We start from the raw sequence: 72,089 nt of genomic DNA on the forward strand, positions 1-72,089 counted from the left end.
AGAAAAACACAAATATAAAATACAAATAAAAACTATGCAATTTACAAAAATTCAAGCCAACAAAATCCTAGCATTTCTAAAAAGCAACAACAGCTAAAAAAACAAAAGCATTCATCTTCCTGGTAAAGGACAGTCCCTAGAGAATTGTCACTAAGAGCAGGGGGTGGAATACCCTTGCCCCTTGATGGTCCCAGCAGTCTCACCCCTGCAGCAGTACCTCCCCGTCTGCAGCTCCTCTTTATAAAGGTCCAGGCAGAGGGGTGGGGCAAGACAGGTGGAAAACGCTTGTCCCTGGTGGTCCCAGCACAGTCTCACCCATGCAGCCCTCCAGATGCTTTAGACTACAACTACCATCTGCCCAACCAGCACGGGCAATGATCAGAGATGATGGGAATTGTAGCTTCAAACAATGGGAGGGCACCAGTTTGGAGAAAGCTGGCCTAGCACAATCTTCTGTGAAGATGCAGCTAGTGAGTTCTGGAGGATTCTCAATTTATACAGAATGTTCTCTTGTGTAAGTCCCATCAAAATAAATGAGTTTAACATAAGAACTTCTTAGTGAATTGTACCCTTAATTTTGATCCTGTTCCATCCTTGAGAACAGCTTACAATATAAATTCTCTCTCTTTCTTTCTCTCACTCACTCACTCACTCACTCACTCACTCACACACACACACACACACACACACACACATTTAAACATAAACAAAACTACCAGTTCAAAACCCATCCAAAGTACAATACAAATAAAATGATGACAGAAGTTAAAAAACCACTCCCAAATTCTTTGAAATGGTTTCACGAAAGTTGCTGAGGTATTGCTTTTCTGCATTTAGCTGGAACTAGATGGACTCTACTTAGGCACTTTAATAATAATAATAATAATAATAATAATAATAATAGTTTATTTGTATGCTGCCTTTCCATAACAATTTATGCACAAGGCGGCTCACAACATGAACAGGGGAAAAAAATTACACAACTCACTGTAAGAAATAAATTCAAATGGTCAATAAGTTAACTTAGCACTGTATTATCTAGCAGTGGCTTTCACAATGGCAAATATCCTCCTATGTTTCCTCACAACTTTGTTTTCTTTAGCAAAGGTTCTCCCGAGCAAAATTAAGTTTCCTTCTTGTAGATTCAGCCTGCTTTACTTATTCAGGATAGAGCAATTTATCAATTTATTTTAAAAAATGTAAAGAAATAAAACAGACCATTCATTACTAATTCAGCAATGAAACAGGATGAACCTGCAAACAGAGTTTTAGGCATCTGGTTGGCCACCATGAGGCCCTGTCCCTGGTCACCAGCTCTTAAACTTGAAGGTTAGAATGGAGCAGGGCTTCAACAAATGAGGGGTTTTATATACAGGAGCAGAGAGTTATTTGGATGGAGATGCCATCAAGCTGTATAAGGTTTTTCAGGTCACAATCAATACTTGGATTTGTGTGTGTGTGTGTGTGTGCAGAATCAAACTGGATGGATGCCCACATATCTTCTTTAGCTCATCCCCCCACCATAGCTACTCCAGCTGGTACAACAACTTTAGAGGTTATTGCTATTGGAGCTCTGAAAGTTTTCACCATGTACACTTGGCTGCCCTAGTAAGCCAGGAAGGGCATGGATCAAGCATACAATGGCGGATTTCATTATTGAGGAATCCTGTCCACATCCTCAGGTTGCAGAAACTGAAAAGTATCCAAATAAGCACACAAGAGAAAGCCACAATTACATCCAGACCTTCATATCTAAATTCATAGTCCATGCTGGAACAAGTTAACTTATCCATAAAATGCCTTGCAATCTGGTTATGGTAGGCCACAGAGAGTTCCATTATCTGTCCCTTGGAACCAAGATGTACAAGCTTGGCACAGTAGTGTTGGATGGCATTTTGAAGATGCAGTGTTCAGAGAAATGTATGCTTTCTTTGCCGCCATCGCTGCCTCAGTGATAGGCTTTAGCCTGCAATCAGTTAAAGTCATCATGACTCTCCTATTGCCCAAGCTGTTCCTCATTGAGCCAACTGTGTTCTCTTGGTTCAGAGACAACTTTTTAGGGTAACTGTCTGCCCTAAGTTATCTCCAAATTCCAGCGAGGGACCACAGCATCAACAAGACCACCTGTCACATTGACAGGAAACATCTTCAGAGACATCAGCATCAATCTGATTCACCCACTGAGTGTCCCAGAACTACTTCCCTTTATATAATTAGGTGAGAAACATTTTGGTTCCTTTTATCAAATGTTACTATTTCGTCTTGGACCTATAGATAAGGTGCAATGATACTACTCTTATTCTTGTCATTGCTTTAATTTCCTTTGCAATCTTTTAGGTAAATGCTTCTCAAAGACATTTGTTGGTTAGTGTGAACGGAATAGGCTTCAATTACATCAAACCATTCTATCGCTATTGATAGTATTGATCTTGCCATGCCATCTGGGTGATTTGAAATGCAAGCTGAAAGTTTTAAAAGATGAAACATTGCTGCTTTTATATTCCATCTACTGCACAATTCTCTTTGAAGTCAACTTATATTTGATATAACCTAAACTGAGTATGAAGTGATATCGCCAATTCACATAGAACATTTAGTTATATAATTTAACAGCTTTGCTATTTCTTTTTTAGCCTAGGTGTCTGAGGCAGGTTTCCTATTTCCTGCAAATCTTGCGGCAACCTTTCCTCCCCCATGCTTTTAAATCACAGTCTTAAGGGATTAAACTGTTATGACAAAAGAGGAATGTTTAGATATTATGCTTTGCCACTAAAAATTTGTCAAATTAGAAACCGTGCACTTGATAATCTGAAGATCAAAGAAGCCTTCCAGCCAAGCTCTATGTTTTGCTACAATATTTTCCCAACCTTTGCTGAACCTAAATTGTTTTGGATTATCTCACATTGAGTTCACTGAGTAAACCTAGCCCAATGTGGGAAGAAAAATTCCTGCCAAATATTTTAAACATTTCACATGTGTAGGGCATAGGTGGTAAGCTGTGGCTATTAGTTTTGAAGAGAGGCAAAGCTATCCCTTAGCAGTCTTTTAAACTTGAATTTTAAAGATGCTTTTTGAGGTTAATCTGATTGGGAGGAGGGGGAGGCCATCCAAGCAGCCATTTATCTTCAATTAAGAATGCTGCTCACTTTCTTTAACTTGGCAACCTCAGAGCTCCTGTAAAAATATATTTATAGAGTTTTTACATCTCACTGTATTAAGCATAATTTACCAGCTGTGCGTGTGTGATGAATTCAGTTTCATCAGTATGATTTGTCAGAACAGAATACAGTAATACCTCAGTTAACAAAGTAGATGCGTTCATGGACATTACTTCTTTAACAGAGACTTTGGTACCAGAGATAGAAATAACATGGAAAAAATAGGGATAGGTTTCTACACCCGCTCATAGATGGTGGGGGCAGCTTCAACAGGGGCTTTAAAGGGTGCCTACCTTGCATCCACCCATTCCCTCTCCTTCCCCCTCCTGTCTTCTCCTCTGAATAGTATTGTATCCTTCTCTCTCCAGCCCTGGGAGTAAACAAGATATCTTTTTGATGCAAAGCAAGTACACAGTCTTGTCACTTTCACCCTTGGAAAGGGAAGGCATAGGCTTGAAAGTTTATCCATAGCAAAGCAAAGCTGGTCAATTCCACCTTTTAAAAATCCTTCCTTAAAAAGAGCTTCATTCCTGGAGGATTTGTTAACTGAGGTATTACTGTACTGTTTATCTTTTAAAATGTAAATGTACCGCCTTCAAGTCGATGCCAACTTATGGTAACCCTATGAATAGGGTTTCCATGAGGCTGAGAGGCAATGATTGGCCCAAGGTCACCCAGTGAGCTTCATGGCTATGTGGGGATTCAAACCCTGGTCTCCCAGGTCATAGTCTAACACCTTAACCACTATACCACACTGGCTTTATGTGTTTATCTTTATCCATCTCTAAATCTAGGAATCATGTTCCTCCAAACAATCATTAAGTGGTGATCATTCGGAGGTCACATTGTCAGTCAATGTAGACTCTCTCTCTGAATTCCTTTATTGCGCTACCATGATGGATTCAGCAGAACAGTGATTAATACAAAGGTTGGACTTTCAGCACATTTATGTGGGAAAATGTCACACTGATTTCAGCTGAACTTGCTTTCAAATAGAGTTCTGCAGGATTGCAGCCTTTTTCGTTGATTGACTGATTAATTGGAATTATAGCCCAATCCATCTCAAGGGCCTTGGACACGTAACAGCACAATATATTTTCTACTCTATCCCGAGCCCCCAAAAGCAAGCTTGAATTTTTAAAAAAGTCTTACACTACTTCTGGAAGATGTACTTGTCTGGCTTTACCATTAGGAATTGCAAACCGGCTGCATCAGGCAGCAGATGCTGAGGGGCGGAGAGTGGTGGCCAGATGTTGGAGGAGACTGCACCTTGAAAGTTAGCCTGCTCCCCTCAAGCATGGTGAAGAATGCTCTCCCATCACTAGTGTTGAACTAAGGTTCAATGGCCATTCCAGCCAGATTCTATACATGGAATGAGGGGTCACGATCTTGTACTTTGCCTCATGCAACAAAATGTCTTGCCCCAGCCCTGGGTCTAGGAGCAGCAAATTCCAAAGTTGAAGGGTGTTCTTTGGAAGCCTTTCTTTGTATGCCCTTGAAAATATAATTTTGTGTGTTCATGGTAAGTTAAACCAAGAATCAGGGCTGGCACCTGGCATGACACCTGCAGCATTGTACTCCCCAACTTCCCCTCCCAATGCAGGCGGTGAGGGGCTTACATAATCATGCCCACCTTACTACCTCCTGTGTCAGCAAGTCAGTGTACACGCCCTGTGAGGTGTGTGCACATGCCTGCCATCATCCAAGATGGCAGCAGGGATGTCCCTAAAGGGTTGATGCCCCTGCCACCATCTTGGGTGATGGTAGGCATGCGTGTATAGCATGCAGGGCATATGCACTGACATGGGAAGTAGGTGGGATGGGCAAGATTATTGAAATTCCATGCCGCCTGTATCGTATGTGTGTGTGTGTTGCCTGGGAGCTCCTGCCCTGCTATCTGTGGCTGCGTCAGGGTGCTGGGTCCCACAACTGCAGGCGCTGGACCTGCCAGGAATGCTCTGTTAAAGATCATGGTGCCACAAATGTGTCCCTATTTAACATTTAATTAGGTCAAGTGTTACGGTCATCGTCTCTAGAAAAAACATGGACAGAGGAGCAAAATAGCCACTGACTGAGGCACCTGACCACATAGTGCACTAACAGCGTGGGACACCAATTACCCCCCTTTTAATCAGGTGCACAAGGGCCAAGATGATTATCATGACAGCAGCACACAGAGACTCTACCTCTGCAGCTGCACTCCTGATTAAAATGGCTCCCACATGCTGTAATTGGAGCTGTAAATAAAGCTCCCACAAGCTGGGGGATGGCCATTTTTGCTGGGATCTTTTTGGTATGGGGCAGTTAAACAAGTTTTCAAGGTGGTGGAACAAAGGCCAGGGACTAGCTTTCCTAGAGGCTGAGAGAGGGGAACAGCTCAGGCAACGGCATGACTGCAGATTCTCATTGGCATTGTAACTGTCCAGACATTTCAAAATTGCTGTTGAGGAAAGAAGAAAAGCAGAGACATCAGATAGCAGGTAATGTTTGTACAGTATCTCCTCCTCATCTCTGGCCCATAGCCAGCCAAAAAGCTCGGGGGGAAGGGAGACAAAAAAGTAGGGGAGAAGAAATAATGGCAATAAATGTAATTATTTGTAAAAAAATTATGGGGCAGAAAAAAGTTAAGGGATCGGGGCCTCCTAGCACTCCCTCTCCCTGGCCACAGGCCTGGGAAGGAGTCAGCAACCTTTCTTAACTTGCCCTGGTGTGGCTCTCCATGAGGACCAGGTGGAAAACTGGGAACCTGATGTGGGTGCAGAGTTATCAAAACTTTCTGTGTGTGTTTTTCTTGCAGATTTTTAAATGGCTGCTTAATAGCAGTAGCTTTGAACATACCTTGTCCTTCTGTCTTCACTTGCAGTTTCCACAGTGCCAGAAACGTATCTGCTTAAGGTATTCATACAACATAATTATAAGAATGCATGTCTTGTAAGATTGTTGGAATATTAATACACCACTTGTGATCTGGTAAAAAGATAGACAAGGTGAAGCATGACAACAGGGAAGCACACCAGTTTTCTGAATCTGGGACACTTCATTAAACTCTGTTTGCAGGGGAGTGAAAAATGAAATTGTAGTTGTCCAAAATTGGACTAAGCAACTAGAGGTTTGTTCAAATTAGATTTCAAGCCATGCTGGTGATTTCACACTTGAATGACATGAACACAATTATTTGCCAGTGTCTTTGCTGCCTGTAGGCATGATTAAATTATGGAGCTGTATTCTTCAAAAAGACAGAGTTTATTACTTTTAACAGCTTTCAGACTGAATTCTCTATAAATAAAGGGAGTTGTAACTCAAAAGCAACCACCACTCCAAAAATCCCCCAAACACTATGTGCTTAATCTTCTCCTTCCATCTTTTTTTTAAAAAACAGCCTACAAGAAACAAACACATGTAAAAAATTCCTGCATTGAGCAGGGGGTTGGACTCATTGGCTTTATAGGCCCCTTCCAACTCTATGACTCTATGAAATGGCATACAGTATGTTAATTTCTAACTTTCCCAAGGTGGATTCCCATAGAGAAAGGAACTTTAAGAATAAGGAACACTTCCCCTTGACTCTGTGTTCTGATATTTGTGCTTTCAGAAGCTCAAACAGCTATAGAGTGGTAGCTGGAAAGAGATGGGGAGTGGGGATAGAGTGTGCTTCTTGAAATCAAAACATCTGGGACCTGAGTAGGTTGGGAGGAGCCCTCTAGATCAGGAGGCAGAACCAAGAGTGGGTTCAGGGATGGAGCTCAAGGCTTTTAGTGGGTTCAGCTTTACCAAAAAGAGAGAGTGAGAGAGAAGTTTGAGGTGACAAAAAGAGGACTAGCCTTGGTCCTTGCATTTCTGGCAACTGGCCCCAAAACAAAACAAAAAAGCCCAGCCAAGCCCACTTTTTTTCCAACCACAATAAAAAAATTTCTAGTTTATTAGCAATTAATAGGGAAGAAGCCCACACAGTTAATTTTCAAAACGCCCCGCATTGTGCTTTGACTATGTGTGCCTGTTCTCAGCAGGGGAACAGACATGTCAAGCTGACCAGGATTGAACCTTCTGCTCACAAGTTGGTGAGTGTGTGTGTGTGTGTTGCAATCCTGCTGGCTGCAGAGGTCTGCTTCACTAGTGTGTTATCCACAGGGTACACACTGGGACAGCAGACTCTAGCAGGATTCAAAAGGGGTTGGCTGAGACCGCAGAGGTCCCAAGGCAGGAAGAGGAGATCTAACCTCAGGACCGGTAGGGTGGAGATTAGGAGAGAAGAAACAGCCACTGCTCCTGGGCTGGGCCAGAACTGGGGGTTGGTCAGTCTCTCACCATCCATTATGACCCCTATGGTGATGACAGTGGCTCTTGCAGGATTTGGTTTGGGAGGCAGCAGGAAGTGAGGTGGGTCCGGCTCAGCCAGTTGCTTCCCACAATGCAGCAGCAGCAACAACAACAGCAGCCAGATGGATTTAATGTTCCTGCTCTCTGCATTGTGGTCGGGTGGGAGGAGGAGACAGAGCATCTCTTTTCCTCACCCCTCCTGACTGTATATAAACAAATCCCAATTAAACTTTAGCCCCAACCCCAAATTAATTTGGGGCTGAATCTGTGTTGGGTGTTCCCCAGATCGATCCAGGTTGGGTCAGGGAAGCTGTGCACAACCCTACAAACTAACAAATTACATTAACCATTTATAAATCTCAGTATTTTTTGGTTTCTAAGAATTCCTGGGCAATGACTGGTACTGTTTCCTAGTAATTTATAATAGGAATATATATATATATATATATACAACTCTATAAGCATTCGTTATTGAAAATTTCATATTTATATATTCCATTATTTTTTCTCAGTCTTGAGAAAGCATTCAGCAAATTTATTTTGAATTTCTGCTTCTTGAAAACCATAACAGGAGACCTGGGACATTTGGGTGAAGGACAGGCAATAATAATAATAATAATAATAATAATAATAATAATAATAATAATAACGGCGGCGGCGGCGATAATAATAATAATAAATGTTTTCTCAGAGCACTCTCTTTTCTGTCTCCCCTCCCTTATTTGAACTAACTTTGTAAGGTGCCCAATGCCCATGATGACTTTATCCTTTGATAATGAAGAAAAGCAGCTGGTGGAATCCTTTCTAGCTTTACCTACTAAAGAACAAACTGAAATTGTTAGGAAACTGGACCTCTTGAAAAGGCATCTGGAAAAGCTACAGCTCATGCAACTTAGCTATACTTTGCCAAGAAAATCGCAAGAGGGCCAGCTGGCGGCAGCAGCCGTCCATTGGGATATCGAGACGAGTCCGCAAGGTCAGGGACTGCCTCCATCTGTCCAACCACCTAAAGAGGAAACTAACCTAAATACGGAGAATGTTAAACCATCTGCCTGTCCCTCGTGGACCGACATGCGCTATTTAGAGAGTGGCAAATTGGACTCCCTGGGGAAGGAACAGGCCCCCCTGGGCATATCCCACATACATCCAGGGATCATCATCTCCAATGTTAGCAGGCTTAGCCCATCACTGGAGACCATTCATGCCGACAACTGGAAAGCCCTGGACCGTGCACTGAGTGAAAGGAATGAGCCTAAATTTTGGGAATTGATACAAGCTGGGCTTACATGTTTCAATTACTGGGTAGCTCCACCGATTCCATCTGAAACATGGGTTACTCACTTTTCCAGTATCTTTGGAGGCAATATAAGTTCACCCACTGTAGCTCCAGGGAATATCTCCACCCTGCCATCTTGGCCACCTGTCAAAGTCAAATTCTTTATTTGCATTTAGCCATAAGCCATCGCACAGCTGGAGAATACACGTTTAAAATCATAAAACATGCAGTCATGTCAGACATGTAGTCATTTGGGTTTTTATGTAATTTGCTCTCAGTTTTTTTGCGGCCAAGGCAAAGTTAGCCACTGAGATTGTAACCTGGATGTATTTGTCAGCCAAGAGCTCCACCACCAAATCGCCAGAGAAAATCTCCCCTCTAGAATTAATAAGAGGGGCCAGGAGTTTCATTCTAGGGTTCTTAGACAAGGGGCAGAAAAGCAAGTAATGGACTATATCCTCGGGTTCCTTACAACCAAAAATGCAATGACGCTCTTCGGGTGGGATTCCCGAATATCTGCCTTCAAGGTAGGCTGTGGGCATTGTATGGAATATGAGTTCTGTAAAAGCTCTTCGTAAGGAGGCACGTGTCAAAATATCGAAGTAGCTTGATTTTGTGTGGTTGAGTTTAAATAAAGGAAACTAAGGTGAAAAAGGGGCTGCAACAATTGATGCCCTATCTTGGGTCGCATCGTAATAAAAAACCCAGTTACGGACCTCAGAGGGGTTAAGGCTTAAAAACTTCCTTTGAGTAAGATTATAAATTTTAAGTATTTCCTGATACCCTTGGGCCCATCCCCCTGACCGCTGCTAGTCGTGCCAGCAGAGCTTTGTAAGGGAGCTATCGTCCATGGTGAAAATCCTTCTCCAGTATCTTAAATATGCCAGATCTATATTAGCTGCCAGAGAGGGGAGGCCAAGTTCTGCTCTTATGTGGGCTGACGGTGCTCCACGCGAGAGCCCCAAGATCTGCTTCAGAAATGTATTTTGTAGGACCTCAAGTTTAGATTTAACTAGGCGGCCCCATAACTTGGACCCATAAAGAATTTTTGGCAGGACTTTAGTCACAAAGATTTTTAGCATTGGGTTGATTAATTGTCCACCGCGTGTATAAAAGAACCTTCTTAATTGGCCACTGGCTCTAGCACCCGATAATTTGGTGGCCTCCAGATGGTGACTCCATGAGAGCTTGTCATTAAAACATAAGCCTAGATATTTAAAGGTCTGTACCTGTTCAAGTGAATGTCCATTTAGGGTCCAGTTCAATTTGGACTTCTTATGCTTCCCACAGATCATTATTTTAGTTTTAGAATAGTTGACGAGCAAGCGTTGGTCTTTACAGTATTCTTCCAGGCAGGTCAACATTCTTTTTAGCCCTATTTTCTTTAAAGAAAATAGGGCCAAGTCATCTGCATATAGCAATGAGGAAATCTTCCTATTCCCAACTGATGGAGGAAAAAAAGCGGGAGAAGCCATTGCGGGAATGATGTCGTTTAAATAAAAATTGAACAGGAAAGGGGCCAGTATGCACCCTTGTTTGACTCCTCTCTTGACTGGAATGGCTTGGGAGAGAGTTCCATTCAAACCAAGGTGAACCCGCACAAAGTTGGCCTGGTGCAGGGACTGAATTAACCGCAATAGCCTTTTATCGATGCTGGACTGCCCCAATTTATGCCACAACAAATCTCTGTCAATTGAGTCAAAGGCAGAGGTAATATCGACAAATGCCACGTATAAGGACCTACTTTGTCCTGTGATAGTCTTATTTATTAAGTGATGGAGTACGAAAATGTGGTCTACTGTACACCTGCCTTTCCTGAATCCGGCCTGTTCTTCGTAAATGATAGAGTTCTTGGAGTCCCACTCTATTAATTTGTTTAAGAGAAAGCGCCCATACAGCTTAGATGTCACATCTAGTAGGCTGATGGGTCTATAATTACGGGGGTCCGAGGGGTCGCCTTTCTTGAGGATGGGCACTACAATACTAGTATGCCAACCTATGGGAATAGTGCTGGTGGAGTTGATATGTGAGAAGAGTATGGCTAAAAGGGGCCCCCACCAAGTAATTTCTGAAAGGAATAGCTCCGGGGGCAGCATATCCTCACCGGGAACCTTGCCTGGATGGAGGGTCGAAATTAATTCACCAATGTCTGCACTGGTGACTGCGGGCCAAGATGGAAGGGAGGGCAGGACGTCAGAAGGAGATAAAATCGATGAAGCTGTGTTCCCAAAAATGGCACGAAAATGAGAGACCCAGGTTTCCAGGAGGATAGGGGGGATTGGTACAAAATAATTCTGGGCAAGACCCCCCTGAACTAACCGCCAGAATTCAGTGTCATTGCCCTGAAGTGAAGCCAACCCCAGGGCCCGCCAGTTATTAGTATATAAGGCCTGTTTTTTCTTTTGGAGTAGTGTCTTGTATGTCCTTTTTAATAGGAGCAAACGGGAAATGGCTTCTTCAGAATTATCACGTCTTGTGGATCTAATTTGGGCTCACAGTTCCCTTTTCTTGGATTTACAGTCCTTGTCAAACCAAGATTTAGGACAGTTTGGGATTCTGTTTGTGGCTGGTGAGGACACCTGTCACCAACTCTGAAATTTTGGAGTTAATTTCCCAGCTCCGCCCTGGCAAGGCCCCAGGTGACGATATGATTCCCCCTGAGGCATTCTTATCAGACGCCAACTGGTGGGCACCAGTATTGGCGTCTTTATTTACCTAAATTAATGCGACTGGCGTTATTCCCTCAGGTTGGCGCTCCAGTATAGTTGTCCCTATATTCAAGAAGGGAGATGCCTCGGACCCGAGGAATTATAGACCTATCAGTCTTCTGGATGTCACCTCCAAATTATACAGACGATATTTATTAAATAAGCTCCTTGTCTGGGAAGCCAGTAATACCATCTTTCACAAGGAGCAAGCGGGATTCAGGAAAGGCAGGAGCACCATCGATCAGGCATTTGTTTTGCAACACGTAATTCGCAAATCTATCGGGGGCCCAAACAAATCCCTGTACGTAGCTTTCATAGACCTCACTTCCGCGTTTGACCTTATAGATAGGGAGCTATTATGGGAAAAAATGGTCCAGACCAATGTTGATAAGAGATTGTTTCATCTTATTCAGTCTCTCCATCAAGCCAATTCCTTGCAGGTGCATCTGGGCCTGCAGGGTACTCTCTCTTGAGCTATTCAGATCAAAAGAGGAGTGAAGCAGGGCTGCATTTTGGCCCCTTTTTTACTTAATTTTTTCATAAATGACATTGTCCCTGCAATAACCTCTCCCTCTTTCCCCCCCCCTTCCATTGGCAACCACAAGATCTCCCTCCTGCTCTACGCTGATGATCTGGCTTTGTTATCTCTAAATAAAATCGGCCTTAAAAGAATGCTAACTCGGCTTGGCACCTATTGTTCAGAGCACCATTTGACAATTAATGACACTAAAACCAAGATTATGACCTTTGGTAAGAAGAAGACAATTGCAAACTGGGTCCTTAATGGACACCCCCTCGAACAGGTTCGCCTATTTAATTATTTGGGCATTTGTTTCACTGAGAACCTTTCTTGGAAGTCCCACCTAAAGTCAATTAAACTTCTTGGTGCCAGATCCTCAGCGCAACTTAGAAGGTTCTTTTATGCTAGAGGGGGCCAACTGGTCAGCCCAATGATTAAGGTCTTCGTTGCAAAAATCTTAGCCTCTATATTATATGGAGCGGAACTTTGGGGGGAACTCATAAAGCGAGAGATAGAAACCCTGCAAAACAAGTTCCTGAGGCAGACCTTAGGGCTCCCCGCGGGAACCCCTGCTGTGCATCTTAGAGCGGAGCTTGACCTACCCTCACTGGCAGCCAGAATAGATTTGGCTTTTTTTAAATACTGGCACAGATTATATAGGATTCCCGACTCTTCCCTTACCAAACAGTGCTGGATGGAGCAATTGGAAAATAGGGGATGGGCCTCTAATTGCCAAAAAATGCTGGAGCAGTACAATCTCCCCTTGGGGGAGTTTTTGACTCTTAGTCGGCGTGCCCTTAGGGGTTGGATTTTCAACCAGGACGCAGGCCGAGACTGGGTGTCTATCTTAATAGCTTCCTTTTCCCCTTGGTACCCCCAACTCAAACTTAATCATGTTAAGTCACAGTACCTGGAGGTCTTAACACACGCTCCCTTATGCAGAGCCTTTTCGGAACTCCGATTCCAACAGATGACTTCTGCCTATTTCGAAGGGAGATATCTAGGAACCCCACTAGAGAAACGGAGTTGTATTTTTGGATGTAACTCTGTCGAAGACATCACCCATTATCTGTTGTACTGTCCGCTGTACGATAACCCCAGACGGAAATTCCTGGCTCCTCTCATTCATCTTTCGCCAGACAAATGCCCCCAGGAGCTGGTAGTGGAGTTATTGAGCGACAATGTTAAACAGGTGATAGTCTCCATGGCCAACTTCTTACTGGCCGCTAGGAAGCTGCGTATGGTTCACACTCAAGATTATAAAGCTTTTTAATGTTTTGTAAATGGTTTTAGCTGTATTATCTGCTGTTGTTTTATAATTGTTGCATTTTGCGATGGCCTATGGCTAAAAGCAATAATAAATTACTACTACAAAGCAAACTAACTTTGTAAGTTTTGCCATCATTACTATAACTTTTTCAACCATTAATTTACTGTAGCTATTTTGGATGGATGCCATTTTGTGGCTAATAAAATTGTTGCAGCATACAATAAAATCCCCACAAGGACAAAACGTTCTGGGGGTATATCTAATTTCATGTAGCCCTATTTTTATATTTGTTTCTGCTTTTCTCAGTCTTTCTTCATCTGCTTCTCCCTGCCCCTCCTCACATCTCTTAAAACCAACTTGAGAACAACCCCTACAAGATGGTGCTGGTGTGACTGGGTTTAAAAGCCAAATCTATCAAATTTGCACCTTCCAAAACAATATGACAATCAAAATACGTCCAACCTTTGAAATTTGCACATCTGAAATTTGCAACGCAGTTCTCCAACCAAAAATGCATATATCAGGGGAAAATGTGCATAAAGTAAATATACTAGTGAAAATATTAAAATGCTTTAGATTAGGAGAAAGTACTTGCAAAAATGTGTACACTGGTCAAAACTGCATACAGAAAATGTGTTTATTAGGAGAAAATTTCACACTGAAATGCTGATGAATTTTCATGATAATTTCTTTTTTTAAAAAAAAATGCAAATTCCTGCAGATATGTGGATTCCATCTCTAGTTGTGAGTCACCTACTAGGGGAAAACCAACTATTTAGAGCAGGGGTAGTCACTGTGGTGTCCTCCAGATGTTGTTAGATTCCAATTCCCATCAGACCCAGCCAGCATAACCAATGATCAGAGATGATGGGAACTGTAGTCCAACAACATCTAAGCTGGCTACCCCAAATTTAGAGGGTACTGAAATGTTTTGTGTCCAGCTGTGAAAGAACTGGCTATAATAGACACAAAACTCTGTGGCATGTATTGTCTGTAACTCATCTCGCACAGGGCAAATCTATGCAAATTTACTCAGAAGAAGTTTCCACTGAGCTCAATTGGATTTATGCATAGGACTGCAGCCTTTATCATTTGTTTCTGCCATTGAATATGAGCAGGAGTATGTGGCCAGAATTTGTCCATTTTATACTGTATTATTATTCTATAAAATATCAACCTCATATTTGAAGCAGTGCCAGTAAGCACTTAATTTCATTGTGACCAAAGATTATTCTTGCTGCAAGGACCTTCAAATTAAATTAGTGCTGACTGAATAGCAGGATCAAAATCAACTCTGCTAGCCTCTTTACATCACTCTTTGCATGCAGGGGAGTTAATGTTTTCCTCAACAGCACTTTGCTTTTGCCTTAAGGACTTGCAAAGTTTTGGGTTTCTCTTATTTGATATTATGCATGCTTATAACCATTTTGCATGGTGACAAAGGAGGACAGAAATGTCCATAAGTAATGGTAACGATGAGATCATAATTGTTTTGCCAAAATGTATGAAAAGAAGGCAACAAACACCGTTAATTGATTTACAAATGTACTCTCCCTAATAAATGCATTAATTGAATAAATGTACTTTTAAATGAAACACATGCAGCTTTCATGTCAACCTGAGTTCATGTCCTCCAGCTCCCTCTTAAATGGATTTTCAGAATGACACTTTTGTGCCAGCTAGCTAGGTCTGCATCACGTTAATGCAGCAAAAGCTGTTGCCCTGATGGCCACACTAGAAAAGAATTCATTTTGGAGTTTACTGCTTTGTTGCTTTCGTTAGAAAACCTTTTCTTTTGCAGAAGGAATAAAACCTAATGAGAAGTCTGGAACAGGTTTGTCTGGAAACCATCTCAAATTTTGAATCTGAATGTGTCCAATGCCTGCCGAGTTAATGTAGCTGGGTGGTTAGAGCACATGCTTTGCATGCAAAAGCTCTCTGGTTCAATCCCCGGCATCTCCAGCTAAGACTGGGAAGATCGTTGTCAGTGTAGATAATACAGACCTAGATGGAACAATGGCCTGACTTCTTATAAGGAGCAGGTTCATAGCTTAGGGGTTCTCCTAGAACCATCTCTGTCACTTGAGGCTCAGGTAGCCTCGGTGGCACAGAGTGCCTTCTACCAACTTCGGTTGGTGGCCCAGCTACGCCCCTATCTGGACAGGGATAACCTGGCTTCAGTTGTCCATGCTCTGGTAACTTCCAAGTTAGATTACTGCAATGCGCTCTAAGTGGGGCTGCCTTTGAAGACAGTTCGGAAACTGCAGCTTGTGCAAAATGCAGCAGCCAGATTGGTAACAGGGACCAGATGGTTCAAACATATAAAACCAAGTCTGGCCTGTTTGCATTGGCTGCCTGTATGCTTCCAAGCTCAATCCAAGGTGATGGTTTTAACCTTTAAAGCCTTACATGGTTTAGGACCACAATACCTGATAGAACGCCTCTCCTGACACGAACCCCCCCATACACTAAGCTGAACATCCAAGGCCCTCCTCCGGGTTTCTTCTCAGAGGGAAGCTGGTAGGCTGGCAACAAGGGAGAGGGCCTTCTCAGTGGTGGCCCCCGATTTATGGAATGATGTTTGCGACAAGGTGCGCCTGGCGCCAACACTGTTATCTTTTCGGCGCAAGACTTTCCTCTTCTTCCAGGCATTTTAGCATGTGTTTTTAAATTGCTTTTTAAAAATGTGTTTTTAAATTTGTATATTTGTTTTTAATGTTTTTAATTGTTGTAAACAGCCGACAGAACTTCGGCTAAGGGGCGGTATACAAATGCAATGAATGAATGAATAAGGCAGCTTCCTACATTCCTAACAGCAGATCAGACTGCCATCCCCTTTGCTTTCTGCTGGTAGGCAAACAAAAAAGGTCTGTGGCAGGAATGACAAACTGGCAGCCCACAGGCTGTATGCACCCTTGCCCTGTTAACTCCTGTCATATCTGAGAAGTGTGCCAGCCATCTGAGAGGAAAGTGCCAAAGTGGTGCTGCTTTGGGAAGGCTTTTCCCCCTCAGAAAGTGGGGTATAAATACTGTCCCAAAATTCTTTTCTGGGCAACCTTCTGGGTGCTGCAGGCATTGATGTTCTATATTTTTGTATTATATTGTTTCACGCTTTTATATTCTTATATATATATATAGTAAGATGTTGCATTAGTATGATTAAGGTAAGTGGTGGGTGTCAGGAGGGGGAAATGAGTGAGTAGAATGCTGGAGTGTTCTGGATGGTGATTGGCTGAGTGTCAGAGTGAGAGGTTTACATTTGAGTGCATGACAGTTTGGCAGTGGGAGTGATTTGGAGTGGGATTGTATTGGGATTGATTGTGCAATTGATTGGGATTGTTTGGTAGGGAAAGAGCGGTAGACAGTGTAGGTTCAGCCTGACACAGTGTTGGTGTATTATTTTGGATTTAGATGGTGAGAGGGTGCAGTTAATGCAGGAATATTAGTGTGGATAGGCCAGGTAGGATTCAAAGTGTTGAAAGAACAACCAGTAACTAAAGTGAAAGACCTAAAGATCATTTATGAACCCCAAGTGAACAATAAATAAATATTGTTTTGTTTCACACATGTGACTCATCATTGGCTACACTAAGGTTAAATCAGATACATGGTATCTGTGGTGGCAGCAAGAACTTGAAGGAAGTAAGCAGTATCAGGTACAGGGGTTCAACTCATAGCTGTGATCTTTAAAGAGACAAAGTGTCACAGGAGAGTTGAGGCTTCCCTGGTTTCCTGAGTCAGTATAGCAACAGGGCTGGGGGGAATATACTGTATAAGGGAATGCCTAACATAGCGTTAGATCCTCCGTGGCGCAGAGTGATAAGCGGCGGTAACGCAGCTGAAGCTCTGCTCACATCCGGAGTTCGATTCCAATGAAAGGAGGAAGTCAAATCTCCGGTAAAAGGGGTCGAGGTCCACTCAGCCTTCCATCCATCCATGGTTGGTAAAATGAGTACCCGGCATATGCTGGGGGGTAAAGAAAGGCCAGGGATGGAACTGGCAATCTCACCCCATATATATGGTCTGCCTAGTAAACGTCGCAAGACGTCACCCTAAGAGTCGGAAACGACTCGCACTACAAGTGCAGGGACACCTTTACCTTTAACATAGCATTGCTATAGTTGGTGGTGCGTATAAGAAATAGAAACCATGTCCCCCTCTGCTAATAAAGAATGTGGGTTAGTGTGGTGAGGGGGCACGACACATGCCAGTGATGACAAAAGAGTGGATAGAGTAAATGTTACCTTTGTACAGTAGGCTAGTTTCTGTACACACTCACACACCACCCTCTATCCAGGGAAGCAACAGGCATTATCAGGCAAAAACATTCAAGGAGGACATAGAGCAGGGCCAGTAATGAGTGTGGCCTGGGGACAAGAGATGTGACTGGGAAGAATCTTGAGGACTGTATAGAGGCCCGGAGGGCCACATTCTGCACCCGTGATATAGCATAGCTAGTAATAACAGAGCAACATGAGCAAACGACTGGGCCCTGACCTAAGGACCATTTAATCTAAATTTAGGGAGTAGAGGGTGGTGGGGTTAAGGTGTCTCTACATGCCAGCAGAGAGACCAGATGGGAACAGCAAGTGCAAAAGGGGTGAATGCAAGTAATACATGCAGTTATACATACTTAGGCTTTCTTTTACTTTGAGATGGTAGACAGCAGAACAAAGCAAAAGCCAGCTGTGCTCTGGGTAGGGAGGGGGTGGGACTGCCAATGCAATTCATACATTATTCAGAACTGGCTGCCCTGAATTCTTCCACAAAAGTACTCAAACTTAGCCAATCTTAACCTTCCTCTTAAAGACATAATTTAAATGAGTCTGCAGTGTGTTAAAGTCCTGTCTGCAGAGGTGTATTGTTGCTTGATAAAAACCTGGCCCCTCATCGAGGTGAGGATTAGCGCACAATCCCCTTCTGGCCTCCTCTGTCACAGTATCTTCCACCTCCCTCTCCCCCCTCCATGCTTTATGCTGACTTTGTGCAACAGCTGTGGGTTATCAAATCACTCTGCCAGACCTAGCTGCTGCTAGCCAGCTGGCACGACAGAAGCTGGACCACCTATGCCAGAGACATCCAGCTGTACATGTATCATTATTGTCCATCTGCAGCACATGCCATATGCTGTTCCCCCAAGATACATGGAGGCTACACTTAAAATGAAACTTCCAAAGCACAGCTTGAAAGTTGCACCCCTTGACGCCACTCTCTTTGAACCATTCTCCTATTACTCAGCTTTATTTCTGCTAGAAGTGATTTGAAGAGCAGGATCATGTGCAGCTTAAATTTACAACAGCCTGGCTCAAGCTTAGGGAAAAGAGCAGCCTGGCCTGACCCACTTCTGACATAAGTTTGAGAGATTTCACCAAAGTTTTATCCAACCTCCCCACTCCCACCCCAATCAAACTGATCTGCCCTGGATCAGTCTCAAACAAACCCGATATAATAAGCTTTCCAACTGTATCTGTATCCTAAAAAAAAATTATTTAAACTTTTATTTATTTATTTATTTATTTATTTATTCTTTTCCAGAATTGGTGAAGAACTAAAAAGGTGGTGGAAGGCTGATGGCAACTGAGATATGAGAAAATGTCTCTGTGTAGAGAATATTCACACGTCTGACTGAAGTACGCCGCTCCTTACATCTTTGACAGCAATCCTTCCATTCCATCACTGATGTGTATAGCTCTCTCAGTGTTTTGATTGCCTTCAGAAGGTCTGCAAGATAGCTGTTATAGTAAATGTTTTCCTTAAGAAAGTTATAGTGAGAAGACAAATGCCCCATCAGGAAATAGCTTTTCTCAGCAAACTGGCTTTTCCTCTGTCACTCTTGATATACTCCTATAATCTTTAAAAAAACAAAACACAGGAGGGGAAACCTTCCCAAGATCTCATGAAAAAATGGTTTTATTAACTTAGTAACCACCAGTATAGGAAATGTCTCTGAACGCATTCAAGATCCACATCCTGGTTACAGATATATCTTTGACATGAATTTAATGAGCTGAATACCATTTCTTAAAGACAGATGCAACACAGATTTGTGACTCATTTGTGTGGCATAATTCTTTTAACATAAACATTTCTAATATAGAATTTAATAGCAGCTTTCCACTGTAGGTACTATTCACTATCTGTTGCAGTGGAAGCTTCCAATACAAGGGTAGGTGGGGGTCACTGGTGAAATATTTGTGTTTTTTAATTGCTAATGTTAATATTTGGGAATAACTAACTAGTTAAATTAAATCTAGTCAAAATTAAATTCATGGTGAAATTGAATGTAAATTGATTTCAAGAGGATATAAAACCCAGCTTATAATTCTTCAGATATATCTTTAAAAAAAAAAAACAATCATGAAAATGTATGGGTCTGAGTCTGTCAGTGTGTTTAAGGTTAGCATTTTCAGCTAATTCTATCAATGGTTTCCAAATGCCTGAAATTAACACATATTTCCTTCTGTTGGTGAGCCACCGCTATCATGCTGAAAACCAGTGGTGGTTGGTGCCCAATGGAACTGGTAGGGCAGAAGTAAAGAGACCAGCAGTAGACAGAGACAGAGCCAATGCCAGGCAGATCCAACCCCTGGACTGGTTGTAAGTAAGAAGGCAGGCAGGTGAGGACTGGCTGGGGGCAGACTGAGTTTGGTGGGGCAGTGCCCCATTTGCCCTAATAGACCAGCCTCCACAGCTGAAAGCCCATCACCATGTAGGTGGGATTAGCACATTGTTCCTTCCCACATGATTGTTGACTTTACATTTATTGCTGGGCTAATGAGTTAGTATGTGGGGTTTAGACCTGGCTAAGCCTCCTCCCACTTCACCCCTTTATTTATTTATTTTATTTCTTATTTGATTTATATCCCACCCTTCCTCCCAGCAGGAGCTGTCTAAGCCCTCCCCACTTTCCCTCTCCCCTTTAGAGCCGGCTGAACTGCCCCTTGTGAGGATCCCACCTCAGACCACCACCTGTTAGGTCCCTCCAGTCAGGATCCTGGGTTTTATTTGTTCTCTCACTGGCTCTAGCACAGATCTTGCAAGATCCCACCGCTAGGCAGCACCACCAGCCACTCCCTGTTTCACAATATTGCTTTAGGACTTTGCCTTAGTCCCCTTCTGGCTTATTGTTACTTCGTGTCTGGGTGCACTTGCAGGCCACAACCCCCCTGTATCTTTGTGCCTATAAAGCATACAGCCCTGGGTTGCTCTGGATACCTGATGATGTTACACTATCTCTTCACCGCTGCCACCATTGATACTGTTTCCCAACTTTGGTATATGCCCTGCCCACCCTTCTGGTCTGTGCAAGCCCCAGCCAAGGATCAGGCTTTTGGTAAACCAAGAATAATATTTATTTATAAACACCAGGAAATAACAAGATTACTTATGGGATATTTAACAAGCGTATGGTTTCATATATTGTGTTCCTCTTTATGTTTCTAGTCATATATAATCTGCCTCAATACCAGCCAAATATAATCCAACCCACAACCAACTCCAAAAACCAAACTCCACAACCAACCGACCACCAACAGAGCTCCGAACCAACTGTCATCCTCTCATTTATACCTTCAGCCACTCAAATGCTCAGCCAATCATCATACAGCATTCTCCAGCATTCTAGCCCATGTACTCCCCCCTCTCACTCAATCCACTTACCATGTATACTTTAATAAACCCGCACTTACCATATTTACAGTTATCAAAATACAGGGACATCACACCCCTCTTTCCCCCTTCCCCTTTAGAGCTGGCTTAGGCCCCCCTGCTTTCCCCCTCCTCTTTTTGATTGGCCTGTCCGGAATATTCTTCCACAGCTTGCTGGAGCTGCTCCCTGCTCCCTCCTTCCTTCTTTGCTGCTGGGATATAGTTTGCAGTGCCACCTGTCTGTTGGGCTGTGAACTGCAGCATAACAGATTAAGGGCAGATTCATTTTTATTTATATAGATTATTATTATTTAAGTTATATACTGCTTACATTCCAAAATGGCTTCTAAGTCATTTACAAGTATAAAATCCATACATAATTAAAATACATAATAAAACAATTTTGTCAAAGCATTAAAAGCATCCATAATTAAAATATACAGTACAGTAAGCCAGTTAAAAAGCACAACATTAAACAGCTAAAAAACAATTTTAGATCAGGAAGTTCAAGTTCAGGAGAATGCTTGCCTTAACAGGTTTATCTTCAAGAGCTGGCAGAATGCCAATACTGATGGGGCCTCTTGTAATTTAGCAGGGAGGGCATTCCACAACACTGGTGTCAGCAGTGAAAAATCCTGCCTCTGTGTTACCACAAGCCAATAATCATCAGGCTGTATAGGGTAGGGTTGCCAGGTCTCTGGTTTTCTGCCGGAGTCTCCAGCAAAAGGGGGCCGTCTCCGGCCTCCGGCAATACTTTGTTTAAACAGGGAGATCTCCGGCTTTTCATTGGCCCCCTCAGCCACGCATGCGTGATTGACACACACATACATTGGGCTGTGGCTGGCCGCCTTCCCGCCCTGTCAGTCAGGCAGGGACCACTGGAGAGCGTGGACTTGAGCAGCCGCCGCCCCTGCAGGGACCCCCCCAGCACGCAGCTGCAGCAGCAGCCACCACCCAGAGCCCACACACAATTGCAGGTGAGGGTGCTGCTGGACGTGGAGCCCGCAGCCGCCTGGCTGAGCGAGGGCAGCCTCCTGGCCCGCGTCTGCCATGATGACGTGGGCTCCGTCCAGCCGCCGCCCCTTCAGTGACCCCCCCCAGCAGCAGCGGCCTGGCAGCCTCAGCAGGAGCCCGTGAAGAGGCGGTGGCAGTGGAGTGGAGGCCAGGCTGGGCTGGCTCCTTCTTAGCCCCGGCCCGGAGCCAGTTCCCCTGCTCCAGAAAGGACGGCTGGCCGCTTCACCTCTCCTGCTGTGGGTGCCGCTGGGCGGCAGCGGCCGCGATGGGCCCCCCCAGCCAGAGACTGCTGAGCCCCATCGCAGCCGCTGCCGCCCAGTGGCACCCACAGCAGGAGGGGTGAAGCCGCCGGGCCGGCCGTCCTTTCCGGAGCAAGGGAAACAGCTCTGGGGCTAAGAAGGAGCCGGCCCTGGCCGGCCTCCACTCCTGCTGAGGCTTGCAGGCCGCTCGGAAGCCGTCTCCTAGCAACCGCTGCCGAGACGGGGCCCATGCGGCCTTGCAGCCTGAGCAGGAGAGATAGAGAGGCTGGAGAGAGAGATAGAGAGGCTGGAGAGAGAGATAGAGAGGCTGGAGAGAGAGAGAGATAGAGAGGCTGGAGAGAGAGAGAGGCTGGCTGGAGAGAAAGAGAGACAGGCTGGGGAGAGAGAGAGAATTTCTTAGATCTTACTACCCCTGCCATTATCAGTAGCAAATCTCTGAGCTTTGCTTAAAGAAAGTTTCCAAACCTTGTTTTAATCTGAATGTTGAAATCACAGTTGGGAGGGTAAAATAACCAAACAGAAACTCCGATTTGTTCAAGCTTGACTACCAAACCTTTACATGGTGCTGTCCTTATAGTCATCCACAAGCCGTTAGTTTATGGAGGATCTACACAACTTTAAAATCTCCTCCTTGATGCTATGCCTGAACTGGACTCAATATAAAAAAATCCTGAGGATACTTCCCTTTCATCAGAAAAATGTGAAAAGGCAGACCAAGAAGTTAGAATTCTAGATCATGATGATGGAAGCAATCTACATTTGTACTGAATCCCTATTTTCTCTTTCATTGTACCACTTCACTGTTCTTTGGTGACTGGGAGCTCTCTTGAGGCAAGGACAATGTGGTATGTATTTATCTATAAGGCCGCTCTCTTAATTTACAGAAGTAGAGCCAGACATTAGATACAGTATGCCATCATGTTAAGACCACCACTTCTACCTAAAGCAATGAACAATCTCCCCAAATTCCTTGTTTGATAAACATACTAAACAAAAAACCCACAGGAAATAGTTATGGAAAGGCTCATTCTTGCCATCTTTGCCTAGTTTCCAAGTGCAGGCAAAATAACATGCCTCTGCACATTATCCAGATTTAAAACTCTTAAGGCTGATCTGAAGCCTCTTTGTACTCCATTTATTTTCTCCCACAAAGCTTCACCTGCTCAAAAAATGTTATGCTCTTGGATTATACCTTCCCCTGCAAAAGCGTCATTAGGCCACATCCCATGCTTAGAAGTCTACACCTCAGTATTCAAACATCAGTTAAGGAAAAGTTGAGTTCTGTTCCTGGCTGCACCTGCAGTGTCTTTGTGCTATTTTAACTTACTTCAAGGCAGGTTCACCATAGACTCCAGACCTAATAAGAATCAGGAAGCACATGCTTCATATTCCACTGCATCATTCAATTTTTAATTAAATTTTGACATAACGGTACATTGCCTCTGCAAACTATCCCTGTAATCTAAAGAGAGGTGGCCTGACTTAGAAAACCAAACGCAATCTCTTTGTACAGTTCATCCAGTCCCTATTAAGAAAGAATACGGAGAAAGTACAGACCCAGAAATACTTCACATTTAATAAGGACTGGAAAGATTAGAAAACAGAGAAAATAAAATGTGTGCACACAAGCTAAAAATTGGGAAACTGGAAAATTGCAGGGTAATTTCCATTGGGAGTGGTATTCCACATTCCTCAAACAGGGAACATGATAATACTGTATCAAGGGAAAGAATAAGGGATTTAGTGGTGTCAACAAATTGAGACCTTCCAGTATATTTTGCCCATATCCACTGCTGTAGAAAGCTTGAATACTGTTTTATAAAGCATGGAAATACATCTGTATCTTCTTGATTCCCCCCAACTCATTCTCTTTCCATCACCTTCTGTAGATGTGACTTTTGCGCTGTCATTCAGTGGCAAAAGAGCATTTGGCCTTTCCTATTCAGAGCAGCAACAGATGTAATGCTAACCCAAGGCATATACGCAGTCATCTGTGGTAACAACTTCAGAACATACTTGTCCCTTACTTGCCCATGCTGCAGATAGGCAATTACAGAACCAGCATGGTAAATTTTTTTATAAGCACCAGAGAGCCAGTGTGATGTAGTGGTTAGAGTAGTAGACTATAGACCAGTGTTCAAACCCCCACTCAGCCGTGAAGCTCACTAGGTGTTCTTGAGTCAGTCCATGTATGCCACCCTGAACTCCTTGGAGGAAAGGCAAAATACAAATGTAGTAAATAAATAGAAAAAGAATTGGGTAGAGTTCCCATCCAAGTAGCGGTGTTCAAGAAAATAGGTCTTCAGTCAGCAAAAATTCCTCCCTAGGATTCTACATTTGGGTTCCTCTGTCTCTAAATTATTGCTTCTATTTTTTCCTACACATCCCAAGTTGCTTTCCCAACTCTGTGACAAGAAACAATGTTTTCCAAATTCTGCTCCCCTCCAAAAAAAATCTGAAACATGTTGAGCAAAAACCCAGGTGAGCACTCAAGATGCAAACTGCCCATTGCAATGATATAGCTGGGTGCACAACTAACATCACTTTACTGTATGTTGCACTGAGCCACAGGATGGGATGGGATGGGATGTCATGTCTCTTACTCTTCTAGCATTAAACAGCAAGAAACTTTCATCATTAGAAGACAGGGTGTCATATATGCAACATGGCTTGCATCACCAAATTCTGATTATTAAATTCTGACCAATTCCTCCACTACTCCAACAAAATTGCCATGCAGTATCAGAACAATGATGCATCTGATTCAGAACTTTATCTTTCGATAGTTGCCAGCCAGAAGACACAACGAGAATTTTTCAAGCATGACATGATGATCTCTTTCCCCTAGGTTCCTTTATGCCTGGTAGTCAGATGTACTGTATCATCTCTAAAAATATGGAGATTTCACTTCTGCCCAATGATGCTATTAGCCAACTATAAGTCTACCCTTATATCCTAGTAGACGTTATGTGACAATCACTTTCATAGGTTAATTACATATAAGCATAGAATGGAATCTCTCTTCATATTGTATGTGTGTGTTATGTGCCTTCAAGTGGATTACGACTTATGGCAACGCTATGAATCAGTGACCTCCAATAGCATCTGTCGTAAACCACCCTGTTCAGATCTTGCAAGTTCAGGTCTGTGGCTTCCTTTGTGGAATCAATCCATCTCTTGTTTGGTCTTCCTCTTTTTCTACTCCCTTCTGTTTTTCCCAGTATTATTGTCTTTTCTAATGAATCATGTCTTCTCATTATGTGTCCAAAGTATACGTGTCCAAAGTCAGAGGAAGGCAATGGTAAACCACCTCTGAATACCTCTTACCATGAAAACCCTATTCATAGGGTCACCATAAGTCGGGATCGACTTGAAGGCATTCCATTTCCATTTTCCATCCATACTCCCTAAGCTTGTGAGAAAGAATGACCTTGTCACTTCAGATGGACCTAGGAACACTGTATTTTAGGTAAGATTTCTATTTTAATCTCTGATCAGAGAATTTTTTTTTGAATGGTATGCTCCAAGCAACTGTGGTTGATACAATGTATCACGTTTAATGACGTCACTAGGACCCGCCCCGTGACATCACTAGGGCCTGCCCCGTGACATCACTAGGGCCCGCCCCATGATGTCACTAGGGCCCACCCCCATTTTCTCAGGTTTTTGAATGGTCCCGACCTGGCAACCCTAGTATAGGGGCTTAGATCTCTCCCTTTATTACCTCACTTCCTCAGACAGCACAGTTGGATGCCTACCCATTAGGGATGCTGTAGTGGAGGATTTCCTGACTTGGCAGGGGTAGGCCCAGAAGTCCATTCCAACTCCAGGATTCTGTGAATTTGTTACCTAAACAGGGATACAGTTTTCAAGCAGGGGTGGTGAATCTCTGACCCAGAGGCCAAATTTGGCGTGGCATCGGTCCCAAATTGGCCTACAGAGCCATTTTCCCCAAACCACATTCACTATCATACATGATGTCAGGTGTGAGGCAGGCAGAGATATGGCTAGATAAGCTGCATGACCAACTTCTCTGTGAAAAATTGAATCATGCAACTGATCCCTGAAGAAAGCAGGCTTGAAGTCACCACCCATAGACTGATGGGCGGTGACTTCAAGCCTGCTGGATTGGCTGCACAACCAAATTCCCCATGGGGAACTCAGTTGTGAAGCCAATCCCTACAGAAAGTGGGCTTGAAGTTACCACCCATCAGCTTGGTCGGTGACTTCAAGTCTGCCGATCAGTGGCACTTCAAAGCACCATGCAGGGCTCTTTACCCCGCCCAGCTGTCGAACTTGGCCCTCCTGCAAGGGGAGACAAGGATCTGGCTAGCCAGATCAGGTTCCCCACTCCTCTTTTAGTGGCTCCTATTTTTCCTGAAAATGTCTGTGTGGGTATGTGTTTAACTTGGATGCAGTTTTCTCCTTTTTTGGTTTAAAGTTGGAGAAAGGGAGAGTGTAGAGATACTTCTCCTTGAATATCTTGACCAGCAGGTGTATCCTGAATAGCAAAATAACAAGAACTGGACACTGAAGGCTAAAGTATATGTATCATATATGTGTGTCTGTGAGTATATATATCCATACTTACTCAAATGTCCATTGGTAATAAGTGTGTGGTGAGATTTCTGCCTCACTTCCAGAAAAAACATCTCTCTCTCACCCCACCGCCTCCCATGTTTTCAGGAGGTATGGATTACTACCAGGTATGTAGGCCTGAGGGAGCTTAGTTGAAATTGCTCTATGGGGCAGGATGTTGCATTCCTAGTTCTACACAACTGACTTGGTGATTCACTTTATGATAATTGCTTACAACTGGGGATAATGCTGTTGCACTCACGTCCTGCTTGCAAGGGATCTGGTTGGCCACTCAGGATGTGTCTTCAACTGAGCATCCCATATGTGTTACACTATATAGCTAAACTGTATGCATTTTAATAACATAATTGAAAACAGCTAAAGTGTATGAAAAGATATGAAACGCAAGCTGTTTAAATATGTTATTAACTCTACATTGTCTGTTGTAATCACTTTCCCAGTTCAGTACTTTTAGTGTTCCGTGGGTTTGCTGTGCTCTCCTAAATCAGTTTAAACAGAATAATTTCTAAAATTAATTCTGGAATTGGTACATACAGTTTGCTGCAACTTTCAGCTCATTCAGTCTTTTTTCATATTTTTTGCGTCTGTTACTAATGCCCATGTATGCATTGAAAAAAGAAACACTGCAAAAAATTCAATCTTGATGTGATTGTAGATATGGGGCTTATGCAGGTGTTTCTCTCCACGTGATCTCAATCATGTGGAGAGAGAGAGAGTAGGAACACACATGCTCACCCCTTGCAGGCTGTCATGCCCCTTGATACCTACATTGTTGACATATTAGGAAGGGGCCAGAACAGAGCACTTGAGATTGCTTTAAGAGAAATGATTGGAAAGGGCAAGGTATGTTTGTGTGATGTTTTATTGACACTTGTAGGCAGTAGCAAAACTTCCCAGAAGCAGATATTGATGCATCCAGATGTGCAATTGCATGCAACTTTGATGCATCCAGATGTGCAACTACATTCAGATTGTAGCATTTTATTGATGTGCATGAGCATATAAGTGTGTTTGTGGGGGAGGGGGAAGAAAAGGCACAAATGAACTAAAGGAACTGAGACCTGCAGCAAATTGCAGAACACAGCAATCAGTAAAAGAAATCAGGAATTAAAAAACTGAACGACGAGTCCTAGGGCATCAGCTCCAGTTCAGAATCCAGCACAGGTAATTTCTAACTCCCAAATTCAGAAAGAAATTAAGATGAGAATTTCAGATGCATCCCCATCTTTCATTCTATCTGTTAAAAAATCATTTTTTCATCACTTTCTTGTCTGAACTTATTCTCTGATACTTTCTCCTCAATAATATTTTCATTTCAAACAGATCCCCCACCCCATCTTTTGTGGATTTATTTCAGTAAATGCAGTATACAAACCATACAGAAATATTATAACAAGTCTACATTAATAGAGAGGGATTTCCAATTATTGTATTGTATTGAGCATTCCAAAAGTATTTGAAATACAGTGGCTTTTGATTGTTGATGTATTGATTCTGCGGCTCTTCTGTTTTAGTACTTTGATTTTTAACTTTTTTGTATTTGAACTTACTTTTACAAAATAAAATAAATAATATATCTTGCTAGTTTCCAGTGCAGCATCCCTCATCTTTAAAAACAATCTATGAAGACATGACTTAATGAAGATACCATGTTTGTTCTCCTACTCTTTGTAAAAACATTTGTGAAAAACATGGTGCATCTCTGGAATTCTACTCATGTTTTAGCAATAAATACACACCACATTTGGTTTTTTATGCAGACCATTGGCATATGCCAACTGTCAAGAATACTTGGTTCTAAAATGGTTCTGAGGCAAAGAATTGTGGGGGGAATCATCTTGTCTGAGATGGGGCCTCCAAGATGCTATGAGTTTGCAGTTTTCACAGCTGAAGCTAGTTAATTAGGCTGCAAGCAAGAAGACTTATCAATGGAGGCTGGTACTTCAAGGCCACAGGCCTGGGAAAGTTGGGGAGTGTGCGACCATTAGGTGTGAAAACTCCAGAAATGTTTCATAATCAGAAAGCCCTCTGATCGGCTAATTAATTCCTGGCTGTTGCTGGGCATTTTCCCATAAGAAAAGGATTCAGAGCTTAGGTCTTTGTTTTCCAATGTTCACTATGGTTGCTGATGCTACCTAGGTGGGGTTCCATCTTCCATCTGCTATCCAGGCTATACATGTCTGAGATGTCGGACCATGAAGTTATTTTGCTTTTTACCTCTTTGTAACTATAGACTAGACTAGACAGTTTTGTTATTTTGTTTGTGACTGTAACTCTCTGTATTGTACCTAGCCCTCAAGGGTGTGGGTTTTAAGGAACCATTGTGCTGCTGTAATTATGCACTTACATGTTATTTAATAAAGCTACTTCTTATTTACTAGTGTGTGTTCAATGCAGGAGGGGATTTGGCTCTGAATCCAGTACCTTGGACAATTAACCATGGACTACCATATATATGGATATTTTGCATAAGGCTCCAAGACAAGGAGTGTAGTTTGGCTCTTGTCTGTTGAAATCCTTGGCAGGTCTATTTCTGGCACTTTGGGTTTCCCCTTTGCCCAGAGTGGGTGACCTGATTAAGGGGTGGTAGCACTCTAACTACCTTGCAGGGTTGTTGTTGGGTTACTCAGCCCTGGTAAGGGAGGCACAGGTTGTGCCTTGCCAGGATCAATTGCCCTGGGTTTGGGAAATTGAGTCCTGGGACTGAGCCGGGGTGTGGCTCACGACACCAACCATGATATAGAAATGAGCAATATGGGCACTTTACTTCCAGACTGTTGCTATTTGTGGTAGGATTCAATCACATACCAGTAAATTCAGGTTGTCCAATTAAAGCTGATTTGGAGGTCTAGTGTAACAAACCTGCTTTCCCAAAAGTTTGGACTTTTTGTCATAAGAAAAGTGATGAGAAAATACAATGGAAACTGTGGGATAACACTTGCTTTGGTGCATCATTTAACCTCATCACAAACAAATCAGAGTGAATGTTAATTAAAATTAACAGAGCCAACATTGTCTAATCTCCCTGCAAACAAATTAAGATGAATGCTCAATAAACAGATCTATGGAAGCACCCAATATCAGTTGCTGGTCAAGGAAGTCCCTGCTGTTATATCTTGGGAAGTAAAAAGTGAATTACCTTACTGTAATACTTGAACACTCCAATGCAGTTTGTGCAGAAGATGTGGAAGAAAAACAAATCCAGAGCAGATGTCAGGAAATGCTTTTGCTCACAGAGAGGAAGTAGTAGATTGATAGAGCACCCTAACAAAGTTTTATTGAGTAAAATTATCAGATTAATTTGAAAAAAATAAGAGACCTTCTCTCGAACAGGTAGAAGGCATAAGATGTGTCTCTGCTGAGTGATAAGTCTTCCTGTGTATATTTAGTTGTGTCCTCTTTGACCTGCATTGTAATTGCAGAGAAAAGAAATTTACTGTCTTGTTCTGTTTTAAGGTGTTACCATGTAGAGAGAGATGGGTGGCTTGGCTAATGGCTGTGGTCCCTTTGATCTGCCCACCTGTTCTTCAGCCTGCTGTGAAACCGAGTGTTATGCTTGTTGGATTTTCAACCCAATCCAAAAACTGTTTACTCAGAAGCAAATCCCACTCAGTTCAATGCATCTTGCTATCAAATGAGACTTACATTTTTTGTACATATCTGCAAGTGGTTGAGAAAGCTTCAAACAAATTTAAGTAGTATCAAGGAGATGAAATCCAACCACAGTTATACTTAGTACCTACCCTTGACACAGATGGGCACAGCTTTCTTCAATATAATATCAAGACCTTTCCCGGTTATTGAGAAGGCTATACCTCAGTATGAGAACATATACTTTGCATACAAAAGGTCAGAGTCTCAGTGGGCCAGGAATAATCTAACCCTCAGGTCCTTTGTATTTCTATCCTCTAAAAAGAAAGAGTCAGGAGATGCCTATTGTTAAATCAAGTTTTTAAATTGCTTTTTTAAAAATGTGTTTTTAAATTTGTATATTTGTCTTTAATTGTTGTAAACCGCCCAGAGAGCTTTGACTATGGGGCGGTATACAAATGCAATAAATAAATAAATAAATGATGTTCCTTGTCTTGATGTGTATACAGTTATACAATTACACATCAGGAACATGTGTTGGATCTTTAACCAAGAGTTATGGTGCGCCATAGCAAAAACTGGGTTTTTCTGAGAAAGAGAATTAACAAGACAACAAGCCAGAGTTTAGAGCATGGGTTCCCAACCTTTTTTGGCCCAGTGGCACATTTAGAAATCTAAGAAACTGCTATGGGTACTACAAAATACCAATTTAATAGAGGAAACACCTACACCTTCCCCAAAACACAGCCACACCCTTAAAGATAAGTAGTCCCACAATCAAGCAATCACACTCCAGCTACCCCTCCCTATTTTAAAAATAAAAAGGAGACCTTGGTGGGTGCTGGAGTGTCTTGGGGTGTAGTGGTGCCCATGGATGCCACATTGGGGACCCTAGGTTTAGAGTTATAAAATAGGCGCTTTATTGCAAAAATGCAGAGCTTGGAAAAGTTACTTCTTTGAACTACAACTCCCATCAGCCCCCGCCAGCATGGCCACTGGATTGGGCTGATGGGAGTTATAGTTCAAAAAAGTAACTTTTCCAAGCTCTGCAAAAATGCACAGATTAAATACATAGATACAATTCAGTTTAGGCCACCAATTATTTGGTTAGGTCTATGGAGGGAGTAGGAAAAGGAGGTTGAACAGGGATGACAAAAATTGTGGCCCTCTAGGAGGTTGTTTGACCACAACATATGATAGGCCACAGTTTTCCTCATTCCTGGTGCAGAAGAAGATTCTTTCTCAGGGGTCTGTTGTGAATCTGGAGGTTGTCCTTTGCAGCAAGTTATCAGAATCGCTTTCTTCTTCCTTACAAAGTCTCAAAGAACAGCTTTAAGATAACATGGTGAGGTTGTTATTTATAAACATGCAGGAAAAAGATTATGATGGGAAAACAAGTGTTGGCTGAGCCCTTGTAGATCCTACTGGGCCTCATATAGTACGTAACTTTTCTGGGTAAAGCACAAGCACAGGCAAACTATGAGTTCCTTGGAGCCCTTGCAGAACCAGTGGTGTTGGTGGTGACAGCGATGATGATTTGGAGAGGAAAATGGGAGATAATTGGGATGGGGGGAAAGTGAATGGCATGAAGAGAAGATTGCACTCAAACTGAACCACCAGTTGTACCTGAGGATTCCTGTTGAAAGCTCAGATATGTGTGGGAGATTTTGTAAGAGCTGTGCACTGTATTTGTACAAATCACAAACCAAATCGGGTTGCTTTGGTCCTATGTGTATGCTGTTCAGATAGGGTTGTAGCAGCTACAAATCTCTACAGAGTGGATTGGCTAGTCCCAAATTGATTTGTAGAGATCTGTACAGATCTGTAGCTCAAAACAGTCTCTAATGAATTCAGATAGGGTGTCTCTAAAGAAGAGCAATTGCAACACCATATATGGAGAACACCAGGGTGGGCAGAGAAGGAAGAAGGCAAGAATGCTATCACCCTACCCAACACTTTTCAATCATTGTGCTTGGAAGGGGTGAAGTCTTAAAATGCAGAAATATTTTGTAAGTTCTGCCTTTTAGAGATTTTGGTGGGAGCTGGGTGGTATTTGTTTAGCTTGTGTATGTTTTCTGTTTTTTCCCAATCAATACCGATCCTATCCTTATTTACATATTTTTTAAAAAAGTTTTTTCCTCTGTTTTTTATTATTTTATTTGATTCTTATTGCTTAGAATTATTATTGAACAGTGTGGGCATATTTAGCCACAGCGTTCTGAATTCAGTATTATATTATTATTTTCCAGTGGCTACCCACAAACAATAAGCAGACAGCTTGTGGCTATACACGTATCATCATCATCATCATCCATCTAGCCAAAGTTTATGGGCATTATTAGCCAGCATTCTGAGTTAAGAATTGATGATGATGATGATGCCCCCTATATGACGGACTTTTCTTAAAAAAAAATCTTTCTTGTAAAAAACAAATGCTATAGGTGGCTAGCATGAAAAGCCCTGGAGCTACTCAGTTGAAATTTGTCAGTGTTAATAACCTCTATAGAGACTACCATGTTCCTAAATGTCATGTCCCCATATGCATATTATCTCCATGGTGCTGCCAGCTTGGGCCTGCCTGATGCTATCTATATATGTATAGCAGAAGTATGGCATGATTTGAACATTCAGTCTTTTATTTTTTTACTCATTTTTGGAAAAAGCAAATTTTAAAGTTGGTTAGCATGAAATCCCCTGGAACTACCTACCTGAAATTTGATATGATTAATCTCTTCTACCATGCCCGCAAATTTCATGTCCTATGTGCATATTACCTTCATTGTGTTGCCAGCCTGTGCCTGTCTAAAGCTACCCACTCATGTCTAGGATTGCAAACCTAATTTTAAAAAACCCTAATTTTTTTCCAAAATGTTGAAGAAAGGAACAGGGGAAATACAGGAGTATGAGAATTGGTATGACTGAGCATTTACAGTGTTTTTAAAACTATCTTTTGTAAAAGCAAAGTTTAAGGTGGCTGACATGAAAATCCCCAGATCTACTCACCTGAAATTTGGCAGGGAACTGCAGAACTCAGTCTTGAGTCTGGTGCTCTTCAACATTTTTATTAATGACTTGCAGGGAATGTTTATGAAAACTGACATATAATAGAAAATTGGGAGGGATAGCTAATACCCTGGAGGACAGAAACAAAATTCAAAGTGATCTTGATAGGCTGAAGCACTGGGCTATCAAACAGAATGAAATGTAACAGGAATAATTGCACAGTTCTACACCTAGGAAAAAGAAACCAAATGCACAGTTATAAGATGGGGAATATTTGACTCAGGAATACTACACGTGAGAAGGATCTTGGAATTGTTGTTGATCAAAAGCTGAACAACAGAATCATACTCAAAGAGTGCTTATCAATGGTTCCTTCTCAAACTGGGGGGAGGTAACGAGCAGGGTACCGCAGGGCTCAGTCCTGGGCCCAGTGCTCTTCAACATTTTTATTAATGATTTGGATGAGGAGGTATAAGGTATGCTTATCAGATTAGCAGATGATACAAAACTGGGAGGGATAGCTAATACTCTGGAAGATAAAAACAAAATTCAAAGTGAACTTGATAGACTAGAGCACTGAGCTGAAAACAACAGAATGAAACAGGTTGGTAGGAAATCCCTCAAACAGCTACAGTTCCCATGGGTCTTTGGAGGAAGCTGTGACTGTTAAAGTGGTATAATAGTGCTTTAAATATGTGGTGTGGATGTGACCTCAGAATGGCAGGGGAATGTCCAACTGCACAAATTCCCCATCAGACACCCCGCACTAAAAAAGAAAGCAAAACAAAAAACCTGAACCAACACAAAGTGTGTTTTGCTCCTTTCTTACACCCTGTATAAGTGGTGGTTTCTCCATAGAAGTCAATAGTACTTATCTACTAAACAGTAGCAATTCATTTGGTAATCTGCCTGAGTTCAGTAACTAACAGACACACACACACACACACACAAAAGGATTAAGGGCATTTACAAGGAAGTGATGAAATGTTTCCTGCCCAAAGATCAAGGTGAAGAAGAGGAGGTTCCAGCCTAAAAGAAGAAGGTGTTTTAATATGGTTCGGGCAGTTTAAGTATGGACACTGAACACATTCTATCCTTGTATAATTTTTGCACATGCTGTCCTTGACATTGCCTGTCATTTAAGTGCTTAAGAAACACATGCACCTGATGTGTCTTAACTCCTCCCACCCCCATTTTTCAAACGGCACATTATCAGCTTTCCAACTGCACATTTTCCCCAACTTAACATTTTGTATCCAACTGCACATTAAAAAAAACCCTTGTTGCTTTCAGATGATGAAGACCGTGTATGATCTGGGAAAACATTTCAGAGGCATATATGATGGGAAAGTGTGCATAAAAATGATGCTATGAGATCTGAGTATGGATGGAAGGATCTGTCAGTTTTGTTTTTCTCAGTTTCTCAGTTATCCAGTTTTAAATTTAGTTTTCCAGATTTCTGCAGCAATTTTCAATTTTTTTAAAAAAAAATTCTCATGAAAATTCATCAGCATTTTAGTTCAAATTTCTCCTAATAAACACATTTTTGTATGCAGTTTGACTCGTGCACATGTTTGCAAGCCATTTTTCCCAGAGCTTGGAAGGTTACTTTTAAAAAGTAATAAATTACAGTTACAATTACTTGGCCCAAAAAAGTAGTAATTACCGTTACAGTTACAATTGCTCCGAAAGTAACTGATTACTTTACTTTTTCTCAAAAGTAATCACTACAATTACATTTCAGTTACTTTTTTAAAAAAACTCCTACAAGGTGCTGGCCTTGGCTGCTGCACATCTAAGAAGCCTAAAACAATATTAAAAATAAACACACACACACAGGGGGTAGTAGAATAAAAAAAATTATCCATAAGATTAACATAATGGCATACCAGAATCTCACATCCCCCCAAGCAATGAAGATACCCCAACTCTTGAAATCAAATTTTACACTTGAAATGCTTTTATAATATGTTTCTGTTATGTCTCAAAAGAACAAGATGCTCAAAGAGCATGTCAGACAAGGAATGTCTTTTTACAGTCATTACGTTGCCACCAGTACTGAACAGGCGTTCTACTGCGGCGCTTGAAGGCATGCCTGTGTTGTGCTGCAAAAAACACCGCAGCACACGTGGAAAGCCATGGAGTGATGACACTTCCCTGCTGGGAGACGTCAGGTATCTCACCAGTTCCTCCTCAGCAGTGTCCACTGCTGACTTCTTGCCCTGGGGCAGAAAGTTAAAGAAGTCATCTTCTAAGTCATCTCCTTCCTGGTCTTTATCTGAAGACTGATCACTGTCCTCATTAAGTACACCCATCTTTATTTCAGCTTTCAACAAGGCTTCCATTGTGTATCTAAGAAAGAGAGAGGATATGTTAACACATATATGTTAGGAAACCATCATCTGCTCTTCATTTCCTGATGCTTGTCATGTCCCCTGGTTCAGGGTCCAGCCTGAGCCTGTGGATGATGACATGGAAGGTAGGAAGGTGACCAAGTCACCACACTCATGGGGCAGCACAGCAGACCCTTAAGGTCTTCCCGGAGGATCCCTCCGCCTGTGCAGCCTCTGAGACGGGCTCCTGTCTTGGATGAAACTTTTTCAGCCTTAAATCCAGTCAGAAGGGTCTTTTTTGACTGGGGATAATTTCTTCTGGATAAGGAAGAAACGTGAGATTTCCCACATAGCTTTGTTGTGATTGTTGGAGACTGGAATTCGTCAGAATTGTCTGTGAAAGAAGGTCTCCCAGCAGCTCGGACAGAGCGAGGATTTTTAGCTAGCTCAGCTGTAAAAGTGATCCGTTTTTTTTTCTTTAAAGAAACACGGACTAACAGGCAAGCATTCTCCTCTCTATGCTTATCACTTTCTTATCTCTACAGTTAAAGAGATTTGTCAAAGGAACAGCAATTAAGAAAACCTGGGTAAACCAAAACTTTCCTTTTTTTTTTTACTCACGGAACTAAGGGGGAAGAATATAAAAATAGCCTATCTTTTTTCTTATTGCAAAAAGCTGACATGGAAAATAGCATTATAACGATTACAACGGATGGGGGGTTTCTGATTGGAAGAGAAAAGAGAAATCTTTTTGATTTATAAGACTTTTGTGTAATATATGTCTGGGACTATTTTTTCTGATCTACTTTTTTTTGACGAATCTGCTCATTCTCTCTGCTACTAGTTATTTGGACGCTGTGAAGTAAAGCTGTTTTTGCACTTCTGGGCATATAAGAGATAAGGGCTGTCTAGAGTGTGACGCTAGTTGGTTTGAAAGATTAACTCCTTTGTAACTGGATAAAGAAATAAAATGCTCTTTGCTTGGGACATTGAAAATTGAAGGAGTTTTGTTCCTTTGGCTTTAAGAATGACAATTAAGAAGATCATGGATGTACAAGAAGGGACTTAATCTTTAGACATGTTTCAGAAAATAATGGATGGGATTAAGTCAATAAAACAAGAACTGAGAAATGATTGTCAAGTGTGGAGAATTGAATTTGGCGAAATGAGACAGGAGCTGAAAGAAATTCAGGAATCTATGAGAAAGGAGAATAAAGATAGATCTGGAAAACCAAAAAAGGATGAAAGAGAAATCAAAGCCAAGGTTCAAACTATGGAGATTGGATTAAATATGGATATGGAAAAAGATTTGGATTTCCTGGCTGTGATGGATCCTGGAGACAAATATTACGGTTTGGAACTCAGCGCTGTCCCTGAAGGAATTGAAGAGATTGGAGATAAAGATATTATTGGTTCAAAAAAATTCTTGGACTGGAAGGACTTGATGGAACTTGAAATGGAGAAAGTTAACAGAATAAATCCCTGTTTTGTGTCAATGGAAAAATCTTCAAGAGATGTGCTAGTGTATCATGTAAAAAAGAGGAACAGAGATGCGGCTTTGCAACAATACTTCAGTGATACGTTCGGAATTGATGGCAAGAAAATATCTGTGATAAAGGAAATTCCTATCAGACTCTTATTATATGACTATGACAGCAAGATTATTAGGTGCGTAAAGACGGAAGATGGAAGATGGAACCAATATGGATAATGGAAGAAGAGCGATTTGAAATTACTGGACTTAGTAGACTTGATGAGTTGGATTAATTGACATGTTTATCTAGAAAAAAAATGATGGTCATATATCTCAAGGATTGGAAACTTCTCTTTGACTTTTTGTGGAAGAATAAAATGATATGATGCTAATGAGATTTGAAACCAACTAAGATAACCGCTGGAGGAAGGTGATTTTATAATCTATTTAGAGACAGGCTTGTTATATATTATAGATTTATAGCTGAACTACGACAAATCGGAAGTCAATATTTTTATTTTTTCTTCTTTTTTATTGTATTAGTTATTGATTTGTGTTTTTTCTTTTTGTATTGTTTTGGTTTTGAAAATTTAAATAAAAATTAATTGAAAAAAAAAGGATTACCTGCAGCAACCCAAGGTTGTGATGAGGAGCCCCAGGAAGAAAAGGCCCAGCCCCTGCCTACCACCTTAAGCCCTCTGATGCCTCCCTTGAGACAACATTTCCCTTGGAGTAATCCACCCAAAGGGCTTCCCTAATGTTCTTACTTGTTGGTATGGGTGGCGGCCTGACACGATTCCAGCCAATCTAGTTTGAAGTGAGGGTGTAGGCAGGCTGCCAGAAGAAGCCTCTTGTCCTCCCAGATAGCTGCAAACCGCTTTCTTAGGGCTTCGCGCACACCTCTCAGCAGCTGAAAACAGTATGTGTACCTCTCAGGTTTGTTTTCCAGTCCTTCTAACTTGCGGTCCAGATTGCAGAGCATTGGTAGCAAATACCCCATGAACATGCCGTTCTCCTGTTGCAGGATATCTAGGGACTGGGCTAGTGGCTCCATAACTCTGTGTATTCCTGTACCACTTCAATCTCAGCAGCTGTGATCCTGGACAAGGAGCAGCGGTCCATTATGGCATGCATTTTTAGTGGCACAGTTGACAGGAGCTCATGTAGTTGCTTCAACGCATCAAAGGTGGAATTCCACCTGGTCTTATTCGGTACCTTCAGATACACACCACATTGCGCACGGATATACTCAGTAATCTGGGCTGACTGGTTCTGCTTGGACCACAAGTTGCTGCACTTTCCCATCAAGGAACGAAACTGTTTCTTGAAAGGACCAAGAAGACTACTTTTGGAGGAGTCAGAAAGCATGGCCTCTATGTCTTGTGCTGCCACAAGGTTGAGGGTGTGGCTAGCACATCTCTGGTGTGGTGGTAAAACAAAATCCTCTCCTGAGTCTGCAGCTTCTTCCTCTGCCTCAGGTCCTGTGTCCAGGATCTCACAGATAGGCACAAACTCCACCTCAGCCTCCTCCTCCTCCTGGTTATCACCATCATCGTCACTGGTGCCTGCAGCTTCCACTGGTTCTTTGGCCATGAAAACTCTGAATGCTTTCACAAAGTTGGAGCCATTGTCTGTAGTAGTGCACATAACTTTGTTGTGGATCCTGTACTGCACATGTACATCATGCAGTGCTTTTGAAAGGACATCGTATGTATGGCGCCCCTTCAGACGCTTACAAGCCAAGGCCCCGACCTCACGTTTCAGGGTAGTTGGGTTGATCCAGTGGGCTGTTACCCCAAAGTAACTCTTCTTGCCATTGGTCCAACAATCTGCAGTGGTTGCTATATATGCCACAGCACCCATTTGGTTTACAAGAGTTTCTCTCATGTGGCATGCTCTCTTCTCAATTCTGTCTGTCAGAGTCTTGGCACATATGATGGTGAGATCTTTGGGGAGTCCAATGCGAACCAGATTAATGAATGATGGTTTGTCCACAGTCTGAAGTGGTAATGTCTCCTCTACAATGAAATCAATGATTCTCCTGTCGAGACTGCTCTGGGTGACAGGCTCCCTGCCAGATCCCCACCTCTCAAGGGTTGTCTGCTGCTGCTTCAGCATTTTGGGAGGAGGGGTGTCATGCATTGGTTCAGGAAGGCCACGTCTCCTTGCCTTTATTGCTTCTTCAATTGCTCTCAGCTTCTCAGGGTGTGCCCTCTGAGGAAGAAGAACAACGCATGAATCCAAGAAAAAATGGAAGAGGAACTTCACAATTGAAACATAAATAGACAATGGACACTCTTTGAGGACCAGCATGACAAAGGCTTACCTCAAAATGTTTCTTCACATTGGATGAGGAGGAAACAGCTGATCTCAGATCTTTGATCCTTGGAAGGCAGTAATTGCATCGTACAACAACATTTTTCCCACTCTGGCTCACAAATGTACAAGCTTTCTCAAAGCCAAACCATGGTACTTGCTGTTCTGCAGATGTGGCTGTGGGCAACTGGCACTGCTTCATGCCCTCCTCCTCCTCGTGCACAGGGCCTCCTTTCTGAACCTCACTTTCTAGTTTTGCCTCCTCAGGATCAACAAGCTGTGACTCAAGTGGCCGCACTAACTGACTGCTGCTCTCAGCAGCAAAACCTGCAACAGGCGTCTCTGTAATAAACAAGAGATAATGCTCCTATATGGGTGAACTTCAGCTGTGATGTGCCCCCATCTCTTCCCCATGCTGCAAGATCCCCCAGTCAGAGTGGAAGTAAGCAGGTCAATAGCACAATTAAAAGAGATCCTATTTGCATCATTTTTGCTCACTGAATAACCCTGCCTGGGCCAGTCTAACCTACTATCTCACAGGGTTGTTGTCAGAACAAAATGAGACTAGGGTTCAAATCCCCACATAGCCATGAAGCTCACTGGGTGACCTTGGGCCAGTCACTGCCTCTCAGCCTCATGAAAACCCTATTCATAGGGTCACCATAAGTTGGAATCAACTTGAAGGCGGTACATATATTTTTTATTTTGAATATGATGATTATGATAATAAATATGCAGCATTTCAAATTAATTCTGTATGAGAAGCATTCCATGCCAAGCTTGGAAAATCAAGGATGAGGTATAAAATGTAGACAAAAATACTTTTGACAAAATGCCGTTTATCTTTTATATCTATATCTATAATTAGCAATACAGCTGAATGATGTATGTAAAGTATTTTTTCTTTCCCTTTTCTTTTTTATTAATATTTTAGTACTACTGCTAAAGTTCTGATGAAAGAATAAAGCATTCATTAGCCAAATTCAAATGATTAGAACACATCACATAAATTCCACTGATGTTGGAGTTTTTGCCATAGAAAATGAAAAAAAATATAACCTATGATTGCCCAATAGACAATCAGAACTAATATAAAACCCTATTGCTTCTCATTTGCAAATCTTGCAAGATCTAAGGTAACTCTAGATCATGTGAGTTCAGGTGATGCATGTTATGTACATTTGTATAGATATTAGCAGAGATTGTCAACAGTCTATCTCTCTCTGGGACTGGGAATCTCTCTCTTTCTCACAGAACATGAGTTTGAGAGCTGGGGGACTGAGAGGAGGAGCTGCAAGGACCCTACTTCTCACCTCATCTCTGCCAAGAACAAAAAAATCAGCCTTAAGCCATTTATTATATGCCTAATGATTTATTATTATTATTATTATTATTATTTATTATTATTATTATTACTGAGACAGTTTTTGTCCCACATACAATTCAGTCTTGTGATTAAACAGGACAAAAATACAAATAAAAAGAAAGATGGAGTTCAAATAAATATACAATAAAAAGCTAGCCGACATTTAGGAGTGCTCTGTCTGGATAAATACAGCACACAGCTATGCATGGGAACAAGGGGGAGAGTTCAAAAAGGGGGGGAAGGAAGAGAAGTAGACCAGAGCTTGGAAAAGTTACTTTTTTGAACTACAGCTCCCATCAGCCTAATCCAGTGGCCATGTTGCCTAGGGCTGATGGGAGTTGTAGTTCAAAAAAGTAACTTTTCCAAGCTCTGAAATTAGGCCAAAGTTTCAGAAGTGCCTTGTGATTGATGGAGGGGGCGGCAACGAGGCAAGGAGAGGCAGTGGGGGGGCAGAAGGGGCCACGGGGGGTGGGGGGGCAAAAATGCCATGGGGTGCAGAAGGGGCCGTGGGGGGCACACACACACACACACACACACAAATCATCGTCACTCACCTCCACAGCTCTTCGCCATTCTGCTGCTGCCTTCTCCTCCGTTGTCCTTGCCCTGGCTTTTTCCTCCGGCGTCCATTTTTTCCTCTCAGACGCTAGCAGGCCCTGCCTATTCACCTCTTCCCTCGTGCCTCCTAACACAGATCACGAGGGAAGAGACAGTCTGCGCAGAGGTCCAATCAGTGTGAGGCACATGTCTTGTGTTAACCAATCACAGCCAGGAGCTGACTTCTCCTTGTTCCCACCCCCAAGTAACGTCCAACCTAACGTGGAAACGTTAAAGTTGCAGCTGAAAAGTAGGGAAATTACTAGTCGTTCTGTTACTTGCCAAATGTAATGGAATTACCCACTCGTTATTTAAAATTGTAACGAATTACAAGTAACTCGTTAAAAATAATGAGTTACTTCCAAGCTCTGATTTTTCCTAACGTAATGCATTTTTGTATGCATTTTTTCACTAATATATTCATTTTTATGCACACTTTTCCATCAGAAATTCCCATCATAGAATTTTGGTAAACATTGGTTGGATAACTGCATCACAAAATTCAGATAAGTGCAAAGGACAAAGACTGGCTGTTTCTGTTTTCATATTGTTTTGGAAAGGGGAGATTTGATAGATTTGCCTTTAGTGTATAGATGTAGGTTGGTGGATTATAATTGTATTCTATGTTAAAACTGTATTATATGTTGTATTTTTAATTATGTACACCGCCTAGAGTGGCCGTTCATTCGGCCAGATAGGCGGCCTAAAAATAAAATTTTATTATTATTATTATTATTTAAATGAGAACTGAATCAAATTTCTCCCCCACCCCTAGACCAGAGACATTACGAGGAGTAAGGCAGCATCATCAAGTCTCCTGCAAAGCAAGACTTGCTCATGTGGAACCCTTCTACAGTGGCAGAATGTTTCTCTCACCATCATGCAAAGGCTCCAGGTAACACACGTGAACCAGAGCTGTGAGAGCTGAACTAAACTCATTGACCACACATACATGAATTTAAATTTTTAAGAAAAGATTATGTTATAAAACAGTACCATTTTTTAAACATTGTAGTAAGACAAGCTTGGGTATATTTCCAATGCTATTGTCCTCACCTAGTTTCACTGAATAAATATATTGCTTATGGACTGAGGTTTTTTGGATACATTTGATGGGTTAGGCAAGCGTTCCCTCTGATTTATAATACATTCTCTACTTTTACTCAGGAGAGTCCATTGCTAAGAAATTAGTCAAGGGAGAGGTGTTACAGTCCAGCAATGATAGCAGGAAACCTGAAAAGTCCCAGGGTAGACTGAAAATAAACTCTGGAATTCACTGGCTATGTAACCTGACATGAATTGCTTGACCTCGTGTTTTTAAAGCTTTTATGTAATGCCACTCCAGACCTTGCCTGAAGGACAGATGCTGCATCCGCTTTGACTATGAGTGTCAGGAACTGTATAAACACACATCCATATGGGGGGAAATAAATAACCTCTTCTGTAAGGGCTTTAAAACTCCACCCATATTTATTTTTATTAGTCCTTCATATGTGTGATATTTAAGCTGCCTAAAAAATATGAATTGGGAAGTAATAAGATATTTCTCTGCCAGCATTCAATCTGATATTGAAAAAGAACATTCTTTGGCCCAGCCCACCAAACCATTGAACAGTGATTTTGACTACACATTCCTTGACTTACATACTTAATTATTCATTTGTTTATTAACATATTCACAAAGATACTCAGAAATAGTGTCTGATAGACTATTCTAGAATGGCTGTTGTGCATATGATCCCCCTGGCCTCTAGGATACTCTGTTTCAAACGATTCCATTTTATTTATTACCACAAACTCTCTCCATGAGATGTAACCAAAGTTTGTCCTCTGGTTTATGGCTCATAGTTTGTCCAAGAGAGCTAATCTACAAGCCCTGGTTTGGATGACATGCTAAACCAAACTATGGCTTAGCTCAGTGTAGCACAGCAGCAAAACAACTGGGAGCCCAGCCCACACACTTGTGCTTTCACACCAATCCATGGTTTGGTTTAGCATGGCGTGCAAATTAGGTCATTGTGTTGTGAAGCATAGGATTGTCTCAGGTATGCTGCAAGATACAAAGTGAATGAAAAAGAGTAAAACTCTCAATTGGATCAGAAATCAAGATCTACAAAATGTAATTTTAAGTATGCATTAATGGTAATTTACTAGGTCTAAGACAGCAGTGAACCATATAAACGTTCATCATAGTTACAGATTTCTGGGGATTTAGAGCTTTCTGTTACACTAATGGGCACATTATATCCTTTGATTTGTTTTATTAACTATTCAGATAAGAGGATCCTTTGTCTACTAAGAAATATCCAGAGAATCAAATAATTTTTATGCTGGAAAGGAGACTTAAAGGCCACTTCAAATCAAATCATAGGACTGGAAAGATGCAATATAGGGCAGGTGTAGACAAGAAGAGGTTAATGGAGCCAGTAACATTGCTGATAATTGCCTTAATGGCCCTGACAAGGTGGGATATTATTTCCTTGTTGGAGAAATAACAGATCAACAGTCCACAATGATTAGGAAACAACTGGAGAAATCTACCTGTTATCTGGAATGTGAGAGCCATTTTGTCGCCCCTCATGCACTTTGATAACTGAAATTTTTAATCTTGGGCTGTGAACACACTAGTCACCAGAGCAAAGCATTTCCATTCGCCACACCTGGAGGAGGAACATGTTGATCTGCTGATCAGTTGCAAAATCTCTTTAAAACTGACTTAAAAAAAATGCGCTCAAACTGCTCCCACTGGGGCAGGGTTTGTGTGCCCCTGTTTTCAGAAGAGAGAGGTGGAGATGCACTGGAACCAGCAGAACAGTGTATATGTTTTTACCCTTGGTGTGAAGGAAACCAAGGGCCTGGTTGTAGATTGAGAGAGACTGAGAATGGCACAGAGACTTGGGTCACTTCCAAATTACCTGGTTATTGAGCATTCATTCTGATTTGCTTGTAGAAATTTTGGAGGGACGTTAGACAACACTGACTATTTATTAAGCATTCATTCTGATTTGTTAGTGGGGAGGTTACATGATGTTCCACACTTTCCATTGCATTTTCCTGTCACTTTCTTTATCATAAAAAGTCTGATGGGGGTGCATGTGAGGGTGTGTGAAGCAGGATTGTTGTACAAGAGTGCCACATCATCTTTAATTGCATAACTCGATTAACTGCATGTGATTCAGTCCCACACAAGAAGAGCAAATGTCTGGAAGTGCCACAGAGAGCTGAGTTTGTGGCTCTGCAAGCTAACAACATTTGGGAGTGCTAACTGCCTCTGTCCAGAAACCCAGTATGATGGGGCAGTGGATCTGGCTGTCTGTTGGAACACTTAAGCTGCGCCTCCACTTATGCTCAACTTATGTATTTGCAAATACACACAAATATTGCAAAACGTCAATAAGCATCCAGTGACCTCCTTGAACAGAAACAAAACCTGAGTAAGCATGCTTCCTACTGCAACTTTTCCCTGTACAGAGAAGTGGGCTGAGTGTAACATTATCATGAAATGCAGAGTCTTCGTTCCCACCCCAGAGCAGGACTGTCTGCTGGTCTAATGATGCAGCCTTCCAGGCATTGCTGCCTCCATACATTTCAATGGAACTTGCAGGACAGTCTGTGCAAGCTTTGCTGAAATGAATGGACATAGCGCAACAGTGCTTGGCTGATTGTGACAAATTCACCCTGTGCAGCTGGCATGAATGGGTGCACAATGACAAATGGCAGAGTATCTTTTAATTTCACCCACACCCACCCTTTTCACACCAACAGTACTGCACATCCAATTTGACTTCCATGTGGATTTTTTTTTTTTAATGTGAAAAATCCACAACTGATATATTTCTTCTTTTGGGCTGTTAATTTAATTGATCTGCTTTGACTCTGCCTGTTTTATTACCTGCTTTATAGAATTAAACTTGAAGCTGTTTTCCTGACAGCAAAGGACAAAATGATGGATAGGATTTACCTTCTGTGAAATCAAATACTGTGATCACAGAGCAAGCCCTCCCCCAACCTATAGTACCTTATTGCAGTTTTTATTCTGAATGCTTATTTATCAAAAATGTGAAAATATCCTGGAACAGTGCAGATAAAATACAAGACAGGGCAAAACATTACTTATTATATCATGTTACTATTTTTTATATTTGGAACTGTCACAAACTGAAAATATTTTTTACAATGTCTCGTTTTTATATACCAAAAATTATTAGAGAATCTTTGCATGTAACTTTTATAAAGCTTATAAACTCTTACAAACATTGCAACAATGTGATGCTTAGATTAGAATTACAGGACCACGCCTCTTTTCCCACTGGGCACATCAGTGCCGCCTCATTCATACTCTTTTTCCCTAGAAAGAGTTGGAGTTTTCTGCCAACTCTTATTGGATATGCACAGGAATGCTTAGTTTGTTTTAAGGACTTCTCAAAAAATGTCAGGGAGAGGTGGTACGCATGGGAAGGAGCTATATACAGATGTTACTCATACAGCAAAGGCCATCCAACTGCACTGAAGTCATGGCTTAACACACTAGTAAATTGTACTGATTTGCCCTCTTATCATGGATGCTACACAACAGAGGATACCAGAGTAGGCTCTGTTATGGCACAATGCCTGAATGTAACCCACGTGGTTAAGGTACATGCAGTTGTCCACATGCAAACCCTGAGCGTCACATTCATGTTTTTATCATTCTGTGTAGGACTGTAGCCTTAGTTATGACATATCTTTCCATTATATCTTTCAGATTTTAAACACCTGCATTAGTCAAGCGAGATCTTCTTACATAAGTAGTGATATGCCTGCATGAAGGTTAAGATGGCTCTGTAACTTGTGTCCATTTACTTATTTATACATATTTACCTGGAAGGAAAAGTTTTGAATACTGGAAGAATTGGTTCACCACAGATGTCAGGATTATACTCGGTATGTACACAGAGGAAAAGATGGTTCAGCCAGTGTATAGCATTATTACATAGGAACAGAAGGAGCTCCCTTACACCCTGAGTCAGACCATTGGGCCATCTGGCTCAGTATCACTGACTAGCAGTGGCTCTCCAGGGTTTCAGTCAGGACTCCTTCCCAGCCGTCCCTGGAGATGCCAGGGATTTATCCTAGGTCTTCTGCATGCAAATCAGATGCTCTACCATTGAGCTATGGCCCTTCCTCAAACTACTCTAAAACAATTTTTTTCCTAGATCCCACAGACACTGAGACTGCATTCTTTAAAACATTACCTGAGCAGGATAAAGGTCCAAATTAAGTAGGAAATTAGATATGGGCTTGGATAATAAGTGCTGTGATGGTTAAACAATATGATCAACTCTGAGTGTGGTGTTGTGCAAATATGTAAGCCAAAAAAGAATTCAACTTGTGTAAACAAGTCAGATGGCCCAGGAACAGAATGTTGGATTGGGCAGGTATCAATGCCCTAGCATGCTTCAAGTGAAGAACAGGCATCCTTTTACTAATCCAAGTAGATCTGAAACAAAAATGGCGTTCCATTGCTAAGAACTATTTAACAAGGTACATGTTTTTGTTTAGCATCCCTGTTTAAGAGCAATTTGCCCAATATCCTTCACAGGAAACTGAGCTGGCTCATGAAAAGTCACAGAGAGTTCAGATGTGAAAATGCATCAAGGAATTGGCTTGTGAAGCTGCTTCAACCAGGCATTTGAAAACTACAGGAACATTGTGCCCTTCTTTTTGCAAGGTCCCCGTTTGGATCCTGGAAATATGCCTTTGGGAAATCAAATTACATACCTTGCATGCTGCAGGTAATGAAATTCCCGTAGATGTGTGCAGTTAAACCTGCTTCTGAGGTCCCTCTGGAAGAACCGTGGATATGAAACAGACATTTGGTTTACAGTGGCATGGAGAAAATGGCCCAATATATGCATAGTAATCTGCACATGAAGAAGCTGTGCAAGCATCTACGCGTGAACAGCTGGCCTTGTGAAGGCAAGTGGCCATGATGAGAAATTTTAAACAGATCCCAGATGGAAGTCATTTTGTATCCAGCAGCCCTTGATGTGATGGACAATGACTTTATGAAAAGTCCAATCCTATGCATATCTATGGGTTCAATGGAACTTACTCTCAAGCTACTTTATCTACTCACACAACAAACGTAAGACTGCACAAATAAACTGGAAGGTTTCATCCCCCCTCCCTCCCCCAAGCAGTTTCCCTTTTAGAAACACACACATGACTATCCTATCTATCCTGGTTTTGTTCAGGCTTATAGAAAAGAAATAGAACTGAGGCATACTTATTAAGGGACATATTGTGTTCATATTCAGCCTGTGGTGAATGTTTAGTGATGCATGTGGCCTGGTGCTCTACATATCTGTTCTCTTACTTTCACCACTGTATTTTGCTAAGATTAAATGTTAGATTGCTTTGCTACATGTGGGGGGAGGCTGTCTAGGTCACAGCTCAGTGATAGAACATCTGCTTTGTATATAGAAGATCCAAGGTTCAGTCCCCGGTGTAATATTTGCAAGTGTTGAAATGAACTCCAAACACTGTTTAGAAGAAACAAACTTTACTGAACAGTCTGTTGCAACATAACCAAGAGCTCTACTTTAGTTTTCCTACTGGTCCCACCCCCAACGGATTCCCCATACAACTGCTTCTAATTCACTTGAGTTCCTACTCACATTACACCCGGCATCTTCAGGTAGGACTGGGAGTGTCCCCTGCTTGAAACTCTGGAGAAAACCCCTCCCAGTCAGTGTAGACAATACTGACCAATGATCTGACTCAGTTTAAGGCAGCTCCTTATGTTCCTATGAACCAGTGAGTCATGTAGCAAACTGCATGTATGCAATATTGCGGCCCTGGGCTCCTACTGGGAGGAAGGGTGGGATAGAAATACAATAATAAATAAATGCCTTTTTTCCTCCCTAGTTTTCTGTAAATGTGTGTGTGGAGGTGTAAGGACACGTCTCCAAATCTAAATTATTGTTTTTGCAGATTGTATTTCCAAACGTTATGCAACAAACCAGAGATCTCTTGTTTTTCAAATTTATTTACAAGCATTTTGGCAAAGAAATTTTAAAATGCTAACGCTATGATCCTTTGCCTGGGAGTAAGCTGCATTTAAAAAACTTTAACGAAAACATTCATAGGAATGAGTTGCCTTTTTCAGAAAATCATCTTGTACCCCCAATAACCAGCTTTCTACTTTTTTAAAATGGAACTGGAAATTGTACAAAGCTAATAATTGTAGATGTGTCTACCCCACCCATTACTGAAGATTAAAAATGAATTATTATTTTGAATTTTCACCTTTATCACTGGCATAGTGGCATTGTATACCGCAGGGATAGCCAATGCTGGTGGACTCACTGATCATGGGCCTTGCTGCCTGGGACTGATGGGAATTGGAGTCCAACAACATCTGAAGGGCACCACATTGGCTGTCCCTGATATACCCCTACCTAACCATTAAGTCCGATAATTTCTCCATCAGCAGCTCATGACTCTGAATGCTCCAATTGACTTCCAAACACCTTCAGGCCTAGGGCTGCAAGAATTCTATACACACTTAACTGAGAGGAATTCTCATTTAACTCAATACAATGAAACACTTCGGAGTGGCCATGCACACGATGTATGCCATTTTAGAATGTCATGGAGCATATCAGCACTGAATTAGGCTAGAGATGAAATTTTTTGGTGATTACCTCACTGTGTATGCACCTCAAAAAGCCTTACCAGATCTAATACATGTTGGCACTGCTGGACATAATCCTCAAAACACAGTGGTATATTAAGTAGAACTCACCAACTTTAATTTTCAGTTGGATTCCCAGCAAAGTTAATGTTTGTGGAAACATTCCTCCTGAGTCAATGAAGGTCAGAACCTTGGGCCTAACTGGGTTTTCAAAATGGCAAATCACATATGATACATCTATTGTTAGTCTACAGATGGAGAATCAAATGTTTGAGTCCTCCTTCATGTGAAAATGCCCGTTCCTTCAAAACTAGCTTGTTAGTGAGGAGGTTAGACTACCACATTCAGACTGGCATATGCAGGGAGGATATTTCCTGCACTGATACGCTCACAATTTTTGAAAGTGCTATTTTTGTACCTAAATGAAAGTGAAACAGTTCTTAGTCTCTTTGCTGGAATGAGTAGCTCCTTAGCTTTTGCCTTTGTGTTTTTAAAATAATAATGACTCATTTAATTATTTGTCCAGATACTAACAGATTTTATTTGAAAAATCAGTTTGATTTGCCTAGAGGTAATTGAGAAGAGGATGTTGATAGTTCGCTAATAGAATCAGCAAATGGTTTATTTATCTAACTCTTTCAGAAAAACAACTAGTTCCTAGAGATAGCTCAGATGATTAGCTACCCACTTAATACTTTTGGCTCATTGGCTGCAAAATAAGGCTTAAACTGAGCGGTTTAAAAGCAAGCAAACAAACAAAATTAAAGCTTACTTTGTTTGGGAGAGGGTTGTTTCGGTCAAAAGTATGGCAGTCTGTTCACAGTCCAGCCAAAGGTAATCAATTTAAGGTGTTTTTGATTGCAGGAGAAGTGCTCAAGGGAAAACCACAGCTTCCATAAGCTCCTACTTGCTGGCGTGTGGTTAGCTAGCCTGACAGAGCAATGAAGAGGGAGGGAATTTCTTTTTAAAAAAACCCTGTCTGCACTCTTCTCCCTGTATGCCCTTCTCCCTGGTCACTGTTCCTCTTGCTAGGGATGGGAGAGAAATTTGATTCAGTTTATTTTATTTATTTATTTAAATAAATATAGCCGATGCTGTCTGGGCAGTTTACAGCAATTAAAAACATTAAAAACAAATACACAAATTTTAAAACACAAAAAAAATTTAAAAAACACAATTTATAAAATTTAAAAACATTTTAAAAACACATACTAAAATGCCTGAGAAGAGGCACAGTTGAAACTGATTTTTTTAAAAAAAAAATGCATTCTGAAACAACATGAAACCAAAACACAGCCATCCTTTGAAATTTGCACTTATCCGAATTTTATGATGCAGTTTTCCAATTAAGCAATGTTTGCAAAAATGCATATATTAGGGGAAAGTGTGCATAAAAATGAATACATTAGTGAAAGTAGCATACCAGCATGCATTATATTAGAAGAATCTGCTTGCAAAAATGTGTACATTAGTCAAAACTGCATACCAAATTTATTTATTTGTTTGTATGCTGCTGTTTCATTTTTGAAAACATCAACATGGTTGACAACAAATAAATATGTTAAATAGGAATAAATACAACAAACATGTTACAACAAATAAATAAATATGTTGACAACAAATAAATATGACAACAAAATGTGTTTCATATGAGAAATTCTCAGCTGCAGAAATTGTGGAGAACCAAACTGAAGGTTGGAAAAATGAAAAACGGAGATAACCAAGATTGACAGATCTTCCATCCCTGCCTCTTGCTGCCATCAAACTCTAAAGGGAGCAAGGTTGAAGTGTGCTTAGGGGTCCAGGGACAGGGGAGGGCTGCAGTGATGGGCAGGGACTGGAGATTCTTTTCTGGTTCAGATTTTGAGGCAGACTTTGTGAGCTCCTGAGGTTTAATCCTTCAACTTCTACAATTTTCATATTTAAGAGAAATTGCATGAAACCCTTTTTTGGTCCAGCACTTGCTGATTGGTCCACTATGGCTAAATACCTTATTTGGACAATGGCACATTTAGCTGGCAAAAATCCCATATCTGCAGATGTTTGTCCCTCTCTTTGAGTCTGGCCTCCCGCTAAAACAATGCCAATGACATTCCCTCCTCCACCACCCCCAGATTCCTATAAGGTTACAAAATACAAGGAAGTAACAAGATGCTGAAATAGCTACCTGCTGCTAGCACGTTGTTAACTTTCTGGATGCACCAGAGAGTGGGCACAAGGGTGCCAAAGAAGCCTCTCACCTACTCTTACATTACTAAACTAACATGAGATAGGGAGGCTTTTTATTACTAAGGAAAGTACATAGGAAGCTTCAAAGGTGATACTGAGGGCTGCTTCCTATTTGTAGTCATATGGATATACTTTTTCAACCCATTCCCAATATCATTTTTCCCAAAAAAATTATTTAATGGGTTGTATCCAACTATAACTTGACAAATACAAGTTCTGAAGCAGACTCACCTGATCTGCACCAAGTGGACTCATATCGGTCCACTTCAGAACCACTCCAGATTCCATGATGAGTGTTGTCTCTTTTCTTTTTTCCCTGTTGCCTGAAATGACACATGTGCACTTTGCCATGCATGCAACTTCCCCCAAGGGATGTGGGCAAGGCTCTTGGAAATATCAGCCAACTACATGTATACTTGGATCTTGATCTTTATCTCAGAAGAGAGTGGGGGAATGCAACCCTGCTTGTTCTCCTTGACCTCTCAATGTCTTTCAATACTGTTGACCAGGGTATCCTTCTAGAGCATCTCAGGAAGGTGGGGGTTGGAGGCATTGTGCTTCAGTGGTTCTGCTCATACCTCCAGAACCACTTCCGAAAGTAGTTATGGGAGACTATTGTTTGACATTATGAGAACTATGGTGTTCTGCAGGGTTCCATCTTGTCCCCCATACTATTTAAAGAAGCCACTGGGAGCTGTCATCAGGACATTTGGAGTGAGGAGCCATCAATATGCAGATGACACCCAGCTCCACTTCTCTATTCCATCTGAATCAGGAGAGGCAGTTGAAGTATTGGTGCTTAGAGGCAGTGATGGTCTAGATGTGGACAAATAAACTGAGGGTGAATCATGAAAAGACAGAGGTGTTATGTGTTCATAGTTCTCATGTCCAAGATGCGGGGAGATGGTCTGTTCTGGGTGGGGTTGCACTCTCTGTGAAGGAGCAGATCTGCAACTTGGGGGTACTCCTGGATCCAACATTGTCACTGGAGGCTCAGATGGCATCAGTGGCTAGTAATACCTTTTTCCAGCTCCAGCGGGTTCAGCAGCTTTGGCTTCTTTTGGAGAGATTACTTGGCTGCAATACTCTGGTACTGTTCTGGTAACTTCCAGACTGGATTATTGCAATGCGTTCTACATGGGGCTGCCCTTGAAGACTACTCAGAAATTTCAACTGGTCCAAAATGCAGCAGCCAGATTTCTGGCTGGGGTTCACTTTAGATCTCATATAAACCCTTTTGTAAAGCTACTGCATTGGTTGCAAGTTAGTTTCTAGGTCAGATTCAAAGTGTTCATGTTAGTGTTTCAAGGCCAAAATGACTTAGACCCCAAACATCTAAGAGACTGCCTCCTTCCCTACAGACCCTCTCAGATGTTGAGATCAGCAGAAGTGGCCTTCTTGGTAGTTCTGCCATGTTCAGACATTTGGAGTGATGGTGTCCTGGGAGAGGGCATCTCTGTGGTGGCCCCTAAATTGTAAAACTCCCTCCCCACAAAGGAGTGTCTGGTAACTTCACTGTACAGTTTTTGGACAATGCTGCAGGCACATCTCTTTACCCAGGCCTTTGACACCTAAGTTGCATATTTTAAGGACCCATCCTATTTTTTGTGATATAGTGATTTTAGGCTCTTTTAAACTGTTTTTAATAATGTATTTTAAAACTGTTGTCACCTGCCGTGGGACATTTGGGTGAAAGGTGGGTAATAAATTTAACAATAGTAATAGCAGCAGCAGCAACAACAACAAATGACCAGAAGGATAGATTGGGTGGGTTAAGGAGGTGGCAAACTCCTTTGAAGAAGGGGGTGGTGTCCACTGCCTTGAAAGAGGCAGCAGCGTTTCCCCTCCTTAGAAAGCCCACCCTGAATACAGAGGTTTGCAACAACTATCGCCCAGTTGCAAATATCCCATTTTGAGGCAAGGTGCTTGAGAGAGTGGTAACTGGGCAGCTCCAGGAGTGCTTGAAGAAAGCAGACTCTCTAGGACTATTTCAATCTGGCTTCAGACCCATTTTTGGCACAGAAATGACCATCCTGAGGGATGATCTCTGCTGGGAGAGGGACAGGGAGTGTGTATTCCTGTTGAATCTTCTGGATCTCTCAGCAGCTTTTAATACTAATGACATGGGATAGTATTCTGTATAGCATTAAGCCAATCGTTCCATCTGTACAAGGATTTCTCCTTGCCCAACAGAACTATCTCCCCCTTTCCTCCTCCCCATGCCCTTTACACATGTTTGGGGGGTTCTCCAGAACACCCCATGCAGCCACATGCATGGGGAGGAGACGAGAAAACCATGTTGCGCTAGTGTTAAATCTAGTGCTTTGTTAGCACAAAAACTTTCTTGAATTCTGCCCATGGTATCTTGCTGGACCAGCTCTGTGGGTTGGGAGATGGAGGCACAGTAATACTGCAAGACCAGGTCCAGAAAATGGCAATGGGGAACTTCTGTTTAACTCCATTGCATTTATGCTGTGGGAGTCCCACTGGGCTCCATCTTATCCCCAAGCTCTTCAACATCTATATGAAACTGCCGAGAGAAGTTATCAGGAAGTATGGAGCACAGCATCAGCAAGTCCCTGTTGAGGCCCAGCTGTTTCTCATCATCATCGGAATCAGGTGAGCAATAAGGATGCAGACCAATAAACTGAGGCTGAATTCTATTAAAATAGAAGCACTGTGGGTAGATGGTTCTCACATCTGGAAACTAGGCAGACTGTCTCTTCTGCATGGGGATCTACTCCCCTTGAAAGCGCAGGTGCATAGTCCACAGGTACTCCTTGATCCAGCTTTGACACTGGAGGCTCAGATGGCCTTGGTGGCATGAAGTGCATTTTTCCAGCTCTGGATAGTTTGTCAGCTACAGTCATTTCTAGCCAGAGATGGCCTAGCCACAGTGATGCTGCGCTCTGGTAACCTCTCATTTCGATTACTGTAATGAGCTCAGCGAGGGGTGGGGAGGTGCCCTTTGAGATTAGCACAATTAATCTACAATTAGCACAGAATGAAGCTGTGAGAATGTTGACTGGGGCAGCTGGCAGGGATTATATGAAAGATCTTCATGATTGCCTGTTCATTTCCTAAGCATGATTGCATGGCAGTAAATCCCACTGAACTCAATAAATATGCAAACGATCAAACCTGCCCTCCTCCTCCTGCCTGCTCTGATTCCCCTTCTCCCCTCCCCATCCCCTGTGGTCAGTTTCACCTATCCTACGCATGATCACAGGGGAGTAAATCCCACTAAGCATGCCAATGATGAATCCATTCTTAGCAAACTTGCACAGGATCCCATTTCTTACTTTCCAGATTAAAAAGCAGAAAAATTCACTAATTGGTAAAAACCCTTGCTGTTTAAGAATGTACCTATAGCCCACAGATATTTCTGTCCAACTTTAAAAAACAGGGAAATTGCTATAGTGAATGCACCAGGGGAGCAGGAGACCTGACCTCCTCTCTGAGATATTGTCCTGCCCTACAAAGTTGTCAAAATGCAAACACCATTTGGGTTGGTCTTTCACAGTCCAATCCACTTCCTGTGTAGCTTGGAAGAATTTGGTAACATGCTCCTCTGAGCAATATGGTGAGTGGTGGTAAAGAATCTCAACAATTTTCAGCACTCTTAAAATTATAGTTCCCAGGTAGGGATGCAGAAGAAATTTGATTAAGTTTGCATTTTAAGCTGAATTTATCAAATTCGCAATTTCTGAAACAATAGAAAAACAAGCCACTCTTCAAAATTCACACTTATCTGAATTTTGTGATATGGTTCTCCAACCAAGCAACATTTACAAAAATATATACATTAGGGAAAAGTGTGTACAAAAGAATATATTAGTAAAAATAACAACATACACAATGCATTATATTAGGATAAATTGCTTGCAAAATAATTGTACATTAGTCAAAACTGCATACAAAATTGTATTTATTAGGAGAAATTCACACTAAAATGCTGAAGAATTTTCAGAAGGATTTTTTAAAAACAACAACACATTGCTGCAGAAGGATGGCAAACTGAATTTAAGATTAGAAAAAATTAAGAAACCGAGAGAACCAAAATTGACAGATTATTCCATACCTGTTCCTGGGATTCTTTGGGAGTAGCCATAACTGCTAAAAGGATGTAACAGAGCTTTAAACGTATAGTGTGGGTGTGAGTTTTGAACATGGCATCACTTGCAGGAATATTCTCAGACATGTTTCAAAAACCTGCTTCAGAAAATCTGATGTTCAGCATTATTTCTTCTCAGATCAAAGGCTTCACTAGAAACATTACCAGTAATCCTGGGCTGTTTGAGTTGAATTCAGACTTAGTCGTGCTTAGAGAAGACATTGCTTAGATTTGAAATTATTTTTATATTATTATTATTATTATGTAATTGTTTTAAATTGTTTTTGTATGCAATTTTTACATATGTAATTAAAAATATTTTCATTGTATTGTGAAATTGCTTTGAGATGTTTCATGGGAAACGATTCATAGATGAAATATAATAGTAATAATGCCTCTGAATACCAGTTTCTGGGAATCACAAGTGGGAAGAATAGTGCTGTTCTGCTTGTGGGCTTCGCATTGGCATCTGGTTGGCCAATGTGAGAACAGGATTTTGAGCTAGATGGGCCTTTGGCCTAATGCAGCAGAGCTGTTACTATGTTCTTATTGGACCCAGTGCAATCAGTGGGACTGAAGTTAATCATGACGACTACTAGGTCCTTTATTTCAGTCGGTCTGCTGTAAGCATTACTAAGCCTGAATCCAATCCACTGTGTCCCACAAATAATACTAAAAAATGGCCTTATGCCTACCCATAATGATGGCGAATTACAGCCAGCATGTATACTGTATAGCAATGGCTAATAGCATGGGTCCCATTCACCAGTCAAATGGGGGGGGTTCCTCCCTACCATTCTTCTATAATTGTGCAAGATGGGGAAATCAGATATTTGAGAAAGAATCATTCCGGTGAACAGAATTCTCCAAGCTGAGCCCTAGCTGTTGAAATGAAAAGAAAGCATCATTTCACTATATTGTTTAAGAACACCTGAAATACTGGTGGCTGCATTCAAGCAGGAAATGGCTCAGTTTCCTTGCCTTTTCAAAGTACCTAATCCACATGTATTTTTACCAACTTGATATCATACAATAAGGTACATTTTGAAAGCTCACCAAGCTGTTGGAGAGAGTTAATGTTTTCCTATTATTAGCTCATGAAGAAACTATACTCGCCCATTTTTCTATGCAGTGAACCGGAATTCTTTTGTTATTGGGTAACCTTTCATTTTTATGAAATGTTAGGCAAAGCAGTGACAAATGGAAAGGGATTCTGTTTGAAGCTCACACAGTATCTACATACATAGTACAGCAAATTCTTAAAAGACTTTCCAGCTCATATCTCTCTAGCTCGGTCTCTCTTGTTTTAATTGTTGTGTTGCTTCGACAGGATTGTTTTATTATGTGTTTTAATGATGGGTATTATATTTTAATGACTGTATGATGAGTTTTTATACTTTCTAAACTGCTGCGAAGCCTGTTTTGGCATTAAGTGGTATATAATTTTTTAAAAAAATATATGTATCCATGTCTATATCTATCTATTAGTATTCTAACAAAGGTATTAGTTTGTTGGATGGCCCAAAAGAATCCTTTTAATGACCTTGTTATGGAATTGTGGGCTATGCTCCCTGGATATAAATTGCGAGTGCAGCTTATCTCATGAGAGCATAAAAGGTTTCACTAGAAACTCTGCATTGAGAACATTTGAGTTCTGTCGTTAGAATGAATTGTGCCAAAAAGCAAGTTTCTGGCAGTTTGCTTCAATTTTGCTATTCATTCAAATGTCAAAGTTGGGAAACTTTTGGAAAGCGTTTCAAAGCTTGATGTTGGCAAAGGAAGGCCTGTGAGACACTGTGAAGCAAGGAGTTTGGTGTATGTGGAGAGTCAGGGAAGAATTGGTGCTTACGTTGTGCCTTCTAAAACTGGGAGTCCTATATGAAACTCTTGGAAGTGTCATTTTCCCAATAAAAGGCCCACTTTCAGCTGGAGAGGGGAGCACATGCATATTTTGCCCTTACCAGTGGCAAACAGGCACTTTGAAAAGAGGGTAATTTCAATGAGAAAAATGTCATGGGTGAAAAACTGCAGCTACAAAAAACTGCAGTCCTCTGTCCGAATTAGCAAAACCTCCCCTCCACACCTGCTTTTTTTAAAGGTGTGGGACATAAAGCAATGTAATTTGTTTTAAATAATGTATTTTATATTGTTGTGACTGGCCCTGGGACCTACTGATGAAGGTTGGGTAATACATTTCATGGTGATGATGATGATAGATTTCCCACGTCACATCTAGTTTGCCTTGTGCTTTCAGAAAAAGTGAATGTTCTCAGGTTTACCTCTAGAACAATAGTGGCTAACCTGTAGCCAGTAGTGGTTGCTGGGGCAGCATGGCTGAGGCAAGCATCACTGCCAGTTACTGAAGGGGACAGTGGCAGGGAGCATGGGGTGGTGCAGGTGTGGTGGCGGGAGCATCAAATTGGCTCCACCACTGCACCCGCCCCAAGTTCCCTACCATCTCGCCCCTTCTTCTCAATAGCTGGCAGAGACCCTTGGATGATAAGGGAGTCAAAGGTGTACTAAAGAACGATAAGGAGATTGCAGAAAAGCTAAATGAATTCTTTGCATCTGTCTTCACAGTGGAAGATATAGGGCAGATCCCTGCACCTGAACTAACATTTGCAGGAAGGGATTCTGAGGAACTGAGACAAATAGTGGTAACGAGAGAGGAAGTTCTAGGCTTAATGGACAATATAAAAACTGACAAATCACCGGGCCCGGATGGCATCCACCCGAGAGTTCTCAAAGAACTCAAATGTGAAATTGCTGATCTGCTAACTAAAATATGTAACTTGTCCCTCGGGTCCTCCTCCATGCCTGAGGACTGGAAAGTGGCAAATGTAACAGCAATCTTCAAAAAGGGATCCAGAGGGGATCCTGGAAATTACAGGCCAGTTAGCTTAACTTCTGTCCCTGGAAAACTGGTAGAAAGTATTATTAAAGCTAGATTAACTAAGCACATAGAAGAACAAGCCTTGCTGAAGCAGAGCCAGCATGGCTTCTGCAAGGGAAAGTTCTGTCTCAGTAACCTACTAGAATTCTATGAGAGTGTCAACAAGCATATAGATAGAGGTGATCCAGTGGACATAGTGTACTTAGACTTTCAAAAAGCGTTTGACAAGGTACCTCACCAAAGACTTCTGAGGAAGCTTAGCAGTCATGGAATAAGAGGAGAGGTCCTCTTGTGGATAAGGAATTGGTTAAGAAGCAGAAAGCAGAGAGTAGGAATAAATGGACAGTTCTCCCAATGGAGGGCTGTAGAAAGTGGAGTCCCTCAAGGATCGGTATTGGGACCTGTACTTTTCAACTTGTTCATTAATGACCTAGAATTAGGAGTGAGCAGTGAAGTGGCCAAGTTTGCTGACGACACTAAATTGTTCAGGGTTGTTAAAACAAAAAGGGATTGCGAAGAGCTCCAAAAAGACCTCTCCAAACTGAGTGACTTGGCGGAAAAATGGCAAATGCAATTCAATATAAACAAGTGTAAAATTATGCATATTGGAGCAACAAATCTGAATTTCACATATACACTCATGGGGTCTGAACTGGCAGTGACCAACCAGGAGAGAGACCTCGGGGTTGTAGTGGACAGCACAATGAAAATGTCGACCCAGTGTGCGGCAGCTGTGAAAAAGGCAAATTCCATGCTAGCGATAATTAGGAAAGGTATTGAAAATAAAACAGCCGATATCATAATGCCGTTGTATAAATCTATGGTGCGGCCGCATTTGGAATACTGTGTACAGTTCTGGTCACCTCATCTCAAAAAGGATATTATAGAGTTGGAAAAGGTTCAGAAGAGGGCAACCAGAATGATCAAGGGGATGGAGCAACTCCCTTATGAGGAAAGGTTGCAGCATTTGGGCCTTTTTAGTTTAGAGAAAAGGCGGGTCAGAGGAGACATGATAGAAGTGTATAAAATTATGCATGGCATTGAGAAAGTGGATGGAGAAAAGTTCTTTTCCCTCTCTCATAATGCTAGAACTCGTGGACATTCAAAGAAGCTGAATGTTGGAAGATTCAGGACAGACAAAAGGAAGTACTTCTTTACTCAGCGCATAGTTAAACTATGGAATTTGCTCCCACAAGATGCAGTAATGGCCACCAGCTTGGATGGCTTTAAAAGAAGATTAGACAAATTCATGGAGGACAGGGCTATCAATGGCTACTAGCTGTGATGGCTGTGCTCTGCCAGCCTAGTCAGAGGCAGCATGCTTCTGAAAACCAGTTGCCGGAAGCCTCAGGAGGGGAGAGTGTTCTTGCACTCGGGTCCTGCTTGCGGGCTTTCTCCAGGCACCTGGTTGGCCACTGTGAGAATATGATGCTGGACTAGATGGCCCACTGGCCTGATCCAGCAGGCTCTTCTTATGTTCTTATGTTCTTAGACACTTGGTGTTGGTAAGCCAGGTAAGCAGTGCTGCCCTGCCTGTGCTGCCCCACTGGCCACGACTGTTTGTAGCCCTTCAGATGTTATTGGACTTCAACTCCCATCAGCTCATCCAGCCTGGGCAGTGATCAGGGGCGAGGGAGTGAACCCCTGCTGGATAGCACATGTGCAAAGGCTGACTGGGAAAAGTGCAATAGTGTTGAAGTTACATTTGTTTTTACAAATACTTTCAGTCATTTTAACACAAGAACATAAGAAGAGCCTACTGGATCAGGCCAGTGGCCCATCTGCAGTAGTTCACCATCCTGTTCTCACATTGGCCAACCAGATGGTTTTGGGAAGCCCATGAGCAGGATCTGAGCACAAGAGCACTCTCCCTTCCTGAGGTTTCAGCAACTGGTTTTCAGAGGCATGCTGCCTCCAACTGTGGAGGGAGAGCATAGATAGCAAGGCTAGTAGCCATTGATAGCTTTATCCTCCATGAATTTGTCTGATCCTCTTTTAAAGCCATCCACATTGGTGGCCACCACTGCCTCCTTTATGCGCTGTGTGAAGTACTTTCTTTTATCTGTCCTGAATCTTCCAGCATTCAGCTTTGTTGGATGTCCACGAGTCCTAATGTTACAAGAGAGGGGAAAAATCTCTATCCACTCTCTCCATGCCATGCATAACTTTATAAACTTCTATCATGTCACCTCCTACTTGCCTTTTCTCTAAACTAAAAAGTCCATAATGTTGCAACCTTTCCTCGCAGGCGAGTTGCTCCATCCCCTTGATAATTCTGGTTGCCCTTTTCTGAACCTTTTCCAGCTCTACAATATCCTTTTTGAGTTGAGGCAACCCGAACTGTACACAGTGTTCCACGTGCGGCTGTACTATAGATTTGTATAATGGCATTATAACAGCAGTTTTATTTTTTCAGTTTTTTAAAACTTTTTTATATTTCAGAGTAGGGAGGACAAGAGTTAACTGGAAGGCTAGAAAGACAAAGTTCTATTTTAAGAGGAATCTCTGTGGTTGCTTTTGATTCCTTTTAATTCTTTTTATATAATGACTGGTCCTTGTGCACAATGATCAAACATGTTCAGAAATGCAGAGTGGGGTGCCCAGTTATCTCTTCTTCTCCTTAAGATACATCTGATGCCTTGCATCTCTGATATTGGATCTCCCCCTTACCATTGTCTTATGGCAATGTAGTTGCTAACAGCCGAGGGCACCTACGTTTCATTATTTAAGGTATTTATGAATCTAGTATGTCACTGGAATAAAGAATGAAAAAGAAAATATAAAAGATGACCTTCTAACCATGCATGGTAGCTTTTAATTATTAAGCATCTTGATGTTTAGGCGCCAACTCAAGAAGGCTTGTTTAAGAAGGCTTTCCCTGAGGTACCACCAGTTATTTATGGAATACTAATTGGACATCTGTAGAAATGGTTTCATTGTTTCTACACTTTGCAGAAATTGTTTTTTTTAAAGAACTTGTACCTTTTAAATTTAAATTGATTTTTATCTTGTTCATTGCATCAACGGCTGCAGACTGCGGTTTATACATTTCTGGCAATATGTACAAGCATGGCTAAAAAGGAATGCCTCCCCAAACTTGCCATTCCAAGGGTATGGTCTGAAGGCACATGAGGCCAGCACCCTGCTGAAACTAAGCAGGGTCAGGTCTGGTCAGTGCCTGGATGGGAGACCACCTGGGAAACATATGTAAGCCACCTGCAGTTTCTGTCATGAAAAGAAAGGCAGGGTATAAATGTAATGAATAAATAAATAATAAATAAATAATATACACAGGGTTAATAGGAGGGGCTTTCTTGATTTTGGGAGGGTGGGGAAAATTCAAAATTATTTAATTGGTTGACAACCTTAGATGGTATTTATAGGGATGGGTGAACTCCCCTATTCCCACATTCTGGAGGATAAATAAAATCGGTTAATTCAGCAGACATCCTCAATTAACCTTTCTGAACCTGGTTCAGTTCCATATTGGCAAGACATCTTAGTAATGGCACTGGAATTGTACATGGGTTTAGAGGCCTCCTTATTTATTTATTATTTGATTTATATCCCGCCCTTCCTCCTAGCGGGAGCCCAGGGCAGCAAGCAAAAGTACTAAAAGCACTTTAAAACATCATAAAAACAGACTTTAAAATACATTAAAACAAAACATCTTTAAAAACATTTTTAAAAAAGCTTTGAAGATATCTTAAAAACAAAATAAGAGGTTAAAACATATTGTTTTTTTAAAAAGGTTTAAAAAATATTAAAAACCAATGCCAACACAGATGCAGACTGGGATAAGGTCTCAACTTAAAAGGCTTGTTGAAAGAGGAAGGTCTTCAATAGGTACCAAAAAAATAACAGAGATGGCGCCTGTCTAATCTTTAAGGGTAGGGAATTCCACAGGGTAGGTGCTGCCACACTAAAGGTCCATTTCCTATGTTGTGCAGAACAGACCTCCTGATAAGATGGTATCTGCAGGAGGCCCTCACCTGCAGACTGCAGTGATCGACTGGGCATATAAGGGATAAGACGGTCTTTTAGGTATCCTGGTCCAAAGCTGTATAGGGCTTTGTACACTAAAATGAGAACCTTGAACTTGGCCCTTGCAGCTTGCCCCCAACCAGTTTGGATGGGATGCTCCCTGCCACCCCCACTTCATGTTACTTATGGTGGGGAAAAGATGGCATACAGGATCATACTGAGGCTGGAAAAGATGCATCTGCAAAGTGACCTCATACAAGACATTACTGTAAACCGCCCAGAGAGCTTCGGCTATGGGGCGGTATATAAGTACAATAAATAAATAGATAGATAAAATCACAACTTGTAGTTCTCAAGATGTCCATATACCTTGGGTGCACTCCACAAGGGCAGGAGGGTCTGAGACCTCTCAATAGCTAACATTCCTCTTGGTGTGGATGGTAACCTCCTTGCCACTATCCCAAACTCCAGTAAGGAACACAAAGTGGCGGTGGTGAGAGAGTGGGTCCCTTTTGCAGTCAGGAATGGTTCGGGCTGCATAGTGTCGGGTCCAGGATGAGACTGAGGGACCAGACCAGTGGGTGAAAGCAATTCAGTTTTTATTAGAGTGACATCCACACAAACGCTGCGCCTTCTCATAAAGCACCACTGACTTACAGATCCTGCGACATGGAAAGATAGTTGACAGAGCGAAGTGCACTTTCCCGCCCAACTCTTAAGTAGGACCCAAACGGGCGTGAAGCCTTTCACTCCGCCTCAATCCACCCTCCGGGGCCACCTGTCTCCCCCTCCCCCTTTCTTGTCTCTTCATTCGTCGTCGAGTACACGGTGAGGGGGGAAGCGCCGGCCCCTCCCCCTCTGAAGATTCCGACTCCAGTATGGGCGTAAGGGGAGGTCCTGGCGGAGGGGGAGGCATGTGAACTTTCAACGTTGGCTCTGAGACTCTGGCGCTCCCAGTATCTCCGTTGCTGGGCAACCCTATCTCTGGACATTCCTCTCCTTCTCCTTCGCTCAAGTCTGACAGGGGGCTCCCCTCCCCCTCATCTTCTGACTCTAAATCCACGGGACCCCAATTCCGCGTCCCGACATCATCCCCTCTTCCAGGCTGAGCCCCCCCCCTCTACCTGGCTTGGGACGGTGGGGAAATAACTCATGAAACCGTTTCACTAACTCTGGAGCGTGCACATCAACTTCATTTTCCCAACTCCTATCTGCAGACCCGTACCCTTTCCAATGGATCAAATACTGCAATTTCTTGCGTCTTATTCGGGAGTCCAAGATGTCCTCAACTTCATACTCCGTCTGCTCATTTACCCTGATCGGAGCCCCTGGAGGTTCCACTGGCCGCAACTCACTGGGGGGGAGGCTGCTTTGGTGAGCAGAGATCGATGAAACACAGGGTGTACTTTGAATGAATCGGGTAACTTCAGCCGGTACGCCACCGGATTAATTTGAGTCTCTATTTCAAAAGGCCCCACCCTCTTATCTTGCAGTTTTCTGCATTTGCCTGGCATGGGGAGGAAACGAGTGGACAACCATACCTGGTCTCCTGCTTGAAGGGGGGGGGGCTTCTCTCCGGTGTAAATCGGCAGCTCGCTTGTACTCCGTCTTGGCTTCGTCCAGTTGTTGTTTCAGGGTCTGTTGGATGGCTTGTAACTCCTGTAGAAATTCTTCAGCGGCGGGCACCAACACTCCCTCCGAACTGCTAGGAAAGGCTTTAGGATGAAATCCATAATTTGCGAAGAACGGGGTTTGCTGAGTGCTGGAGTGTAAGGCGTTGTTGTAGGCAAACTCTGCAAAATGTAAATACGAAGTCCAGTCAGTTTGTTGATAAGAAACGTAACAGCGTAAATATTTCTCCAAAACGGCATTCAAGCATTCCGTCTGACCGTCTGTCCGGGGGTGATGGGCAGATGAGAGTTTTAACTCCGTCTGCAGCTGCTTCCAGAGCGCCCTCCAAAACTTAGCCGTAAACTGAGTCCCTCAGTCTGAGACCACACTGTTGGGCAATCCATGCAACCGATAAACCTCCTTGATGAATAATTTGGCTGTTTCTTTCGCTTCTAAGGGCCCCGGGCAAGGGAGAAAATGTGCCATCTTGGTAAGTAGATCTACCACGACTAGAATGGCAGTCATCCCTTGTGACTTTGGTAGATCAGTTATAAAGTCCATGAAAAGGTCCTTCCAAGGCTCACTGGGGACCTTTAACGGTTGTAACAGCCCTGCCGGTTTTCCCATTTGATGTTTAGCTCGCATACAAACCGAAGAGGATTTCACATAGTCCTCAACGTCCCGGCGCATCTTCGGCCACCAAAAGTCTTTAGCTATATTCTGAATGGTTTTGTAAATCCCGAAGTGTCCTGCAGTGACAGAGTCATGGCACTGGCGTAGAATTTTGAGTCTTAAGTCTCCCTCTGGCACGACCCTGGCCGTTTTAAACCACAACAACCCATCTCGCCAGTAGAAATTCACCTCTGAGCCTGGATCCTGCCCCGCCTCGTGAATGTACTGCTGTATGCCCGTCCCTTCCCGTTGCGCTCTTTTGAGCTCTTCCTCCCATGAAGGTTGGCATGATCCTAGTGTTAATTTCTCCGGCGGGATCACGTACTGTGGCTGGTCCTGGGGCTCACTCTCCTTAAATTGCGGCTGCCTGGACAAGGTGTCGGCTCTCTGATTCTTGGCTTGGGCGTGATACGTAATCCTGAAGTTGAACCGGGCGAAGAACTGGGACCATCCGATCTGCCTCTGGTTCAGCTTCCTGGCCGTTTGCAGACTTTCCAGGTTCTTGTGGTCGGAACGCACTTCAATTTGATCAGAGGCTCCCTCCAAATACTGCCTCCAGTTCTCAAAAGAGTCCTTAATGGCCAGTAACTCCTTCTCCCAGACCGTGTAGTTCTTCTCTGCAGGCTTTAACTTCCTAGAGAAGTATGCGCAGGGGTACAACTCCTTTCCCTCGGGATCTCCTTGTAGCAACCCCCCCCCCGATGGCAAAGTCCGAGGCATCAGCTTCCACTATGAAGGGACGGTTTGGATCAGCGAAACGCAAAATGGGTTCGGTAGCGAATTTCTCTTTTAACTCCTCAAAAGCCTTCGTAGCGTGCTCCGTCCATTGGAACTTTTTCTTTCCCCTTAAACAGTCGGTCAGGGGAGCCGTTAGTTTGGAAAACCCCGGGATGAATTTCCTGTAGAAGTTAGCAAACCCTAGAAACCGTTGCACATCCTTTTTGTGACGGGTTGCCCCCAGTCCTTTATGCAACTCACTTTCCCTGGGTCCATCTCCACTCCTCCCGCTGAGATTCGATACCCCAGGAAGTCCAAAGACTCGAGGTCAAACCCACATTTCTCCAACTTAGCATACAGGTGGTTTTCTCTCAGTCTCTTTAACACGGTTGTTACGTGTCGGTCTTGATCCTCTTGATTCTCCGAAAACACCAGGATATCATCTAAGTAACAGATTACATACGTGTCCAGTAAGTCTCTAAATACATCGTTCATGAATTTTTGAAAAATTCCTGGACTTCCCGAAAGCCCAAACGGCATGACAAGGTATTCAAATTGACCGTAACACGTGAGGAACCCCGTTTTCCATTCATGTCCCTCCTTCATTCTGATTAGATTGTACGCTCCCCGCAAGTCCAACTTCGTGAAAATCTTGGCTGAACGTAGCTGATCTAGCAACTCCGAGATTAAAGGCAGTGGATAGCTGTTAGGGGTGGTGATCTGATTCAGTGCGCGGTAATCATTACACGGCCTGAGCTCCCCCCCTTCTTCTTCACGAACAACAAAGGCGCCCCGGCCGGAGACTGTGACGGGCGGATGAATCCTCGCTTCAGGTTCTTTTCCAAAAACTCTTTCAGAGCCACCCTTTCAGTCTCTGTGAGCGAGTAAATCCTTCCCGCCGGTATGCTGGCCCCTGGCACAAGATCGATCGTACAGTCGTAAGGACGGTGGGGGGGTAAGGTTTCCATTTCCTTTTCGTCAAACACATCTTTGAATTCCTCATACTTCGGAGGGATCATCGCTGGCGTGCCCTCTTGTATGGCTCCCGCTAAGGTGTTCTTGATTCCTTCTGGTTGGCAGTTCTCCTGACAGTACTGAGATGTGAACCACACCACCGCCTCCTTCCAACTTATTTTAGGCTCGTGCATGGCGAGCCAGGGCATCCCCAGAATCACCTCAAAGCTTGAAAGATCTGACACGTACAGTGAGATGAGCTCTTCATGCCCGGGAATTGAAGCTTCAATTCCTCCGTGGCTTGCGTTACCCCCCCTGACTTCAGGGGTCTCCCGTCAATGGTCTCCACGGAAAGGGGGGTGTCCAGTGTCCAGCTAGAGATGCCATAACGCTTGGCCAGCTTTGCGTCAATGAAGTTGGTGGAGGCTCCACTGTCGATTAAGGCAGTAGAGTTGAACAACACTCCTCTGGCAGTTGTAATCCGCACAGGTAGAACCAGCACTCCTTTGGAGGGAGGCTGGGTCATCGGGGGGCCTTTGTACAACGCTGCCCCCAGTCCACTGGCCTTCATGTGGACTGGGTGTTCTAGTTTTCCGACGGCTCCGTCTTCCCCTTCTTTAGCCCACAATCTCGGGCCATATGACCCGGTTTGGAACAATAGAAACATAAGCGTTCTCGGCGTCGTCTCTCTTTCTCTTCTTCCAAGAGCCTTGGTCTGCCCCCCCCGCCCTTCGGTCGCGCTACCCGTCATTCCCGAAGTGGAGGGATTCTTGCTGCGAGGTGCCGAGGTGGAGTATCTAGGGGCCTCCTGTCTCTTCTCCAGGCGTCTCCCCTCCAGTCGGTGATCGATCTGCAGGCACAGCCGAATAAGTTCTGGCAGGTCGGTGGGGGGGGGCGGTCCTGGCCAGTTCATCCAGGATCTCCGCGTTCAGTCCGCTTCGGTACATGAACATCAGGGCTGCCTCATTATAGCCAGTCTCTTGGGATAAAATTTTAAACGCATTAGTATACTCGGAAACAGTTCCTTTTTCTTGTTTCAGGGCGCCTAGCTGCCGCGCTACAGTTTCCGCTCTTTGCAGGTCTTGAAACATCTCGGTCATTTCTTGTATGAATCCTCTGTACCTTCCTAGGAGAGCATCCTTTCTCACCAGATACGGAGTCACCCACTTTGCAGCTTCTCCCTCCAGGAGGCTGATCACGAATGCCACTTTAGCCCCATCACCCGGAAATTCTGCATTCCTGACATCCAAGTATAGTTCACATTGAGCCATGAAGGTTGCCAACTGATCACTTTGTTCCGCATACTTTGGGGGTAATCCAATGGGCACCTTTACCGCAGCGGCTGGAGGGGCGGTTCGCATCCGATCGATCGTGGCTTTCAAGGCCTGATTATCCGTTTGCCTCGACTGCTGCCAGCAAGGATTGGACATCCGTCTGTAAATCAGCCACATTAGTCCTCAAGAGTCTCACTTCTTCCGTCTCAGAAGTGGGATTTGTTCCTCCCTCCGCTCCCTTTGACATCTTGTCCTCGTCCCGTGGAGAGAGCGTTGAGAGCGATTTAGGTGGCTCTGTCAAGCTGTCGGGTCCAGGATGAGACTGAGGGACCAGACCAGTGGGTGAAAGCAATTCAGTTTTTATTAGAGTGACATCCACACAAACGCTACGCCTTCTCATAAAGCACCACTGACTTACAGATCCTGCGACATGGAAAGATAATTGACAGAGCGAAGTGCACTTTCCCGCCCAACTCTTAAGTAGGACCCAAACGGGCGCGAAGCCTTTCACTCTGCCTCAATCCACCCTCCAGGGCCACCTGTCTCCCCCTCCTCCTTTCTTGTCTCTTCATTTGTCGTCGAGTACACGGTGAGGGGGGAAGCGCCGGCCCCTCCCCCTCTGAAGATTCCGACTCCAGTATGGGCGTAAGGGGAGGTCCTGGCAGAGGGGGAGGCGTGTGAACTTTCAAGGTTGGCTCTGAGACTCTGGCGCTCCCAGTATCTCCGTTGCTGGGCAACCGTATCTCTGGACATTCCTCTCCTTCTCCTTTGCTCAAGTCTGACAGGGGGCTCCCCTCCCCCTCGTCTTCTGACTCTAAATCCACGGGACCCCAATTCCGCATCCCGACACATAGAAAACTCTAGGCCCATAGCAGACTTTTGATGGCATCACTTTTTATTTATTTATTTGTTGGTTCATTTTATCTTATTTATATCCCACCCTTCCTCCCAGTAGGACCCCAGGGCGGCACTAGAGGCACATGAGGCCTTTAGACCATTTCTGCAGGTTTTGGAAACTGTGGTCTGTACACAGACTCTGAAATAGGGGCAAATGATGGGTTCCCTCCAAATCCTATCGGCAGTTCTGGTTCTGACCCAGATCTACCCCATCACAACACATTTCCCACCCTGAAGTAAACTGCCAATAGGCCTTAAAATATCCATCCCATCCTTCACCAGTCATTGGGGTATATGGACCCAACTTGTAAGTTGTAGGGTGCTTGGCCAAAGTTGGAGAAATCTTTGAGAAAGGGTCCTAGATTCGATGCCTTTTAAAATGATTGTTCACCCGTTTAGTCATTGTAACATTCTAGTGCCTTTTCTTAAAAAAAGTGCAAATAGGAAGGTTTAAGATATTCACTAAGGAACATTAATGCTTACTAAATCTTAGCACACTCTCATGCATCCCCAAAGCAATGTGGCATGGGCCCAGACACTCCTCAGACATTTCCAGTTATTCATGGATCATTGACATGAGGGATGGGGATGGCTCTCGCAGACCCATTACAATGTGTTATATAAATGTGAGCCCTTAAGCCATGGATCATTTGGCATGATAGAATGAAAAGGTTTTTCCAGAGACCTAACGGTTTATCCTGGCACTGTGTATTATTAAGGATCTTTAATTTTGTGGTTTGGGGCCACAATTGATCATTAAACTTCCTCTGGGACTCTTTTGGGTTGCCATACTCAAATACACCTGGCTCTCATAATAGAATGTGCTCAGCAATCATTAACTTGTAGATGATTGGTAGTCTTTTTATATGGGACTGTCTTCAAGTTGATTCCGACTTATGGCGACCCTATGAATAGGGTTTTCATGGTAAGTGGTATTCAGAGGTGGTTTACCATTGCCTTCCTCTGAGGCTGAGAGGCAGTGACTGGCCCAAGGTCACCCAGTGAGCTTCATGGCTGTATGGGGATTTGAACCCTGGTCTCCCAGGTCGTAGTCCAGCACTCGAACCACTACGCCACTGTCTTTTTATATAAGGACATATATAATAATAAGTTTAAAGACTTATTATTGCTTATAATTTCACAGTAACCCCTTGTTTCATTATTGGTTTAATTTAGGCTGCACATACATGCCCTTTTATTCTAGAATCAATGGAGACTGAATTCTTGTTTTTTTCTACTTAGTGCATACACAATCTAGACCTTTTACATATTTTTTGTCTCTGAAAAGTTCTTCTTGACAAACTGGTTTCATTCAAAAAATAAATGCTCATTGCAGGCAGTCCCAGCAATGGGGTGGGAGGAGGTGTATCCACACCTGCCCAGTAACTCTGTGGGTGGGCATTTGCTGGGATCACAAGGGGAGGGTTTTCAAACTTATATGAAGTAACCACACCCACCCGTCTGGATGGGAGGATCTGCTATCAATCCAGATCAAAAGCAGCATGTTGAGGACAACTATGAATGATACTGTGTTCAGAAAAAAACTATACCTGTTTGTGCTACAAATGGGTAAGTGTGTACACAGCCTTATTTTACCAATCTCAATACACATGCAGATAATAAAAGGCTAAATGGAGCATCAGCCTTTTCCATTCACAAGGCAGCAAGTTGCAATGAGTGGGAACAAACCACATCTGCTGTATTCATGACTAAATGGAAAAATTGGTTCACAACTGTTTGCTGAGGCTCAAAGTATTGGAGGATGCAGACAGATGTCCATTTCTGTGGTCTGGTACAGAGCTGTGCATGTCGCCAGTGGTGGCAATGAGGCAAGTGCGTAATGTGCACAAGTAGAGGCCCTGGGCAACTGGTACATGGACAATAGAGAGGGCAATGAAGTTTGTAAGTTATCTTCACTTTAAGAATGGAACTGGACAACAACATTGTGAGCAGGGGATATCAGATATATGTTGCTATTAAATATATGGACAAAGCTTTTCTTTTTTAAATACATTTCTAGGACTCCAGCTCTATAAGCTAGGCAAGAATTCTTCTGTCTGGCATGCAACTTTCCACAGCTGGGACTTGTAAATCATGAATGAATCATGCAATGCAATCGTCTACCTGTGTTTTGAAGTGGTACATATTGTGGAGGACTTTTCCATGTCCTTTTTCTTAACATTGTTCAAATGGTAGCACTTCTTTCTTGATTTTTAAAATTCCTTTCACACTGCAGTACTTGTTACGTTAAGGGACAACGGCTTTTTTGGCTGATATACTGGCATTTCACGCAAGTATCTTTGACACTGCTGCAATGAACAACATCTTGCTTCTGCCCCTCACCCGTTATACACATGCCCACTGTAGTTCCCCCATAATTCACTGAGTGAGTTAGCATGGGCTTTTTAAAAAATGATTTCTGCTGGTGCATGCAAATATACCGGTAGTACAGAGCTACAGAGTGCGGCTGGGTTTTTAAAAAAAGTTTTATTAAACGTCATTCAGCTCTTTCATCAGACTTTGATTTGTTGTTTTAAAAACAACGGTCCAAAACATATTAATCCACTTGAAACGGCAGAGGCAGAAACGGAGAAAGTTGATCCTCTTTTCTTGAGGAAACTTTTTTTGAGGAGATGTGCCCTTATTACGCAGATGCAAAGCTGGGCCGGGATTGCAGCCCCCTCAATGAAAAATCTTGTTGCCCTCAAAGCTCTGGTTCCATGGAAAGACCCCTCTCCCTTAAGTATCTGATATTATTTTTATGGGGTGTCTGGACACAGGGGTGTGTGTGGGAGAAGAAGGAAGAGGAAGCTGCTACCCATGCCTATGCTGGAATACTGGTACAATTTTCATCAGGCAAAAAAATGACACACACCTGCATGCCAGGATGCTTGTCATGTGAGTGGCTGCAGCTAGCACAAACCTCCCATGATATTCCATGTTCCCAAGCTTGCAAATGGATTATTTTTGGAATCATTTTATGAGTGCTAAATTCCACTAGATTTCTGGAACTAGCTTTTACGTTGTGTAACATCTCCTTCCACCTGATGACTTCATTACAGACAAATGTATCTTCTCAAAAATCAGTGTACAGGAGCTCTGAAATAGCTGTTTTCATGATGTCCCTGATCTTATTTTTTGGGGATATTGAGTTATGTACTTCCATAAACTAAACAGTGCAAAAAGAAAATATAGAAATATGGCACAGAGGTCTATATAATGCCTACAAAATACTTAATATTGTTGTCTTCTGTTCATGTGATTAGAACCTAATGGGTCTTACTGGACTAAAGGTGAGAATAAAAATGAACTCAAGCGAAAGTGCAGACAACTTTACTTCAAAGAGCAGGATACTTTATACACATTTATGTACATTTTAATGTAATACTTTTAAAAGCTTCTAATTGAAAATAAATGGTGACTTCTTTTTAATGATGGCGGTAGTAGCCAGCACTCTCATACATTAACAGCTCCTGTGAAGTTGCTTAATGATTATCTTGTTAGTGATGGAAGATAATAAGCTTGTGAGAGCAAGACTCACTGACCCCTCAAAAGCTTTTGATTCACTAAATTACACTGGTAGATTAGCTAATTAAATTTTGCTTTTCATCAGGAAT

General features: G+C 42.5%; 1 long non-coding RNA gene across 1 annotated transcript; it reads right to left on the bottom strand.

Annotated features, from left to right (window-relative positions):
- Window positions 1-954: 954 nt before the first annotated feature.
- Window positions 955-50,049, bottom strand: LOC133385813 (uncharacterized). Its single transcript, XR_009762971.1, has 4 exons — window positions 49,900-50,049; window positions 8,817-8,895; window positions 5,997-6,125; window positions 955-5,598 (listed from the first exon to the last, which is right to left on the bottom strand). It is a non-coding gene; the product is annotated as an uncharacterized LOC133385813 (long non-coding RNA).
- Window positions 50,050-72,089: the final 22,040 nt, after the last annotated feature.

The sequence above is a fragment of the Rhineura floridana genome, chromosome 5 (genome assembly GCF_030035675.1).
Source record: "Rhineura floridana isolate rRhiFlo1 chromosome 5, rRhiFlo1.hap2, whole genome shotgun sequence".
NCBI lineage: Eukaryota > Metazoa > Chordata > Lepidosauria > Squamata > Rhineuridae > Rhineura > Rhineura floridana.